The 72,089-nt window shown below is 46.2% G+C and overlaps 2 protein-coding genes across 2 annotated transcripts; both read left to right on the top strand.

Annotated features, from left to right (window-relative positions):
* Window positions 1-37,138: 37,138 nt before the first annotated feature.
* On the top strand, window positions 37,139-39,097 carry LOC129405039 (basic proline-rich protein-like). Its single transcript, XM_055139997.1, has one exon. It carries the CDS (start codon window positions 37,139-37,141, stop codon window positions 39,095-39,097), a length of 1,959 nt encoding a protein of 652 aa, XP_054995972.1.
* Window positions 39,098-58,977: 19,880 nt separating this feature from the next.
* On the top strand, window positions 58,978-60,936 carry LOC129405038 (basic proline-rich protein-like). Its single transcript, XM_055139996.1, has one exon. The coding sequence runs from the start codon at window positions 58,978-58,980 to the stop codon at window positions 60,934-60,936; it is 1,959 nt and encodes a 652-aa protein (XP_054995971.1).
* The last annotated feature ends 11,153 nt before the right edge of the window (window positions 60,937-72,089 follow it).

The raw sequence follows: 72,089 nt of genomic DNA, 5'->3' as shown, positions 1-72,089 counted from the left end.
GGTCCCCCAAGCACTGCCAGGAGTAATTTCTGAGTGCAAAGCCAGGAGTAACCCCTGAGCATCGCTGGGTGTGACCCAAAAAGCAAAAAAAAAAAAAGGCAAATGTTTGTTCCTGAAGTCTATTTTGATTGTGCTGCTACCAGATAGATAAAAAGTACTTTTACTGAGGGTTAAAGTGAATGAATCCAGATTCTCTTGTTCTCTCTTTCTCTTAACAGCCCTGCTTCTTTCTCCTCTCTTCCTCTCTCTCTCTCCCACATTTTCCTCATCCCTGACTCACTCCTTCCCTCCCTCTCTCCCAGCCTGTTCTTTCCCACCCTTCTTCCTCCTTCTTACCCCATACCTATGTACATATATTTTCAAGCAAAGCTAATGGCAATGTGATCTCATGCTAAAGAAGGTGGTAAGCACACTGCTTAGGACACAAACCTCATGCCACCCAACTTCACCAGAGAACCTTCTGACTTCTCTTTCCTACTCAGTTCCTGATAAAATTGCCAGACCAGCAACTTACAGGACCCTAAACAGCGTAAAAATGTGGCCAATCATGAACTAAGCCTCATGTCCAATAGTTTATACATTGATTTGACTTCTTGGAATATCATTTTCATTGAACTAATGATAAAATCTAGGACGCAAGAAGGTATTATAAAATATCTAAAATCTTAGGGAGATGTTGAAGATAGGAACATTCTGATTCCAAGGCCCAGGCTTTTACTGCCACAAAAATGTCCTAGTTCCAGAAACGTGCAAAGACAGAAATGTATATACTAAAGATTATTGGGGAAACCTTTACGTTTCAATACCTATAGGTGGCATGGAGTCGGGAGAAGGAAGTATGACTAGAAAGTTAACCTCCAGATCACTGACAGAGCTCTAAAGTTGAAAAGTTACCATAAATTTGTCCAACCGTAACAAGAACGGGCAGACCTCCGTAGCCCACTTACCTCTAGATATACTCTGGCTAAAAAGAAGGGGTGAACTTGTAAAGCAATTTCTAAAAAGACAACAGCAGAGAAGGCCATGAAGAGTTGACGGCCAACTCTCCCGGAAGCTGAGGAAATGAACTCTTGACCCACAAAGGAAAGTAGGCATGTCCTACAACATCCACCACATCAGAGAACATGTAGGTGCCCTCTTCAGCTTGACCAACAGAGTTGATTCCTCTGCATTTCATTGTGTAATCTCTTGGTGCTTCAGTTTCTCTTCTTAGGAAAATAATCATCACAATGTGGGAATTTTTTCCCCCAAATTAATAGTTTCTGGTACCTAAGCACCTGGTAGATGTTTCTTATGGCTGAAGTTGCTGCTGTTGCTATGCTTTTGCTTTGCTTTCTCAGTGTCAAGCCTCTTTCTTACATTAAAAAATGTTTAGAAGTTGGGGCTGGAGAGATAGCACAGCGGGTAGGGCGTTTGCCTTGCATGCGGTCAACCCAGGTTGGATTCCCAGCATCCCATATGGTCCCCTGAGCACCGCCAGGGGTAATTCCTGAGTGCAGAGCCAGGAGTGGCCCCTGTGCATCACCAGGTGTGACCCAAAAAAGCCAAAAAGAAAAAAAGATTAAAAAATGTTTAGAAGTTGGATGGCAAGGTAAGCGCTGACATTGCTGACAAAAATGGCCAAATCTTGGTGCTGAATTTTGACTCAATATTTTTTTTTCCAAGCTAAAACTGTTGCTGCCACTTCACTTCACCTCTTTCCTCTTAGCGTATGATTCCTTGAGGGAAGGTTCTGGAGACTTCCTTATGAATATTTGAAGCACTATTGGGCTTACTACAGGTCTGCAGGAATTTAAATAATTCATGAGGGTTGTGCCTGCAATTGAGGAGAACAAGGCAAATGGCACAAGAGCAGCTTATTTCTTATATGCCTTTACATGGCCTTTGATAACACAGCAGCCAGCATGGAATTCAGAAATGTTAATAAAAAATTCTTTAAGTGCCCCCAAAGAAGGCAAAACAAATATTTAAAGGATAGTTAAGTCCCCAAGCCATGTGGAGGTAATAGCCAACAGTTGATAAAAATAAAAGCAGCACTGCATTTTTTAGCCAGGTTTGGAAATGGTCTTTTGGGAACTAAGTATTTTCATGCTCGAGGATACACTAAAGCGAGTGTTTTTCTCCACATAAAAGCCTTCAGGTTTTTGTAATGCTCCTGACAAAATGGATGTTGGATGGTGCTTGATGTTGTTGAATAATGAAGACATTAGTCATTTCTCTAATGCTATTAGAGAACATTACTTTACTACGCTGTTGGTGCTAAAAACAAGATATTGTGATATTGTTAGAATGATAGCTGTATCCTTAAAATGAATTCTACTGGCTTACAGATGAAATGAGTTTGTCTCTGAAGGTCAGCATGCCACAGAAGCCAGCATGCCAAATCACGAAATCTCTTGAGCTTTCATGAAATTTTTTAAGGTTTTTGGGTCACACCCAGAGATGTTCAAGGTTACCGCTGGCTCTGTGCTCAGGAATCAATCCTGGCAAGCTTGAAGGACCAGTTGAGATTCTGGGAATCAAAGTTGAGCCAACCACATACAAGGCTGTACTATGGCTCCAGCCCCTTTATGAGTTTTTATAGTTAAAGTGCTTAAGTCCCTTGCCTATTCTTTCAAACACTATTGCTCACTGCCCAACCAAATGAAAGTACTCAATTTTATCCTCCAAAAACCTATGTGTTCACATCTCTATGCAATAACTTATATTTTTCCCTGTGTCCAGACCTCCCTTACATGACCTTTCCTTCATGTTCATCAATGAGGCAAAATCTTTCCCTCCATTAAGTTTCATTTCAATTGTCATCTTTCAATAATGGTTTTTCTGGGTCCACCTCCTACATATCAGACAGTTTCCATGTAAATTTGAATAATATTTGGTGTTCCTTATAGCAATAATTACACAACTTTGAGCCATTCAACGTATTTATCAACATTTCTTTTTCTTCTCTCATGTCAACATTTTAATACAGTGACTAATGTAGCCTTACTAAGAGTAAGACTATGTCTTAATTCCTTTGCACTTTGTGCAATTCTGTCACAATGACCTAAACTCTAAAAAGCTCAATAACTGTGGCTAGATTTATCACTATTTTCTTTTAGACGTTTGGGACTTGTTATTAATTCTTTTATCATCTCTGTACTTTCACCTTCGCTCACAGAAGTCAAGACTAAGTGACATCACCTAGGCCTTGAAAATGCCAAAATGTCCAAGGTTAGAAATCTGACACTCTAGTTGTAAAAGGTTGCTAACCCCTCTGGTTCCCTGGCATTGTGGGATTCTAAGACATAAACCTCTTCTTTTAATATACAATTCTGGGCATAACTAAACTTTCCAATGTCACATAATGCAGACCTAGAATTAAAACCTATTGCAAGCTCAGATAGAGAAGGGAACACCAAGTAAAATGTGGTTGGAGATCCCTCGTGGGAAGGGAGATGCATGCTGAAAGTAGACTAGAGACTGAACAGGATGGCCACTCAATACCCCTGTTACAAACCACAACGCCCAAAAAGAGAAAGAGAACAAAAGGGAATACCCTGCCACAGAGGCAGGGTAGGGTGGGGAGGGATGGGATTAGGGGGTGGGAGGGATACTGGGCTCATTGATGGAGAATGGACACTGGTGGAGAGATGGATTCTCGAACATTGTGTGAGGGAAACACAAGCACGAAACTGTGTAAATCTGTAACTGTACCCTCACGGTGATTCACTAATTAAAAAATAAATATATTTTAAAAAATAAAAATAAAATAATCTGGATCGTATAAATAAATAAATACAATCTATTGCAAAAATGATCTCTTTCATCATTCAGTACTGCAATCTCAAATTAAATTTATGTTTTTCCTCTTTAGGTGTCTTGAGCTGCTTCACTTCAGGGTTTATTTTTTCACTTCAGGGTTTGCTTATTTGTTTGCTTGTTTTTAAGTAAAATACTAAGAATGCTAATTTTCCATGACAGTATTATTTATAAGAAACCATGGTGGGGTTGGAGTGATAGCACAGCACGTAGGGTGTTTGCCTTGCATGCGGTCGACCCAGGTTCGATTCCCAGCATCCCATATGGTCCCCTGAGCACCACCAGGGGTAATTCCTGAGTGCAGAGCCAGGAGTGACCCCTGTGCATCACTGAGTGTGACCCAAAAAGCAAAAAAAAAAAGAAACCATGGTAATGACATATCAGTTGTTATTACTAAAACATATAAACAAATTTTTTCAATTTTAAAAAAGAAACTTTCCAGCATGATCTACCTTGACCCAAAGTTTTCATGATGGGTCTCTCAGGTTTCCATACATACAAGTATGTACTTAACCTGTGACAAAAATGCTTCAGATTTTATTGGTACTATGGAGAACATAAAAAGACAAATGAAGTTCAAGCAAAAACATTTTGCTGATTGGATTCTCGGTAGGACTCAACCACAACCAAAGTCATAGATGAATAATGTTTCAAATGAAGCGAAAATAATGAATCAATAATATGACTGGCAAATTCTGGGGACTGGATCAGATTTTTGAAAAATCTCCACAGCTTTTCTTCCTGGGAGCTATCACAGCATCCAAATGCATTTATTATTAGTTCACTGCAATTTTATGGAGCAGAAACTTAGCAAGATAATACCTGCTCACTTCCATTTTTCACATGTTTGCCTATAACCTCACATTTCCTTATTTAAGTACAACCTAAAATTTGTCTTCATCCAGCTGAATTAAGATATTTTTACACCCTATGATTTGTTCATTTTATAGCTTCCTTATACGTCAAAGTTACGATGATCTTATGCCCCAGGACTACTTTGGAAAGAGATTTATCAAGCTTCAGTTTCTCTATGCTCCCTGCGTGTGTCATTCACCTTAAAGTGATTATGACCCAGGTGAGCATGACATAGCTCTACACAACCCTCCTTCTATGTCATGAAGGCTGATACCAAAGCCTGGTAATTGTATGTAATTATAATAAAGGCCACTGGGGTTACTTAACACAAACTCCCACAAGCCTTCGCAGTCAAAGAGAAGCAATTATTTGTAGTATTACATGATAGATTCAGAGCCCTGAACATCAAAGAAAGTTTTAATAAAGGCAGATTTATCTCTGCAGATCTCTGTAGGTCATAGCTAAAATTTGCTATATAAAAACAACTTTAGTCAACCTGTCAGCCTGGGCAGGTATTAAGGGGGAAGTGCCAAAGGGTTTTATAAGGTATATGAACAAATGCGGTTATAAAGAAAGTCCTTGTAGTTTGGGAATAAATGAAATTTAGCCATAAAATGACATGAAAGGCTTCTAACAACATAAGATATAAACTGTGGTTGTAACAAGTAACGTGTGGTTGTCACAACTGGAGAGATGGTTCAGGATGTAGGTTGCCTTGCATGCAATCAACACTGATTTGCTTCCTGGCACAGCCTTTAGTATCCAGAGCCCTGCCAGGAGTTATCCATGATCTAGGAACCAGCAGTAAACTCCAAGCACCACCAACTCACACACACATAAAAAGAGAAAGAAAAAAGTACTATCCAATTAAAATGGTCATCTTGGGAGACTATTTACATCCTAGCCATGCTTTGAGCTGTTGTTCTCAAATATTGTATACATTTGAGGAGTACATATGTCAACAAATTTATCCTTGATCAAACAAGTTAAAATCAAAGTTTGATTCTTTGAAGCAACTTGTGGTAGGCACTTTCTACGGTATATCCAGGAGCTTAGCCTCCAAGTGTTCATGAACTTGGGTACTCCACTTCCATTGAGTATGACTTCCTCCTAGCCAATAGAATATGGCGAAGATAACAAAATGTTCATACATGTGGTCAATTATTCAAGTTTTCAATGTGTTGTGCTCAATTCTATCTTCCTTGCTGATTTTGAGAAAATGACAGTATTTGGAAATTCTACAAGTTGTGGGTTGCCAGGAGCTAAGAGACAGTAATAAACTGGAGCCTAAGTTAACAACCCAGGAAAAAAATGAATGCTGCCAACAACTATGTGAACTTGGAGGTAAACCCTTCCCCAGCCAAGCATTTAGATGATATTCCAGCCCTAACTAGTACTTTGCAAGATTACAATTGACTCAAATAAGTCATGCTCAGGTACCTCACTTCAGATACTCTGTGTTGTTTTAAGTTCCTAAGCATGAGATAATTGCTATTATCACATAGTAGATAAATTACTTGAACAATTTAGTCATTCCAAACAAGTTAAAATAATATGGAACTATATTACCAATATATTTCTAAATCTTATTCTATTAAGTATATTTTCCTGGAGTTTGAGTGACACTACAGCAGGACGAATGTTTGCCTTGCACACGGCTGACCTGGATTTGGTCCCCAACACCCCATATGGTACCCCAAGCTTAACAGGAGCCATCCTTGAGTGCAAAACCAGAAATAAGCCCAGAGTACCACTGGGTGTAGTCCCCCAATTTAAAAAAATATATTTTCCTTACCTTGATTTTCCACATTTTCACTACTAAGAAAGCCAAGCTTGCAATTAAAGGGAACAGTTTTAAAATCCATCTAATATTTTACAGTTCAGATTAATACTATCTAGCATTTTAAGACATCTACTATGCTATAGACACTATACTAAGTAAGTTTTATATATAACATATAATGTTATTAACTACGCAATCTTATAAGGTAGAAATTAATGCTGCTACTCAATCAGTGAGTAAACAAAGTAAAAACAGTTTTTCCAAGCTCAAGAAAAACACTAAAGGGAATATCTGGAACGCTAAATCAAGCAGTCCTAATTCTAGTCCCTATACAATTAATAAACCTACTTCTAAGTGTGTCATAAAACATTATATATTTTAATTCAAACAAGATCCCTATAGTAGCTATTTTAGTGACCAGATTTAAGATGAAGAAACTGGTATTCTGAGAGTTTATAAGATAAAATTATTTTTAACTTGTTGATGGTTAGGTGGAGACAAAAATAATTCAGGATTTTGTTGACATCTTCATTCATTGCTCTTTCTACTGTGAGATCTGCCTGTCAGATGTTGTTTTGTTGTCTTAAGACTGATTGTCCAATAGCAAGGTCTCATCATTGGAGTGTACCAATAAAAAAAAAAAACCTCTGAAACTGGTTTTGAATCAGGGAAAGCCCCATCATTAAGTTAAGTAAACCCACACAAGGCTTCCATTTTGAATGATAACTCATCAAGCAACATTTCCATGACCATAAAATCATAACTATATAACTCCATAGTCACATTTAATGAACAGACACAAAAATAAGATGTTGAATATAAATAACACAACTGTGAGAATTTTGACTTTCCAAACTACAAATGAAAATAGTCGGAGGGGCTGGAACGATAGTATAGTGGGTAGGGCATTTGCCTTGCACGAAGCCAACCCAGGTTCATTCCCAGCATCCCATATGGTCCCCTGAGAACTGCCAGGAGTTAATTCCTGAGTGCATGAGCCAGGAGTAACCCCTGTGCATCACTAGATGTGATCTAAAAAGCCAAACAAAAAGAAAATTGTTGTAGACCAAAATTTCTCAAAATATGACTCCAAGGACAATAATCCCACAAAATGGTAGAATATGTTTTGGGAGGGGGAAAACAGAAGTGTAAGGGTTTTCACGTGACCAGGTTTATGCAACTAACAGGTCTCAGAGAAGCATAACATCCACATTTTGAAGGCACATTTTAGAGACTCTGAAAAGTTTTATACTAAAGAAATGTATGAAACTCTGGCTTATAAACTTTTTAACAATGTAATTTTTTTCTGGGAACATTTATTAATATCTGCTAGGACTCTAATTTCTACTTTGGAATTTCTATGAATTTACCTCAAGGTTAATTTTCATTTCACAGGAGGTTGAAAATTAAGTTTGACCTATAAAGTGAGCTATAGGTAGTTTGTTTAAACTATACAGAATTTAGGAGGCAATTGCAAATGTGCCGTAGAGTATCCATTTTCTCTAGGCTTCCAACCCATCAATTTTAGCTACCCATTATTGACTTTTTTTTTAAGGTACAATGAGTTGATTGTTTTGATGAATCTGAGAATGTAAAGTAACATTTGAAAATAATCCACTCATTTCCAAAGCCCAGCTTCTTGGAGTACAGTTTATTCCACCAAGTTTCTTCATGTAATCACACGTTAACCACAAAGGAAGAGAAAAAGGGCAAATACATTACATTTCTATTACACAAGTAGTCTGTGGAGTTTCTCCCATGCCGTTTCCTCATTTCAGCTAAAATAACCATGTTCAAAGGGTATATTAATCCTATTGACCTTTACAAAGCTATTTAGAGGGATCTTGCCTTTTTTACTTTTTTTTTCCATATTAAAAGTTTTTGGTGAAATTTCCTCATCCAAGTCTGTTTCATAGTCTGTAAAGTGGAAACAAAGTGGAGGCTTAATGATTCAGTTCATGTTCCTTTATCAAGTCACTGCCCATACAGCGGAGTCATTATTATCAGATACAACAAAGATGCCTTCAGAAAAATTGTGGGTGCTGCTTTAGAGCAATTCTCTCTATCTATGAGTCAGCTTGGTTCCAGCTCCAACCTTAGACAGATTATTTTCCTCCTCTAGGAGGTGTGTTTTAAGCTTCTGTTTCCTTATCTACAAAATGGGCTTCTAATCATTCCTACCTCAAGGAGGTGTTAAGAGGAGTAAATGAGATAATGCAGGGGAAACATCAGTCAATCCTGGATGGCTGCTTCTAGGGATGTTGCCACACTTAATCTTTATTATAAAACTTATAATAAAATGGACATGGTAGATTCTGTCACTCTAATTTTTATGAATGAAAGCAGAGGAAAGTTAAGAAATTTGCCCAAGGTCACCTAGCTAATAAGTGAAGAACCTCGAACTTGAACACTTTTCTACTTGATTCTTTGTTCTTTGCACTGGTCTATGCTGATGCTCAAAAAATGTGTTTCATGTCTCCTATATCAGGTATTTGCCAAGATATACAAGCAAAAAAAAAAAAAAAAACTTAATTCAAATCTGACTCAGGAGACCTATAGAGTAAGAGAAATTGTCCTCCTCTTCCCCACTTCCAGGAAACAGAGTTCTTGTGTTGTCCTCGAAAGACCAGGAATCTTCTCCATGTCTCTTGGGGCAACCAACATATACAGAGAGGCCCCTCCTTTCCTTCAGTGCAACTCAAAGTAGCTGGTCCTAGAGCTGTTAGCAGACAACGACATAGTAATGTGTTTGCTCTCCAATGTAAATCAATGAGCAAATGTGCAGCTTGTTTGGATGTAAAGTCTTGGTTTAAAAAAAAAAAGAAAGCTTAACTAAACTTAACTTTTAGTTACTTTTTAAGTGCAATAATGACCTTAGTGGCTGCTTATATAATGGTAACTATGAATCGTTTCCAGACCTCGGTATTTGATGACGTGATTCCAAAGGCAAGGACAATAAAAGGATAGGAGGGTTTTGCTGTGACTTCTGTCATTCCACTGCTCTGGAGCGTTGATCTGGCTGATCTGGCTGGCCACTCAGATGTCCTCCCCTTCCTTCTTCACCATCCCACATGTGTCCTTTCCCAAACTGCATGATGCTAGGTCAGAGGACTGCTTTCCCCAAACAGACAAGCAGGGTTATTGAAGAGCTGGGGCAGGAGAGCTAGTATGCATGTATCTTATACACAGCTGACCTGGGTTCATTTCCCAAGTCCCCATATGATTGCCCAAACCTAACAGGAGTGAACCCTAAACACAAAGCAAGAAGCAACCCCTGAGCATCACAGGTGTAACACAAAAGCAAATCCAAAAAATTTTAAATTTCCATCTGACTCATTTATTCCATTTCTGGGTACCTTCCTAAAAAAAAATGCAAAACCACTAACTTGAAGAGCTGTATGTATTCTCATATTTATTATGGCATCATTGTCAATATGAAAGAGTTTGGAACAACCCGATTGTCCAGTGCCTGACTGATAGAGAAGTTATGGTATATGACTGATAGAGAAGTTATGGCATATACACATGGTGGAATACTATCCAGCTATAAAGAAAGATAAAATTCTATCATTTGCAATAAAATGGATGGACTCTGAGGTTATCATGCTAAGTGAAAAAAACACACACACACAGAGGAAGACAAATGTCATATAATTTCACTCATGTGCAGTATAAGAAAAAAACAAATATAAACGTTTGGACTATGAGACCCATCAGTGGTTGCCAGAAAGAAAGAGGGAAAGAGGAGGGGCTGAGGAGAGGTGTAAATCAGGACGTGCATATTGATATTTGCACACCATTCATCTTACAGAGGGAATATAACCAAGATCTATAAAGTACCCACAGCAACAAAACAAACAACCCATGAGAAAGTGGGAGTAAAGCTGAACAGTCACTTTCCAAAGACATACAGATGGTTAATAGGCAGATGAAAAAGCTCTCATCATCACTGATTACCAGGAAAATGCAAATCAGAACTGTGGAAATCATCCCCTTAACAAAAACCCCAAGGTCAGGATAGTCCCCTGGGCAAAACAGCTTAGGTCTTTTCAATATAAAATGGGGCAGGAAATGTGCTCCCAAAAAGAACGGAATAAATAATGCGGTGGCAAATATGTGCCCAGAAAAGAATAGAATAAAACAGTGTAGGTCATTTAGATGTAGAAGACAACATAGGCAAAAATAGAATAGGAAATTGTTGTGCCGGTATTCTTTAAGGCTGCCTGCTGATTGGCTATCTGAAATATCTCAGTCTCTGCTTTTAGTGTACTATCTGAATGTTGATGTGCTTACTAACTGTCCTTATTGTCTCTCTCCACTAAAACAATGGCTCTTGTGTTAGGAGCCTGGGTGTGGAAGTGATATTGTACTGAATAGATGGCCAGCCTGTGAGCTCACTCGTGGCTACTCAGGTGACCCTAAAGCTTAGACAGTCCCTATGTGTTTGTTTGCCTCATTCTCTGTGACTGACCCTCACTGGATGGAGGTTGAAGGTGCTAATCCAATTGGCTTTATTGCAGCAAATTGTCACACCATACAATGAGAAATCACCTCACACCAGAGAAAATGGTCTATACTGAAAGGATCATCCAAGTGGAGGCAGAGATGTGGAGAAAAAGTATCCTCATCACTGATGATAGGAATGTGAACTGGTTTTGCCACTGTGGAAATAGTATGGATTTCTCAAAAACATCAAAATCAAACTACCATAGAATTCAGCAATTCTACTCCTAGGTATCTATCCCAAGAATACAAAAATACGAACTTTAAAAGGTATGTACACACCTAGGTTCGTTATAGTTCTATTTACAACAGTTAAGTTCTGGAAACAACCCAAGTGCCCAAGAACAGCTGAATGGATAAAGAAGTTGTGACATATGGACAACTGAATATATATGTACATAAAATACCACTCATCTACAAGAAAGTATGAAATCTCACCTTTGACTACAATATGAACAAAACAAGAGGGGGAATTACAAAGTGAAAAAAGTCAGAGGAGAAAGACAAGTCCCAAAATGATGCTTTATATAAAGAAACAAAGCCAAGAAATGGGCTACCTCCAACAAAAACAAATTCTTAGAATGTCACCTAAAAAGACATTTGTACCCTTATGTTCACTGCAGCACCATTCACAGTAGCAGAAATCTATAAATATGAACATGAATGAATATGAAGTGTCCAAGAACAGATGACTGAATAAGGAAACTATGGTATGTATACATTGTGGATTACTACTTGGTCTTAAAAGATAAAATTATGTAACTTACCACTCTAGGGATAAATCTGAAGAGCATCGTGTTGAGTAAAGTTTGTAGGAGAGGGTCAGACACAGCTTTTTCATATATGGGATATAAAGAAACATAGTGACGTATAACTAATGCCTAAAGACAAAAGAAACTGAGAACCAATCAGTCTTCAATAGGAAACTTACCACAGGTAGGGGTGGGAGACTCTGAGACAGTGGTCAAAAAAAGGGTACTCTGGTGGAAGGAATGCTCTTGGAATGTTTTATGCATGACCCTGCATTAATAGGTCTACAAGGTGCCTAAAATCACTGTCACTGTCATCCCGTTGCTCATCAATTTGTTTGAGCGGGCACCAGTAACGTCTCTCATTGAGAGACTTATTGTTACTTTTTTTGGCATATCCAATACGCACAGGTAGCTTGCCAGGCTCTGCCGCATGGGCTCGATACTCTCGGTAGCTTGCCGGGCTCTCCGAGAGGGGCAGAGGAATCCAAATCGGGTAGGCCGCATGAAAGGGGAACGCCCAACCGCTGTACTATCACTCCAGCCCGGTGCCTAAAATTAAAAAATAAAATTCACTCATACTTTTATAGTTCTACTCAGGTTTTGCCTTTGAAGTTTCTTAATTCTCCTCACTCTTACTAAATTGTGTACTTGTAAGATATATCTCTTTCATGCTAGTTTTTAAATGTATTAGCACAGAATTGTTCACATTATTAACTTCTTTAATTGATGTAACTATATAAAGAGAAAGATACAGTTCTTAAAAAATTTTTTCAACTTATTAATTTTACAACTTTGTGGGATTTTTGGGGTATAGCTTTAATCATCTTTGAGTGTGTAGGTGTCACCACCTCCACAATGTTAGGGCGCGGATCGAGATCTCCCTATAACGACAAAGAGACTCCAGAGACTGCAAACAGCAAGCAGGGTTTATTGTAAGACTGGCTAGCCAGGGTCCAGCTGCCTACACGGACACGAAGGTCCAGCAGGTTGGGCAAAAGACCCCGAGCTTCTCCAAAGGAGATTTTATATAGGCCTTCCCCGGCCATTACAGCAGAGCCCACGCATTTCATAGCCAATAGATTTGTAATATTGCAAACTTTCTTAACCAATCCATTTAAAAGGACATCACTCCTTAGCCTATGGTTTTAGAGATCAGTATTCGCGCCAATATTCAGGAATGTCCCGGTTCTGGGGGCAGTCCTGGGTCTTGTGATACAGGTCATGTGATATGGGTCTGGTTATCTGGTCTGACCACCACCCTTCTTGCGAACCGGGGTGCCTGTATCTGAATTCCTTGCTCAGGGGCAGAAAATCAAGTTATTCTAGAATGCGGGCTCCTGTAAAAAGCTAAATTCCTGGGCCAGATCCTCACACACAATAATTCTTTTTAGAACAATTCCTGTGGTCTGTCCTGGGCCAGATCCTCACACACAATAATTCTTTTTATAAAGATATCTCTCTTGAGCCAGAACGATAGTACAGCAGGCAAAGCATTTGCCTTGCACGTAGCCAACTGTGTTCAATCCCGGCAACCATATGCCCCCCCTGAGTCCTGCCAGGAGTGATCCCTAAGTACAGAGTTAGGGGTGACCCCGAGCATCACCAGCAGTGGCCCAAAACAAAACCAAAAATCTCTTTCGTATGTAGTATAAGAACTACATAGTAAGGGAACAACAAATGGCCAACGTCATCAGAACTAGAAATTTTGTCTACAGAATTGAGCTTACGTGGGAGGGGAGGTAACTGGGAGGGGCCCTTGGAACACTGGTTGAGGGGTACATGCACTCTGGTGATAGGTGTAGTGTTGGAATGATATATGTGTGAATAGTATAATTAAGTGCCTGGTAGATCCTGTTAAATAAAAATGGTCAAAATTTTTTTATCATAAAAAAGAAGCTCAGAACCCCAGAAGGTAGGTCTTGGGAGCTCAGCAAACACTTAAGAAAACAGAGCACGTGTTACCAAACCCTTGTTTCTAGAAAATTGAGCACCTGTGGTCTTGGGGGTTGGTTTTATTTTGCTTCATTTTTAATGTAAATCTTTTAAACCCCATGAGCCTATTTGGTAACATTTTTTTTTCTGCACACAATAAAAAAGAAGGAGAGGAAGCAAAATATATCTAATTGCAAATGAGAAATTTTGGGACAAGCTAGTATTATCAAATAATAGTATTATCTGAAAAAAATTCATCATCTCACGTAATTTAAATTCTTGCCCTTTGCTCTCTTGTGTATATTTTTACATTAAAATGTCTGCTTAAAATTAGCTCCATTCTTCCCTTTGGGATAGATTTCAAAACAAAAACACGGGCAGATTAAAAGGGGAAATATAATGGCTGCTAGTTGAGGTTTCGTCTGTGGAGTCTATTGATTTGGGTGTGATAAAAAGGTAAAACACACTGATGAAAAGACACAGAAGAAGAGAAAGTATGTTTAGGGTTCACACAAGTTAGCAGTGTCACTGTATTCCAGGGAAGCAAATGTATTGACTAGGTTTCTGGGATGGCTTTTGTTTGTTTGTTTTATTTTGTTTTGTTTTTTCATAGCAGTAAGAAAATTGTAGACCTTCTAAGACAGACCTCAGAGTTCTATTAAATGTGAGCTCTAGGGGCTGGAGCGATAGCACAGCGGGTAGGGCTTTTGCTTTGCACGTGGCCGACCCGGGTTCTAATCCCAGCATCCCATATGGTCCCCTGAGCACCACCGGGGTAATTCCTGAGTGAAGAGCCAGGAGTAACCCCTGTGCATGGTCAGGTGTGACCCAAAAACCAAAAAAATAAATAAATAAATAAATAAATGTGAGCTCTAGAAATCCAGGTAATTCCTCATGGTCTTTGCCCTCTTGGACTGTCCAGTTGGGTGAGCAATCTGGGAGTCCTACACACAACTGGAGGAAGACTTGAGAGGTGCTCTGATTACTGAAGTCAAAATTTTGAAGTCAAGCTGGAAACTCTTTAGAGCACAAAGTGTTCCATCCTTGTTTGTGATTTTTCTCCGTACACAGATTGGGAACCACTATGAATAAATGAAAATATTTCCTCATGCAAGACAGACAGGGGCAGGCTTCTGTAACTTTTATAGAAACTCATCCTTTCTAAACATAGAAGTTTTGAGTTAGGAGTTTTTCAGGTAATACACGTTCTCCTCTGCCCTGTTGCCAATATATAGTCTATTTCAAGAAAGGCACCCATAGGTGGATCACGACTAAGAGCAGGTGCCAGTAATTTCCATGTGCTCGTCACATTTCTGCCAATATTGGGGCGGCTCCAGGAAATATTTGAGGAAATCTTCCCAACATTGGGCCAAAGAGGGACACAGCTCCTCTTCCTGAGATTTTTCTCTTTCACCCCATCACACCCACTTTCTCCCTGATAACGAGGAGTTCTTCCATCTGTAGAAAAATTGCAAGATTTCTTTGAGAAATAGACCCACTAGAATAAAAATGTTTATTAGTCATTCCATAGTATATTCTGAGAACCTTCTACATGCCTCAGAGATAAGCACTGGTGAGAGGAGCTGGGGGAGGCAGACGCAGCAAAAGGAGATGAGTTCAGAGCCACATGCGGCTCACAACCCATGGGATAGATGAGACTATTATTTCAAATTATTTAGAGAGTAGACAATACAGTGCTTCCTGACAGAGAAACCAGGAGCAGAACCAGCACTAGAGGAGCTAGCTAAGAATTCTTTGGATTTAACTTGGCCTTGGCCTTGAATGATTGAAGAAAGAAAGAAGTGGGGAGATTCAGTCTCCAGACAGTCTGGTGAGAGTCAACCAACCAATTACTGGGCAAACAGATGGAGGACGGATGATGCTTCCCTGCTACAGCTCAGTTCTTCTTTACTTTTGTCAAGAAAAGGATTCAAGGGTATATGCTGGCAGAGAGATTTATTCAACTGGGGGCACACACCCAAGGTATAGGAGCAGGTGCTCTCCAGAGCTATAACACCTGAGTTTGGGGATAAAGGTTTCCTAAGAGCGAACTTAGGGAGAAATAGGCAGAAGTGGTTCTTGAATAGTGTAAGTGGGTATTGCAGAAGTGGCTCAGGTGTATAAGGACTGCATGCTTACTCATGGATCCAAGCATCATTAGTGTCTATTTAACAGAGAATAGGGCGTTTGCCTCGCACACGGCTGACCCAGGTTCGATTCCTCCGCCCCTTGGGCACAGATCGAGATCTCCCTTTAAGTACAAAGAGACTCCAAAGACTGCAAACAGCAAGCAGGGTTTTTTGTAAGACTGGCTAGCCAGGGTCCAGCCGCCTATGTGGACACACAGGTCCAGCAGGTTGGTGAAGACCCCAAGCCTCTCCAAATGAGATCTTATATAGGCCTTCACTGTCCATTACAGCAGAGCCCACGCATTTCGTAGCCAATAGATTTGTAATAATACATACTTTCCTATCCAACCATTTAAAAGGACATCACTCCTTAGCCTATAGTTTTAGAGATCAGCATTTGAGTCAGTGCTTAGGAATGTCCTGGTTTTTAGGGAAGTCATGGGTCTTGTGACATGGGTCTTGTGAGAGACGTCTGGTTACCTGGTCTGACCACCACCCTTCTCATGACTTGCAACTCAGGGTGCCTGTATCCGAGTTCCTTGCACAGGGGCAGAAAAACAAGTTTTTTGCAATGCAGGTTCCTGTAAAAAGAGTCTTGAGAAAGCTAAATTAATTCCTGTGGTCTGTTCTGGGCCTGTTCCTCACACCCAGCAAGCTACCGAGAGTATCTCGCCCACCCGGCAGAGCCTGGCAAGCTACCCGTGGCATATTTGATATGCCAAAAACAGTAACAACAAGTCACAAGGGAGACGTTACTGGCACCTCCTTGAGCAAATCGATGAACAATGGGATGACAGTGACAGTGATACAGTGAGTTGTTAATATGTACTTCGGACTGAATGAGGAGAAAAATGAAATTGGGTGAGGCAACTAGGCACTTAGGAGGCTCCAGTATCCGGTTGGACTGGTTTTTCAAAATCTTTTCTTTATGAGGAATTTGGTAACCACAAGGCTGTCACATGCTGCTGACTCCAGTTCCATGCCCAGTACCACATACTGTTCCCCAAGCACCACCAACAGTGACCCCTGAGCACAGAGCCCAGACTTGAGTGCCCCTGGGCACGGCCCAACTCTGTTTCCCCAAAAAAAGTTGTCTAAGTTGGTGACTCCAGTCTCTGGTGTGTTTTCTTTTTAAACACATGTGACAGCCTTTTGTTTCCTATAATATTTTTCCCACATTACCTTATCCATCCACCTCTCCTTCCTATGGGGCCTACCTCCCCCGTCACCCCTACAATGCAGTGAGGGCAGCAACCCCCTTTGGACGCAGAAAGCAGGCCACACATTTCAAACTCATTTTGATGTTTCCACTTTGAGTTGTCCAACCCTTAGAACCCAAGTCTGAGAAAACATCAAATTAAAATGCTGCAGCTAAATTAACAAAATTTTTCTATAGAGGACCAGATGATTCCACGCATATATTTGCAATCAGCTTTTTTTTTTTCCAAAGAGAGGATTTGAAACCAGAAACATATAGCAAGAGATTTTTTTAAGCAGGTACAAGATCAGGGCAAAAAGACTGGGTCTCAGAAAAACAGAAGAGGGGGGTGGCATCATCAAAGATTTCTGTCTCTGCTTCCTGTATGACTTCCAGACCCCAGGAGGTAGGTCCTAACGATCGGGCTGCATCCATGGAGAGAACAAGAACGCTTCCATCCACCAGGCAGGCTTGGAAATTATATATAAGAGAGAGAAGAGATAGTAAGCCCTACCACAGAAATTCCACAACTACCATTCATTATTACTGTTGACAATAATCATAATGTTAATATCACCCTTCCTCTCCACCACGCTTCCTACTACTTCCTGTTGATGTGTTGTTGTTGTTGTTGTGAAACTCACATAACAAGAAACTTACATGCTCAGATCCCTATAGGGTTTTCTCGTCCTGTTAGTGCTGAGGGTCATCCTGCTTTAATCAGTCCTTTTAAAGAATCACCAGCCATTCTTCTGGCTGACATTTTAATCAGGTTTTCCCAAGAATCCCAAAGGAGGGGAGGGAAATGGAATTGCAATGGAAAAAAAAAATGCACTTTTCTTCACATGCCAGTAAATTATAACTTTGCAGCCGCCTCAGAAAAAAAAAAAAAAAGAAAAAAGAAAAAGAAAAAGAACAAAAGATCCATGGCAGAACATTTTTCTGGCTGGAAAAATTGACAAAGCTGCAGCTCCAACTTCCTGGCAGTCTTGAGGTGGGGTGGGAGAGCCCGGAGGGGCAGAGCACAGAACGTCTCCGTAGAATCATCTCCTCTCGGTTCCTCTAACTACATACCAAAAGACGCACAGGGGTCCGGGGAGCTGATTCTGAGCACTGTTTGCCCGCCCCACCTCCCAACACTGCCAGTGGCCCTGCTGACTCTTCCCTGCTCGGTCCAAGCAACAACACATCACCTGGCTTAGCAGTGAACTGCCCAGTGCTGCTAGCTAAGTCTCTCGAGAGGCCCCAGGTTGCCTGATCATTGCTTGGGAGCGTGCATGAGTACACACACACACACACACACACACACACACACACACACACACACACACACACACACATACACACACACGGGACTAAAATGTGGTAGCAAAATGTACTATCATTTGGGCCAGGAGCAAAAATGTTCCTTTTTCATCTCTCATTACAAAGGGAGAAAAAAAGGGAAAAACTTGCAAGCACCCAAAATAGAATATTCAAATCATTTCCTTTTAGGGTTTTGTGCTCTGATGACATGTAAAATTCTATTGCTCAGTGAAACCCCCGCACCTCTGGGCGTCAGAGCACCCCTGCTGTGTCTTCAGTGGGTCCCTTTGGTGACTCAGAAACACACATCCATGGATGGAACTCACAGGTGGGGAGAGTCAGTCGGCCAGGGTTGGCGTCCTAGCTGGCTACTCTTCTGTCTGACCTGGGTCCTTGGCAAGCTCCTCACCCCTCTGAATTCTGTCACCTTGTCTATAAAACAGAAAGGCCAGTAATCCCCTCTAGTTCGGGTTGTAGAGGATTAAATGGAGTATGTGATGAGCTCAACACACTGAAACTTATTAACTTAATGAAATTCACAGAGGAAACTTAATAAACGTTCAGTGTAGGAAGGAGGTAGAGAAACAGGAACAGACAAGCAAGGAAGAAGCTAGGAAGACCCTGGCGTTCTGACAGCACCGCCCCGCTCACCTCGTCCCCCTCCTCCTCCTCCCTCTCCCCATATTCATGGCATCCAGTCTGCAGCTAGCCGTGAGAACCAACAAGTCATGGCTGTCTCTTGTATGCGTTTGCATACCACACAGAGGGAGGCTGAAACAACAGAGATTTCTCGTTACGATGGTGTCTGTAGATTGTGTCTGTAACATGTTTCACAACAGGGTTGGTGCTTTAGGCATGCAATGCTCCTGCACCACACTCACCAGCAGAATGCCACGACCCCTCTCCCACTGAGGCAACTTCTCATCACCCACTCACTTTCTAAGCCCCTCCTACAAACCCTCCACTCCCAAACAAACAGAATTCTCTTTCCTACGTACTGGAGACTCCAGGGGCTGACATCAGGTATCCACAGGCTCCTTCTAAGGATGCAGAGAGAGAATCTGTTTCTGCCTTTCACCGGCTCCTGGTGTCTTATTGCACGAGTTTGGCATTTCCCAGTCGACAAACACATCCCCCTGATCCTTGTCTTCATCATGGCTTGACCTGGTCCTACGTGCCGGTGTCTGAGTACAGGTTTAAACACATCCCCCTGATCCTTGTCTTCATCATGGCTTGACCTGGTCCTACGTGCCGGTGTCTGAGTACAGGTTTTCCCTTTTGGGTGTGGACAACAGTCAGGTTGCATTAGAGCTCGGTGTAATAATCTTGCCTTCACTTCTTCTGTCTGCAGCGACTCTTCCAATAAGCTCACAGTTCCAATAAGCCCCTGGGGGCTTCAACTAAAGGGAAGTAGGGGTCAGCACATAATTGAGTCTATAGTGCCACTTATCAGTTATGTGATTCTGGGCGAGTGGGTCTCTGAGCTGTGGCAAGACCTGGGCAAGGCTGCAGCGGATCTGTTGGCACTTTCCCCATGGCTGGGCATCTTGCCACTGTGGGCCTGGTGGTTCATCCTTGGACCATCAAAGGGCTCTGGTTGGCCACCGTGTCAACCTGCCTTTGGCACACCAGAAGTTCCAGAGAACTCATTATACCCTGAGAGACCCTCACAATCCTGGCATGGGGATTGCTTCCATCAACCCCTGTCTCTGGCCCTTGGTGGTATTATTCTGTGCCAGGTCGAGGCGCCAGCTGCTTTAACTGCCTGTTGCCCACCTCATATAGCTGAGAAACACCCTTTCTCAGCCACTGGCCCTGCCTGTCTCACTTTCCCATTTCCTTGCTAGGGTTCCCTCATCTCCAAAAGTGAGTAAGGTTTTACTTACACTAAAACCCTAGTGTGAGCTTCTAGGGAAGTCAAGCAAAAGCCGACATTTGTTTAAGAGATCACTACATACATTAATATTTATCCAGTTAAGGTCACCTCATTAAGGCCTACTGTTATTCTAATATTTACCTTTCTTTTTAAATTTTTAATGTAATCACAGTTACAAGGTTGTTTATGATTGGACTTCAGTCATATAATGTTCCAAAACCTTTTGGCCATTATGGCTTGCAATACAGATATTGAAAGGTTATCATGTATATCCCTTTACCTACTTTCAACACTCACTTCTTATCCAGAGGGATCCTTTTCAACTATTATTGGAAAGAACGCTATTACCTTTCTCTTTTTTTGTTTTTATTTCTTGTGCCACACCCAGCAGTGTTCAGGTCTTACAGCTCTATACTCAGAGACAACTTCTGGTGGTCTCAGGGGAACAAATGGGATGCCACCAATGAAAATCAGGTGACATCTAAAACATCTAACCCCATCAGAAAATGGGGCGAAGAAATGAACAGAAACTTTTCTAAGGAAGAGATACAAATGGCCAAAGGCACATGAAAAAATGCTCTGCATCACTAATCATCAGAGAGATGCAGATCAAAACAACTATGAGATACCACCTCATACCACAGAGAATGGCACACATCCAAAAGAACAAAAGCAACCGCTATTGAAGGGGATGTGGGGAGAAAGGGACCCTTCTACACTGCTGGTGGGAATGCTGACTGGCTCAGCCCTTTTGGAAAACAATATGGATGCTTCTCAAAAAATTAGAAATTAAGCTTCCATTTGATCCAGCAATACCACTTCTGGGAATATATCTTGGAGAAACAAAAAGGTATAGTAAAAATGACATCTGCCCTTATTTGTTCATCACAGCACTGTTTACTATAGCCAGAATCTGGAAAAAACCCAAGTGCCCGAGAACAGATGACTGGTTAAAGAAACTTTGGTACATCTATGCAATGGAATACTATGTGGCGGTTAGAAAAGATGAAGTCATGAACTTTGCATATAAGTAGATCAACATGGAAAGTATCATGCTAAGTGAAATGAGTCAGAAAGAGAGGGACAGGCATAGAAAGATTGCACTCATCTGTGGAATATAAAATAAGAGTAGGAGACTAACACCCAAGAATAGCAGTGTATAATACTAGGAGGTTGGCTCCATGGCTTGGAAGCTGGCCTCACATGCTGGGGGGAAAGGCAGCCCGGATAGAGAAGGGAACACCAAGTAAAATTTTGTTGGGGACCCTGCGTGAGAATAGAGAAGCGTGCTGAAAGTAGACTAGAGACTGAACTCGATGGCCACTCAATACCCCTATCGCAAACCACAACACCCAAAAGGAGAGATAACAAAAGGGAATACCCTGCCACAGAGGCAGGGTGGGGTGGGGAGGGATACTGGGTTCATTGGTGGTGGAGAATGGACACTGGTGGAGGGATGGGTTTTCGAACATTATATGAGGGAAACACAAGCACGAAGTTGGGTAAATTTGTACCTGTACCCTCATGGTGACTCACTTATTAAAAAATAAACAAAGGAGGAAAAAAAGAAAATCAGGTGACTTCTAAGTGAATGATGCTTGGAGGGTCGCTCGGGATGGGAGGTGTGTGTTGAAAATAGACTATAGACCAAACATGATGGCCACTTACTACCTGTATTGCAAACCATAACACCCAAAAGTAGAGCAAGAGTTAAAGGCAATGTGCCTGCCACAGAGGCAGGGGGAGAGGGGCGCGTGAAGGAGGGATACTGGGAACATTGGTGGTGGAGAATGGGCACTGGTGGAGGAATGGTATGACTGAAACATAATCACGAAAGTTTGTTAGTCTTTAACTGTACCTCACGGCGATTCATTAAAAAATATTTTTTAGGGGCCGGAGTGATAGCACAGTAGGTAGAGCATTCGCCTTGCACGCAGCCGACTCGGGTTCGATCCCCGGCATCCCATATGATCCCCCAAGCACCGCCAGGAGTAATTCTTGAGTGCAAAGCCAGGAGTAACCCCTGAGCATCGCTGGGTGTGACCCAAAAAAAAGCAAAAAAAAAAAATGAAATAAAAAAATATATTTTAAAAAATTTAATTAAATTTAAAAAAAAAAAGAAAATCAGGTCACTCAAGTGTAAGGCAAGCACCTACTGGCTTTACTAACTCTCTGGCTCCTCATCATGATGCTTTAAACGGTGTTGTTGGGCCAAGAAAGTCCACTTGCAGGCAGCAAAGACAGTTCTGCTTCCATCTCAAGCCTCCCTTGGTAAGTGAAGAGGCAACGGGAGATTATTGTGTTGAATGGGCACTGGTGAAGGGATGGGTTCTCGAACTTTGTATGGGGGAAACATGAGCACAAAGATGTAAAAATCTGTAACTGTACAATCATGGTGATTCACTAATTTAAAAAAATGCAAAAAAATTAGTAAAGATGTCGGACTAATACTACCTGTGTATGACATAATATTATCCGAAGAAAACCCTAAAAACTCCTTTAAAAAAAAACCCTGGAACAATAAACAATAAAGACTAACGTAGTAGGTTAGAAAATAAATGCACAGTAAACTGTTTCATTGTCATTCATTATTCCCCCATTATGTTCCCTTAGACTCCACACATAGGAGAAATCATTCTGTATCCTTCTGTCTCCCTCTGAAAAACTTCACTCAGAGCGATACCTTTTAAAGACCTCAGGAAGAAAGAAAATGAGAGCTAGTAGTCAGTAGGAAACTTACTATTGAGGAGGCTGGGAGACTGGACAGGGAGACGGAAATGGCTCTACTGAAGAGAAAACCAAATTATTGAAGTATTGGAAGTATGTAGTGCTGAAAGGTGGTAAAGTGTTTTGTATGAAATCCTATCAGCCACTGTACAGTAAACCACAATCAAAAACATGTAATTCATAGAACCAAATATGTATGCTTATGTATACTTTTATATAGAACTCATCGCTGTTTCTCCCCTAGGGGAGCATAAAGTGAGGCTCCCATAACCATGCCCAGGACTCCGCTCCTGCCTGTCTCCACTAGGGTTGCCCCAGAGGGGGGCGAGTGAGAGCCCTCCCCGCCCCAAGAGACCCAGGTCTGGCAGCCGACCTCCACTAAGCAAGCACCGCCACGATCCAGGCTTCTTTCCACATGCTCGGGCTGAGCTCACGTATGAGCAGAGTTTCACGGAACCCAGGTAATGCAGAACTTTGTGATCTTGAACTCTGGGCTCAATGAGACCCAGGAGCAGAGATCCTTTGCCTGCTTCATCCAATCTCCAGCCACCCTGGGGTCACACCCAAAGCCAGCTCCTGCCATCTCTACACAACCTCGTCTTCGGCCACCCTCCAGAACTCAAGGCTGCTTTTCCTGGAAGGGAGTCTAACATGAGGTTCCCATAACCATACTGCCAGACTACACGCCAGGCAGTCTGCACAGCCTGATTGAACACAGGTGAACCAAAGGAAACCAAGTGGGGGGCGGGTGAGAACCCTTCCTGCCCCAAGGGACCCAGATTGGAAGCCGACCCCCACTACCCCATGTCCCTAAGCTATAGGCCCCTTTCCACAAGCTTGGGTCGAGCTTCATACATGAGTGAACATATTCTTGGACACATCCACTCCAATCAGAAAAACCATGAGTAAAGAGCATGGGTGGTGGTACAAATGTACATATGTAGGTAGAGATAGACAGAGAGATAGACAGACAGATAGATAGAGACACACACGTGTATGTGTGTGTGTATATTCAATTTTAAAGCACTACAATTTGGGCATCTACTCATTAAGTAATGCACCCATTTACTCAACACTCAAAAATGTATTGATGTTTTAAGAAATTTTAGGCCCTTCTCTTTATTATGGTTTAAAATTATGCTCAGGTAATGTATCAGTGAGATAATAGAGAGATAGCAGACCAAATAGGCTGATTGTAGCATATGAGGCCCACCCAGGTTCAATCTTCTGCATCCCATGTGGTTCTTCTGAACTCACCAGGATAAATTACTGAGCACAGAGCCAGGAGTAACCCCTGGGTCTATGGGGTTTTACCCCATAATCAACAAGAATGAGGTAACAATCACCTCTCTCGAGCTGAGATTAATTGGGTTAACAAAAAAGATAACAGGCAGTGCCTGGCAAGCTACCCATGGCGTATTCGCTATGCTAAAAACAGTCATGATAGGTCTCATTCCCCTGAACCTAAAAGAGCCCCCGATCTTTGGGAAAGAGGAGTAAGGAGAGGCTGCTAAGATCTCAGGGCTGAGTGTAATAGAGATGTTGATGGTGCCCACTCCAGTAAATCGATGAATACATGAAAATACATGAAAATACAGTCCTCTTCAGACTAAGAAATAGTTAAAAAATTCTATTTGAAAAATTGAGCAAACCTCTGGATAAAACACGACATACTTTGCTCTATTGCTTATCACGTTATAAACATAAGCAGCAGAGAAAAAAGCAAACATGCACGGAGGAAGGCTAGCAAAGGTCTGTGCGATGGCTGGGGATGGGACTTCAATAGTGTATACCTTACCTGCAAGATCCAAGGCCTAAGTTGAAAACCTAGCACTGCCTCACCACACCACGGCCACAAATCCTATGTGTGTAGTTCAAGTCCAGTAGGTCCCCAAAATATTGCAACGCAGGGAGAGTGGCCAGGTCCTTACCATAGCCCGCCCCACCCCATGCCAATTAGGATCACTCATTTGAGCCAGAAGCTAGATCTGGGCAGGCACTTTTCATATCTGTCCCAAGGTACATGCTTTGCAGACGCTGCTCTACGGATAGAGCTTGGATACGGGTATTGTATTCCTGACACTGCATCTATTTCTGGACAGAGTCTGTACAAAACTTTGACACTGGAAAGAAAACATCTTGAGATGGCCCAAAACAAAAAAAACCAAAGTAACTACCATTGTGTACTAATAAAGTTGTTATCCACTGATTTCAGATTACCTGCCTCTTTCTTCGGCTCCCTTGGCCCTCTTCACATGCAGGTTGTTGTCTGAGGAATCCAAGAGCAACTGACATTGTAGTCCAGCTACAAACCAATGACCAAGTGGACAGGGGAAAGCAGGAGAGGAACTATGGGAGCACCCCCACATGTGCAGAACAAACCCTGGCTTTAGGTGTTAAGTTGGTCAAGTAAGAAATAACAGTCAGTGGTTTTTGTGTTATGTGTTGGACACTAGAGGCTAAACTTGCATAATTAATTGACTCATCACGAGGTTTTGGATTTCTGTCGTTTAGTATTTTAGTAAATCTTATGTCCATGTAAATTTCTGCCAGAAATGGATGGCATCATCGCAAGCTCGTACCTCTCTTGAGGGGTCCTTACCATATGGCGGTTGCCACACCTTACCCGCCACACCCCCCACCCCCCACCCCCGGAAAGGAAAAGCCGAGAAAGAAAAACCTTTCCCCTCCTGGTGCAGCATGGGGCTGTGGACGAGTTCACAGTCTAGAGACATTTCTGCAAGCAGCTGCAGGTACCAGCAATAGTTTTTCTGGCCTCCGGGATCACGGTCATCAAGCAACGGAGAAGCGGCAATCGTGTGGCCACTAGGGTCACATCTCGGCAGAGCACGGTACCGCTTATGCCCGTCCCGAGATCTCGCACGCATCCAGTTGCTGCAGAAACGTAACTTCTAAGCAAACTTAAATTCTCAAAAATGACAGAGAAGATATAAAAGTGTTCTTGTTACTCCAGATGTAAGACCGGGATGTCAAATCCATTCTCTTTGAATGAAGCTAGAATAGGATAATGCTGACTTCTAAGTGTCAGCTTTGAATACTCAATTCAAAGCCATAAGCACCAGGGATATGGCTGTGGTATACCACACACTTCATATGTTTGACATCTGGTTTGATTCCTGGCACCATCACATACAAGCATACATCAAAACCCAAAACAACACGAACAAATATTTTTCAAAACTAGGATTCCTGTACATAGGGGCCAAACTAGCATCGAGTGAGGCTAGAGTGGTAGGAGACACGAGAGAAGCATAGATGGAAGAGTCACCCCAACTCTTCCTCCTTATCATCATCTTCCTCCTCAGCTGACACATTCCTTCGATCCGCTACAGGAATCGGGAGTCAGCCGTGCAGCCAGACGGCATGACTCCTTTCACGGCCTAAGCACTGGAACACAAATTTTGCGGTTGACTTGGGTGCAACATATGACCGTGGGAATGTCAGTTTCTCCACTACAACTAAGTTGAAGGGAAAAGACCCATGAGCAGAGACAGACGAAGCATTCACTTCATTAAGTTTTATACAAGTACCTCGGAGACATACCTGTGCTTCAAGCACTTGGGGACAAAGATTGAGAAATCGTGCGTAGGGGTGAATAAAGCCTAAAGAAGCAGTAGAAGTTGGCATCCTGCCAATTCCAACGCCGAGCTCACTGCAGACCTGGATTCAGTCCATTTAGAGACATTAGTCGATGAACTGTAGTACTGGAGCACTGTTGCGCTGTTGACTTCAAGTCCCGCTCACGCCTGAGGTACAATGACTTGTCGAAGATTCCTCACGGAGATGCATATTCACTGAGTGGCACTGTAGCACTGTAGCACTAGCATCCCTTTGTCATGGGTTTGCACTAAGCGGGCACCAGGAACGTCTCCATTGCGAGACTTGTTACTCTTTCTAGCATATCGAATACACCACGGGTAGCTTGCCAGGGTCTTGCGTGCTGGTGGAATACTCTCGGTAGCAAGCTACCCGTGGTGCATTCGATATACCAAAAACAGTAACAAGTCTCACAATGGAGACATCACTGGTGCCCGCGTGACAAAATCGATGAACAATGGGACGATAGTGCTACAGTGCTACTGTGCTACTCAGCGAATATGCATCTCCATGACGAACCTTCTAAGTCATTGTACCTATGGTTTGAATTTGGTTGGTTTTCCACCGCACCTTGAAATCCTATGTACTCATTTGCATGCTCTAACACAAAGGAGAGTCCTTGTTGTTTCACTTCAAGGATGAAATAAGGTCTGTCCGTGGATACAGTTCGAGAGGACTGGCTGGGAATTGTATTTTGTGCCTCCGCTGATATCTAAGACTTAGAGGTAACGTCCTGTATCCATGGGCAAATATTTGCCCATGGATACACGGGCAAGTAATTCTGCTAACTCGTTCTCAGCGTCCGATGGAGCAGTTGGGAATTTGGAATGGCGTGTTTGGGCTCCACTTTGGGAACCTGACGATTGGTAATGCCAGCTGGTAGTAGCAGTATGGGGCTGGCACGTCCTGCTGGGTGGGAGCAGGCGCCCAGTAGTGGCACCAGATCTTGTGGTGCTGGAAGGGACAGGCTGCGTGGGACCGGGGTCAGCCGGGCCCTCCGTGATGACAAGCTGGTTTGTGCTCCTCTTGGATAGGATGTTGTTGCTCGGCACCTGGGTGTTGTTGGTTGCCTGCCAGTTTGTGGTGCCTAAACAGGGCAGCTTGGGAGGCGGGGGATACTCACCCCGACCCCATTGCCGGGGCAGTTCAGAGGAGCTGGCGGTGGAGGTTGCTTCCTCTTGCTGGCCCGCCTGCCTGCAGATTGTGGAGGAGCGCTCCCCGATGGACCTCCTGGAGGCTTCTGTCCTGAGACCTTGGGGCCTACCGGCGGACCGGGAGGGCTGGCCCGGGGCTCTGCTGGGCCCTCCGTGATGACAAGCTGGTTTGTGCTAACACAAAGGAGAGTCCTTGTTGTTTCACTTCAAGGATGAAATAAGGTCTGTCCGTGGATACAGTTCGAGAGGACTGGCTGGGAATTGTATTTTGTGCCTCCGCTGATATCTAAGACTTAGAGGTAACGTCCTGTATCCATGGGCAATTATTTGCCCATGGATACACGAGCAAATAATTCTGCTAACTGGTTCTCAGCGTCCGACGGAGCAGTTGGGAATTTGGAATGGCGTGTTTGGGCTCCATTTTGGGAACCTGACGATTGGTAATGCCAGCTGGTAGTAGCAGTATGGGGCTGGCGCGTCCTGCTGGGTGGGAGCAGGCGCCCGGTAGTGGCACCAGATCTTGTGGTGCTGGAAGGGACAGGCTGCGTGGGACCGGGGACAGCCGGGCCCTTCTTCATGACAAGCTGGTTTGTGCTCCTCTTGGATGGGATGTTGTTGCTCGGCACCTGGGTGTTGTTGGTTGCCTGCCAGTTTGTGGTGCCTAAACAGGGGAGCTTGGGAGGCGGGGGAAACTCACCCCGACCCCATTGCAGGGGCAGTTGCAGAGGAGCCGGTGGTGGAGGTTGCTGCGCCGGAGGTTGCTTCCTCTTGCTGGCCCGCCTGCCTGCAGATTGTGGAGGAGCGCTCCCCGATGGACCTCCTGGAGGCTTCTGTCCTGAGACCTCGGTGCCTGCCGGCGGACCGGGAGGCCTGGCCCGGGGCTCTGCTGGGCCCGCCGTCATGACAAGCTGGTTTGTGCTCCTCTTGGATGGGATGTTGTTGCTCGGCACCTGGGTGTTGTTGGTTGCCTGCCAGTTTGTGGTGCCTAAACAGGGGAGCTTGGGAGGCGGGGGAAACTCACCCCGACCCCATTGCCGGGGCAGTTGCAGAGGAGCCGGCGGTGGAGGTTGCTGCGCCGGAGGTTGCTTCCTCTTGCTGGCCCGCCTGCCTGCAGATTGTGGAGGAGCGCTCCCCGATGGACCTCCTGGAGGCTTCTGTCCTGAGACCTCGGGGCCTACCGGCGGACCGGGAGGGCTGGCCCGGGGCTCTGCTGGGCCCTCCGTGATGACAAGCTGGTTTGTGCTAACACAAAGGAGAGTCCTTGTTGTTTCACTTCAAGGATGAAATCAGGTCTGTTCGTGGATACAGTTTGAGAGGACTGGCTGGGAATTGTATTTTGTGCCTCCGCTGATATCTAAGACTTAGGGGTAACGTCCTGTATCCATGGGCAATTATTTGCCCATGGATACACGGGCAAGTAATTCTGCTAACTCGTTCTCAGCGTCCGATGGAGCAGTTGGGAATTTGGAATGGCGTGTTTGGGCTCCACTTTGGGAACCTGACGATTGGTAATGCCAGCTGGTAGTAGCAGTATGGGGCTGGCACGTCCTGCTGGGTGGGAGCAGGCGCCCAGTAGTGGCACCAGATCTTGTGGTGCTGGAAGGGACAGGCTGCGTGGGACCGGGGTCAGCCGGGCCCTCCGTGATGACAAGCTGGTTTGTGCTCCTCTTGGATAGGATGTTGTTGCTCGGCACCTGGGTGTTGTTGGTTGCCTGCCAGTTTGTGGTGCCTAAACAGGGGAGCTTGGGAGGCGGGGGAAACTCACCCCGACCCCATTGCCGGGGCAGTTGCAGAGGAGCTGGCGGTGGAGGTTGCTGCGCCGGAGGTTGCTTCCTCTTGCTGGCCCGCCTGCCTGCAGATTGTGGAGGAGCGCTCCCCGATGGACCTCCTAGAGGCTTCTGTCCTGAGACCTTGGGGCCTACCGGCGGACCGGGAGGGCTGGCCCGGGGCTCTGCTGGGCCCTCCGTGATGACAAGCTGGTTTGTGCTCCCCTTGGATGGGATGTTGTTGCTCGGCACCTGGGTGTTGTTGGTTGCCTGCCAGTTTGTGGTGCCTAAACAGGGGAGCTTGGGAGGCGGGGGAAACTCACCCCGACCCCATTGCAGGGGCAGTTGCAGAGGAGCCGGCGGTGGAGGTTGCTGCGCTGGAGGTTGCTTCCTCTTGCTGGCCCGCCTGCCTGCAGATTGTGGAGGAGCGCTCCCCGATGGACCTCCTGGAGGCTTCTGTCCTGCGACCTCGGTGCCTACCGGCGGACCGGGAGGGCTGGCCCGGGGCTCTGCAGGCTGCTCCTCTGCTGTGGACTTCCCTGGCAGCGAGCAGCAGGGCACAGCCCCCAGGGCCGCGCTGGGAAGAGGCCCCCCAGGAGGCTGGCCCTGTCTGGCCGGGGGCGGGACAGAGGGCTGTGGAGATGAGGCCGAGGGTGTCTGTGGGCCTGCCTGCAAGGCCTGGAGGTGGAGAGGCGGGCCGCGGGAGGACCCGGGGCCGGCGCCACTGGCCTGCAGGCCGCTGGACAAAGGCGCCTTGCCGCTGAGGGGCCCGCCGTGCTCCCACGGCCCCGTCTGGACGCCGACTTCCCGGTGTCCTGCGGGCTGGGGGTGGTCTCGGCTCCTCTCTCCAGTGGCCTCCAGTGTGCGCCTGGAGGATTTGAGGGTCTGGAGGGAGCGCATCCGCAGGACACGGAAGTGGCGCCCCGCAGCCCGGATCCCGACGGGGCCCCGGTACGCAAAGGTCACTGACCTCGACGGGGAGAGCACCAGCTTCTCCCCACGGCCCCCACATGCCGCAGGAACCCGCACAGGGGCGCTCGTGGCCGGTGGCAGGGCACACGGCCTCCTGGGGGTGATTTTGAAGGTGGCTGGCGGAGGCCTCCTAGGCTTCTGCGGGTGGTGGGCAGGTGGCGGAGCCCCGGGGTGCCCCCGGCCAGGGCGAGCGGTGGGCTGTCTGGACACAGGGAGCGGTCGGGTCTGGCCCAGACCACCCCGTGGGGCACGGTGGCGACTCTTTAGCAGGAGGCCAACTCGTGCTAGTAGGTTGCCCATTGTTTTCTCTGATCGACGATCAAAGCTCACGGATTACCGTAATAGAAACGCCAAGTTTCTGGGTCTTGTCCGCTCAGGGCGGTCAATATATCCCCAGGCAGTGATTGTGACGTCGCCTGGGGCGTGACGGGAAAGACCGTCGTGGCTTCTACCAAACCAGCGCGGGGCTCAGGGACCACGTCCGAGGGCAGAGGGCGGCCGCTCCAGGGGTGCGGGAGCCTAGAAGTCGTGCCGCGGGGAGGGGGGTCGGACCTGATCGAATCCGTGCAGGAACGCTGGGGGCTGCTCAGGTCTGTCGGCCAGAGCACACGTCGCTGAGCGTGTGCTCTCAGCGCCCACGGTCTGTGCGGGCCAAGGCCTGGGCGCCTGGCGCTGCCCCCTCCCTCGGTCCCGAAGGCCCGCCTGCTGAAGGCGGGGCCCAGACCCCAGATGCTGTGCTGGGTTGCTCTGCCCCGCGTGGAGCCACGTGTCCAGCCTCCCAGGCTCACCCAGGCCTCTGAGTTTCCAAGTTTCCAAGGAATGGATAAATTGCCCAGACCTAACGGGCCACTTGTTCTCCACTTCATTCTACAGATTTTATTTTATTTTGTTGTTTGGCGGGGACGGGTGTGTGTTGGGGGGGTTCTTTGCTTTTCCTTTAGAGCATTACAAAGCCCTTCGTGATTGAATTTCAGTCATACAGTATTCCAACACGCATCCCTTCACCCGCGTACATTCCCCCCCCCCCCGCACCAATATCCCCAGGTTCTCTCAAATCACCCCACCCCACAGCCCCTCGACCCTTGCCTTCCCCTTGGGCAGGTGCTTTACAGAAAAACTCTGGAACAATTAACTATAAAGAGTAACGTAGTAGGTTAGAAAATAAATGCACAGTAAACTGTTTCATTGTCTTTAGAGATTCATTATTCCCCCATTATGTTCCCTTAGACTCCACACATAGGAGAAATCATTCTGTATCCTTCTGTCTCCCTCTGAAAAACTTCACTCAGAGCGATACCTTTTAAAGACCTCAGGAAGAAAGAAAATGAGAGCTAGTAGTCAGTAGGAAACTTACTATTGAGGAGGCTGGGAGACTGGACAGGGAGACGGAAATGGCTCTACTGAAGAGAAAACCAAATTATTGAAGTATTGGAAGTATGTAGTGCTGAAAGGTGGTAAAGTGTTTTGTATGAAATCCTATCAGCCACTGTACAGTAAACCACAATCAAAAACATGTAATTCATAGAACCAGATATGTATGCTTATGTATACTTTTATATAGAACTCATCGCTGTTTCTCCCCTAGGGGAGCATAAAGTGAGGCTCCCATAACCATGCCCAGGACTCCGCTCCTGCCTGTCTCCACTAGGGTTGCCCCAGAGGGGGGCGAGTGAGAGCCCTCCCCGCCCCAAGAGACCCAGGTCTGGCAGCCGACCTCCACTAAGCAAGCACCGCCACGATCCAGGCTTCTTTCCACATGCTCGGGCTGAGCTCACGTATGAGCAGAGTTTCACGGAACCCAGGTAATGCAGAACTTTGTGATCTTGAACTCTGGGCTCAATGAGACCCAGGAGCAGAGATCCTTTGCCTGCTTCATCCAATCTCCAGCCACCCTGGGGTCACACCCAAAGCCAGCTCCTGCCATCTCTACACAACCTCGTCTTCGGCCACCCTCCAGAACTCAAGGCTGCTTTTCCTGGAAGGGAGTCTAACATGAGGTTCCCATAACCATACTGCCAGACTACACGCCAGGCAGTCTGCACAGCCTGATTGAACACAGGTGAACCAAAGGAAACCAAGTGGGGGGCGGGTGAGAACCCTTCCTGCCCCAAGGGACCCAGATTGGAAGCCGACCCCCACTACCCCATGTCGCTAAGCTATAGGCCCCTTTCCACAAGCTTGGGTTGAGCTTCATACATGAGTGAACATATTCTTGGACACATCCACTCCAATCAGAAAAAACATGAGTAAAGAGCATGGGTGGTGGTACAAATGTACATATGTAGGTAGAGATAGACAGAGAGATAGACAGACAGACAGACAGACAGATAGATAGAGACACACACGTGTATGTGTGTGTGTGTGTGTATTCAATTTTAAAGCACTACAATTTGGGCATCTACTCATTAAGTAATGCACCCATTTACTCAACACTCAAAAATGTATTGATGTTTTAAGAAATTTTAGGCCCTTCTCTTTATTATGGTTTAAAATTATGCTCAGGTAATGTATCAGTGAGGAAATAGAGAGATAGCACAGCAAGTAGGCTGATTGTAGCATATGAGGCCCACCCAGGTTCAATCTTCTGCATCCCATGTGGTTCTTCTGAACTCACCAGGATAAATTACTGAGCACAGAGCCAGGAGTAACCCCTGAGTCTATGGGGTTTGACCCCATAATCAACAAGAATGAGGTAACAATCACCTCTCTCTAGCTGAGATAAATTGGGTTAACAAAAAAAGATAACAGGCAGAGCCTGGCAAGCTACCCATGGCGTATTCACTATGCTAAAAACAGTCATGATAGGTTTCATTCCCCTGAACCTAAAAGAGCCCCCGATCTTTGGGAAAGAGGAGTAAGGAGAGGCTGCTAAGATCTCAGGGCTGAGTGTAATAGAGATGTTGCTGGTGCCCTCTCCAGTAAATCGATGAACAGTGGGATGACAGTGATACAGTGATAAAGTGATATGTATATACATACTCATACATACATATGAGCATATACTATTCATGGATTAAACGTATTCATGAGCATATAAATAAAATGAAATGGATCAAATAATTAGAATGCTGAGTTAGGAAAGAAGATGGAGAAGATTGGTAGAAAGAGGTGAAATGTTCAAATAAGAGATCAACAAAGGTTTTAAACAGTATTTAAGGAATAGAAAGAATGTGTGTCTGGGACGGACTAATCACTTTATCACTATCATCCTGTTGTTTGTCAATGTACTAGGGAGGGCACCAGAGGCCTCTCTATTCCTCCCAGCCCTGAGAGATTAGCAGCCTCACCTTACTCATCTTGCCCAGAGATTGGAGGCTCTTTCAGGGTCATGAGAATGAGACCTATCCTTACTGTTTTTGGCATATCGAATACGCCACGGGTAGCTTGCCAGGCTCTGCCGTGCGGGCGGGATACTCTCAGTAATTGTTGGGGTCTCCGAGAGATATATGTGTATATATATATATATATATACATATATATGTAAATGCATATATATATATATATATACATGTACTCTCTATGATTTGTTGTCTGCTGTGTGAACTCTATCCAATATGGTGTGGTAATTATGCCCAAGGCTTCCTCACTAAGGACTGAATTGGGCTTTCTAGAGATAGAACAGAGGTTCTCAATCTTGGGCAGAGAGCAGAAACCCTTGGGATGGGGAAGAAAGAGAAGAGTTGGGGAGTGGGGGTGTTGGAAAGAGGCAAATTTTCCAGGTAGTGCTAACCAGATCTCAATTCTGCCATAAACATCATCAATGGCACATAGTGATGAATTAGAACTCACATGCACACTGTCAACATGAACCACTTGAAAATGTGTATCTAGACCCAAACTTGCCAAAGTGAAGGTACTGCAGCCCTGGGTTGCTGGAAGGATCTAGGAGGTTAGTAGTAGCCTAGGGTACAAATGGGAATATAGACATCTCCACTTAGTTATTTTAAATTATTCAGGGGGCACTGAATTATTTTGCTTCTGAAAAAAAAAGACAGCAGGCCAAGTGTTTGAGAATGTCTGATATAGACCAAAGCGTAATAATTTTCAACTCGACTAAACTATGGCATCTAGTCTTTCAGACATAAACCTTACTTAGAAAATAACTGCACTGAGTTCACTATACACGGGACTGAATGACCAGACTCCAGCTATTTCTCCAAGCTTATTTCATATAAAAATATCGCACCCTCAGCTGTCACATCTGCTACTGGAACACCTAAGTTCTTTCCTGCTTTGGACCTTTGTATTTGCTTTCTTCTTCCTTGTGAATATAATTCTTTAAAGGATTACCTCATCAGGAACAGTTTCCTAATCTGCTCTAACTAGGGTTCACCAGTAATACCTAAATTTTCCCTCATCACAATACTTAGAAGTCTGGTTCTCTCTTCACAAAAGTGTGTGTTTTGAGGGATCTTTTTTAAAAAAATTTATTTATGAGTGAGTCACAGTGTGGGTACAGTTACAGATTTATACATTTTCGTGCTCATGTTTCCCTCATACAAAGTTCGAAAACCCATCCCTTCACCAGTGCCCATTCTCCACCACAAATAAACCCAACATCCCTCCCACCCCCCCAAATCCCATCTTCCCACCCCACCCCACCCCCCACCACTGTGGCAGGGTATTCCCTTTTGTTCTCTCTCTCTAATTAGGTGTTGTGGTTTGCAATAAAGGTGTTGAGTGGCCATTGTGTTCAGTCTCTAGTCTACATTCAGCACTCTTCACCCTTCCCCTGCGTGGTCTCCAACCCCATTTTGCTTGGTGTTCCCTCCTCTATCTGAGCTGCCCTTTTCCCAGAATGTGGGGCCAGCTTCCAAGCGTGGGAGTCAACCTCCTGGTACTTATTTCTACTATTCTTGGGTGTTAGTCTCCTATTCTGTTATTCTATATTCCACAGATGAGTGCAATCTTTCTAGATCTGTCTCTCTCTTTCTGACTCATTTCACTTAGCATGAAACTTTCCATGCCGATCCACTTATATGCAAAATGAAGTCATTATTCCTTAGTGAATGATCTCAAAGGATAGCAAGAAATTGGAATTTAAATCTATAGTTGTAAATATACAATTATCATGGAGAGGTTACGATGTCCGAGAGTATTCCCTACTTTTCAAAATCATTTTCGATATGAGCAAAACCTAATATGATTTTCCATTCCTCAAAGTGTGTGTGGATGTCAACATCTCCTCACCCATTTGATTCAAGAAATCTCATGAATAAAGGTCTAACATTAATTTCATATATGACCAATGTCCAACATGACAAAGATTGTTAACTCCAAGGGCTTTTTCCTGGTTTGGGTCCTGACTTACGGAACCCAGGGATCAACTCAGATTGCCCAGGATTGCAAACGCCCGTACCTGCTGATTTTCTCTCCGACCACTACAATGATTCTTACTGTTCAGTATGACTTTTGGATCCTGAACGTCCGCTTGCCATATGCCTTAATAGACAGTAGCAGCCATATGAAAGATCCCAGTGAACTAAGCCAGAGAACGAGGTGCAGAAGAACATATAGAGTCATATTGAATTCCCAATAGCATCCTGTGAAGATTTCACCACGCCCACTTTGTGCTTCTTATGACAATCTTCCACTACTGAAGTGACTTTGTTGGTTTGGGGCCAGATGCATCAGTACTCGGGGTTACTCCTGGCTCTGTGCTCAGGGAACACTCCTGGCAGGGATCAGGATACCGCAGCAGAAATGGCGGGGACTAAACCTGCACTGTCCTCATACAAGGCAAGCACCTTCCCATGTACGATCTCTCCAGTGTTGTTCCACTAGAGTAGATAAAGAGACACAAAGGACGGGCATGTGATAGTTGCTCCACAGCCCTGACCGGTCAGATAACACAGACTAGGTTCCTATCCTGGCTAGACCAAAGACCACTGGTGTTGACCTAGGGGCACGTTGAAGATGGAATGACATGCTTTCAGTTGTTTGAAAATCAAATCTGTAAAGCACCTGCCCAAGGGGCAGGCAAGAGACCAGGGGCTGTGGGGTGGGGTGCTGGGAGAGAACCTGGGGATATTGGTGCGGGGGGGGGGGGGGAATGTACGCGGGTGGAGGGATGCGTGTTGGAATACTGTATGACTGAAATTCAATCACGAAGGGCTTTGTAATGCTCTAAAGGAAAAGCAAAGAACCCCCCCAACACACACCCGTCCCCGCCAAACAACAAAATAAAATAAAATCTGTAGAATGAAGTGGAGAACAAGTGGCCCGTTAGGTCTGGGCAATTTATCCATTCCTTGGAAACTTGGAAACTCAGAGGCCTGGGTGAGCCTGGGAGGCTGGACACGTGGCTCCACGCGGGGCAGAGCAACCCAGCACAGCATCTGGGGTCTGGGCCCCGCCTTCAGCAGGCGGGCCTTCGGGACCGAGGGAGGGGGCAGCGCCAGGCGCCCAGGCCTTGGCCCGCACAGACCGTGGGCGCTGAGAGCACACGCTCAGCGACGTGTGCTCTGGCCGACAGACCTGAGCAGCCCCCAGCGTTCCTGCACGGATTCGATCAGGTCCGACCCCCCTCCCCGCGGCACGACTTCTAGGCTCCCGCACCCCTGGAGCGGCCGCCCTCTGCCCTCGGACGTGGTCCCTGAGCCCCGCGCTGGTTTGGTAGAAGCCACGACGGTCTTTCCCGTCACGCCCCAGGCGACGTCACAATCACTGCCTGGGGATATATTGACCGCCCTGAGCGGACAAGACCCAGAAACTTGGCGTTTCTATTACGGTAATCCGTGAGCTTTGATCGTCGATCAGAGAAAACAATGGGCAACCTACTAGCACGAGTTGGCCTCCTGCTAAAGAGTCGCCACCGTGCCCCACGGGGTGGTCTGGGCCAGACCCGACCGCTCCCTGTGTCCAGACAGCCCACCGCTCGCCCTGGCCGGGGGCACCCCGGGGCTCCGCCACCTGCCCACCACCCGCAGAAGCCTAGGAGGCCTCCGCCAGCCACCTTCAAAATCACCCCCAGGAGGCCGTGTGCCCTGCCACCGGCCACGAGCGCCCCTGTGCGGGTTCCTGCGGCATGTGGGGGCCGTGGGGAGAAGCTGGTGCTCTCCCCGTCGAGGTCAGTGACCTTTGCGTACCGGGGCCCCGTCGGGATCCGGGCTGCGGGGCGCCACTTCCGTGTCCTGCGGATGCGCTCCCTCCAGACCCTCAAATCTTCCAGGCGCACACTGGAGGCCACTGGAGAGAGGAGCCGAGACCACCCCCAGCCCGCAGGACACCGGGAAGTCGGCGTCCAGACGGGGCCGTGGGAGCACGGCGGGCCCCTCAGCGGCAAGGCGCCTTTGTCCAGCGGCCTGCAGGCCAGTGGCGCCGGCCCCGGGTCCTCCCGCGGCCCGCCTCTCCACCTCCAGGCCTTGCAGGCAGGCCCACAGACACCCTCGGCCTCATCTCCACAGCCCTCTGTCCCGCCCCCGGCCAGACAGGGCCAGCCTCCTGGGGGGCCTCTTCCCAGCGCGGCCCTGGGGGCTGTGCCCTGCTGCTCGCTGCCAGGGAAGTCCACAGCAGAGGAGCAGCCTGCAGAGCCCCGGGCCAGCCCTCCCGGTCCGCCGGTAGGCACCGAGGTCGCAGGACAGAAGCCTCCAGGAGGTCCATCGGGGAGCGCTCCTCCACAATCTGCAGGCAGGCGGGCCAGCAAGAGGAAGCAACCTCCAGCGCAGCAACCTCCACCGCCGGCTCCTCTGCAACTGCCCCTGCAATGGGGTCGGGGTGAGTTTCCCCCGCCTCCCAAGCTCCCCTGTTTAGGCACCACAAACTGGCAGGCAACCAACAACACCCAGGTGCCGAGCAACAACATCCCATCCAAGGGGAGCACAAACCAGCTTGTCATCACGGAGGGCCCAGCAGAGCCCCGGGCCAGCCCTCCCGGTCCGCCGGTAGGCCCCAAGGTCTCAGGACAGAAGCCTCCAGGAGGTCCATCGGGGAGCGCTCCTCCACAATCTGCAGGCAGGCGGGCCAGCAAGAGGAAGCAACCTCCGGCGCAGCAACCTCCACCGCCAGCTCTTCTGCAACTGCCCCGGCAATGGGGTCGGGGTGAGTTTCCCCCGCCTCCCAAGCTCCCCTGTTTAGGCACCACAAACTGGCAGGCAACCAACAACACCCAGGTGCCGAGCAACAACGTCCCATCCAAGAGGAGCACAAACCAGCTTGTCATGACGGCGGGCCCAGCAGAGCCCCGGGCCAGGCCTCCCGGTCCGCCGGTAGGCCCCGAGGTCTCAGGACAGAAGCCTCCAGGAGGTCCATCGGGGAGCGCTCCTCCACAATCTGCAGGCAGGCGGGCCAGCAAGAGGAAGCAACCTCCACCACCGGCTCCTCTGCAACTGCCCCGGCAATGGGGTCGGGGTGAGTTTCCCCCGCCTCCCAAGCTGCCCTGTTTAGGCACCACAAACTGGCAGGCAACCAACAACACCCAGGTGCCGAGCAACAACATCCCATCCAAGAGAAGCACAAAAAACCAGCTTGTCATGAAGAAGGGCCCGGCTGACCCCGGTCCCACGCAGCCTGTCCCTTCCAGCACCCCGAGATCTGGTGCCACTACCGGGCGCCTGCTCCCACCCAGCAGGACGCGCCAGCCCCATACTGCTACTACCAGCGGGCATTACCAATCGTCAGGTTCCCAAAGTGGAGCCCAAACACGCCATTCCAAATTCCCAACTGCTCCATCGGACGCTGAGAACGAGTTAGCAGAATTATTTGCCCGTGTATCCATGGGCAAATAATTGCCCATGGATACAGGACGTTACCTCTAAGTCTTAGCTATCAGCGGAGGCACAAAATACAATTCCCAGCCAGTCCTCTCGAACTGTATCCACGGACAGACCTGATTTCATCCTTGAAGTGAAACAACAAGGACTCTCCTTTGTGTTAGCACAAACCAGCTTGTCATCACGGAGGGCCCAGCAGAGCCCCGGGCCAGCCCTCCCGGTCCGCCGGTAGGCCCCGAGGTCTCAGGACAGAAGCCTCCAGGAGGTCCATCGGGGAGCGCTCCTCCACAATCTGCAGGCAGGCGGGCCAGCAAGAGGAAGCAACCTCCGGCGCAGCAACCTCCACCGCCGGCTCCTCTGCAACTGCCCCGGCAATGGGGTTGGGGTGTGTTTCCCCCGCCTCCCAAGCTCCCCTGTTTAGGCACCACAAACTGGCAGGCAACCAACAACACCCAGGTGCCGAGCAACAACATCCCATCCAAGAGAAGCACAAAAAACCAGCTTGTCATGAAGAAGGGCCCGGCTGACCCCGGTCCCACGCAGCCTGTCCCTTCCAGCACCCCGAGATCTGGTGCCACTACCGGGCGCCTGCTCCCACCCAGCAGGACGCGCCAGCCCCATACTGCTACTACCAGCTGGCATTACCAATCGTCAGGTTCCCAAAGTGGAGCCCAAACACGCCATTCCAAATTCCCAACTGCTCCATCGGACGCTGAGAACGAGTTATCGGAATTATTTGCCCATGGATACAGGACGTTACCTCTGAGTCTTAGCTATCAGCGGAGGCACAAAATACAATTCCCAGCCAGTCCTCTCGAACTGTATCCACGGACAGACCGGATTTCATCCTTGAAGTGAAACAACAAGGACTCTCCTTTGTGTTAGAGCATGCAAATGAGTACATAGGATTTCAAGGTGCGGTGGAAAACCAACCAAATTCAAATCATAGGTACAATGACTTAGAAGGTTCGTCATGGAGATGCATATTCGCTGAGTAGCACAGTAGCACTGTAGCACTATCGTCCCATTGTTCATCGATTTTGTCACGCGGGCACCAGTGATGTCTCCATTGTGAGACTTGTTACTGTTTTTGGTATATCGAATGCACCACGGGTAGCTTGCCACATTCTGCCATACGGGCGAGATGCTCTCTTCTTTTCCGGGCTCTTCGAAAGGGACGTAGGAATCGAAGCTGGGTTGGCCTCATGCAAGGCAAATGCCTTCCCGCTGTGCTATCCAGGGCTGGTGAGATGGCACAGTGGGTAGGGCCTTCACCTTGCATGCGGTGGACCCGTGTTTGATTCCCTCACCCTTCTCGGAGAGCCCAGCCAGCTACCGAGAGTATTCCACCAGCACGCAAGAACCTGGCAAGCTACCCGTGGTGTATTCGATATGCTAGAAAGAGTAACAAGTCTCGCAATGGAGACGTTCCTGGTGCCCGCTTAGTGCAAACCCATGACAAAGGGATGCTAGTGCTACAGTGCTACAGTGCCACTCAGTGAATATGCATCTCCGTGAGGAATCTTCGACAAGTCATTGTACCTCAGGCGTGAGCGGGACTTGAAGTCAACAGCGCAACAGTGCTACAGTACTACAGTTCATCGACTAATGTCTCTAAATGGACTGAATCCAGGTCTGCAGTGAGCTCGGCGTTGGAATTGGCAGGATGCCAACTTCTACTGCTTCTTTAGGCTTTATTCACCCCTACGCACGATTTCTCAATCTTTGTCCCCAAGTGCTTGAAGCACAGGTATGTCTCCGAGGTACTTGTATAAAACTTAATGAAGTGAATGCTTCGTCTGTCTCTGCTCATGGGTCTTTTCCCTTCAACTTAGTTGTAGTGGAGAAACTGACATTCCCACGGTCATATGTTGCACCCAAGTCAACCGCAAAATTTGTGTTCCAGTGCTTAGGCCGTGAAAGGAGTCATGCCGTCTGGCTGCACGGCTGACTCCCGATTCCTGTAGCGGATCGAAGGAATGTGTCAGCTGAGGAGGAAGATGATGATAAGGAGGAAGAGTTGGGGTGACTCTTCCATCTATGCTTCTCTCGTGTCTCCTACCACTCTAGCCTCACTCGATGCTAGTTTGGCCCCTATGCACAGGAAACCTAGTTTTGAAAAATATTTGTTCGTGTTGTTTTGGGTTTTGGTGTACGCTTGTATGTGATGGTGCCAGGAATCAAACCAGATGTCAAACATATGAAGTGTGTGGTATACCACAGCCATATCCCTGGTGCTTATGGCTTTGAATTGAGTATTCAAAGCTGACACTTAGAAGTCAGCATTATCCTATTCTAGCTTCATTCAAAGAGAATGGATTTGACATCCCGGTCTTACATCTGGAGTAACAAGAACACTTTTATATCTTCTCTGTCATTTTTGAGAATTTAAGTTTGCTTAGAAGTTACGTTTCTGCAGCAACTGGATGCGTGCGAGATCTCGGGATGGGCATAAGCGGTACCGTGCTCTGCCGAGATGTGACCCTAGTGGCCACACGATTGCCGCTTCTCCGTTGCTTGATGACCGTGATCCCGGAGGCCAGAAAAACTATTGCTGGTACCTGCAGCTGCTTGCAGAAATGTCTCTAGACTGTGAACTCATCCACAGCCCCATGCTGCACCAGGAGGGGAAAGGTTTTTCTTTCTCGGCTTTTCCTTTCCGGGGGTGGGGGGTGGGGAGGTGTGGCGGGTAAGGTGTGGCAACCGCCATATGGTAAGGACCCCTCAAGAGAGGTACGAGCTTGCGATGATGCCATCCATTTCTGGCAGAAATTTACATGGACATAAGATTTACTAAAATACTAAACGACAGAAATCCAAAACCTCGTGATGAGTCAATTAATTATGCAAGTTTTGCCTCTAGTGTCCAACACATAACACAAAAACCACTGACTGTTATTTCTTACTTGACCAACTTAACACCTAAAGCCAGGGTTTGTTCTGCACATGTGGGGGTGCTCCCATAGTTCCTCTCCTGCTTTCCCCTGTCCACTTGGTCATTGGTTTGTAGCTGGACTACAACGTCAGTTGTTCTTGGATTCCTCAGACAACAACCTGCATGTGAAGAGGGCCAAGGGAGCCGAAGAAAGAGGCAGGTAATCTGAAATCAGTGGATAACAACTTTATTAGTACACAATGGTAGTTACTTTGGTTTTGTTTTGGGCCATCTCAAGATGTTTTCTTTCCAGTGTCAAAGTTTTGTACAGACTCTGTCCAGAAATAGATGCAGTGTCAGGAATACAATACCCGTATCCAAGCTCTATCCGTAGAGCAGCGTCTGCAAAGCATGTACCTTGGGACAGATATGAAAAGTGCCTGCCCAGATCTAGCTTCTGGCTCAAATGAGTGATCCTAATTGGCATGGGGTGGGGCGGGCTATGGTAAGGACCTGGCCACTCTCCCTGCGCTGCAATATTTTGGGGACCTACTGGACTTGAACTACACACATAGGATTTGTGGCCGTGGTGTGGTGAGGCAGTGCTAGGTTTTCAACTCAGGCCTTGGATCTTGCAGGTAAGGTATACACTATTGAAGTCCCATCCCCAGCCATCGCACAGACCTTTGCTAGCCTTCCTCCGTGCATGTTTGCTTTTTTCTCTGCTGCTTATGTTTATAACGTGATAAGCAATAGAGCAAAGTATGTCGTGTTTTATCCAGAGGTTTGCTCAATTTTTCAAATAGAATTTTTTAACCATTTCTTAGTCTGAAGAGGACTGTATTTTCATGTTTGAAAGTGCCGTGCTCGTACTGCCTTTAACTTCGATTGTTTAAAATGATCCTGTGTTTTCGTTTGGTTTTGCTTCAACTATTATTTGGTCATGATGATTTTATTGCCTATCCTGATAGTTGAATAATCATTCTTTTTCATAACTTTTCATTATTGGCCCAAATCGTTATTTTGTGGAGCCTGCTTTTGGATTGCTAGTAACTAATTTCAACTGAGGCTTAAGTCAAGCAAAAGGATGCCCAGGAGTGAAAGTGATTCGAGTCAATTAACTCCTAAGTTACAGAAGCACAGCAGTATCAGTTTTCCTGTGTCTATACAAAAACAGGACATTGCTATGAAAGAAACTATGCAAAAGGATATAAGGGAGCGATAAAAGCAAGAGTTCACTTACAAATAAAAAATCAGAGATTTCTGAGGAATTTGACTGGGCAAATCAAAGGCACTGCTTGCTGTTTTGGGCGAACGGTGATTAACCAATTGGGGAAGCAGAGCACAGAGAGGTTAAACCTAAACACAGAGGAATAGCACTGCTTCAGGAGCACTGTGAATGGTGTAACCCAATAAACCTAAGCTCCCAGAACCAGGGAGAAAGAACAACCCAATGGTATCCTACAATTGTGGGGCTCATACTTAGCCATGTAACCAGTTTACCTGCTGAGCCTAGCCATAGCCTACCTAGAGAATATATAGTCCTAGACGAAATGTACACCAAGGGGTAGCCTAAGAAAAAGCTTAGGGAAGTCCCTCCCTCACTCCCTCCCTCCCACCCTACCTCCATCCCTTCCATTTTTCCTTCTTCCTTTCTTCCTTCCTTCCTTCGTTCCTACCTTCCTTCCTTCCTTCCTTCCTTCCTTCCTTCCTTCTGTACTCCTTCCTTCCTTCCTTCCTTCCTTCCTTCCTCCCTCCCTTCCTTCCTTCCTTCCTTCCTTCCTTCCTTCCTTCCTTCCTTCCTTCCGTCCTACCTTCCTTCCTTCCTTCCTTCCGTACTTCCTCCTTCCTTCCTTCCTTCCTTCCATCCTCCATCCCTCCCTCCCACCCTTCCTTCCTTCCCTCTTCCTTCCTTCCCTCCTTCCTTCCTTCCTTCCTTCCTTCCTTCCTTCCTTCCTTCCTTCCTTCCTTCCTACCTTCCTTCCTTCCTTCCGTACTTCCTCCTTCCTTCCTTCCTTCCTCCCTCCCTCCCACCCTTCCCCAACTCCTTCCTTCTTTCCTTCCTCTGCCACACCCACATCACACAGTTGCTGCCATATAAACTCATCAGCCCTGCTTCTCAGATTCACAGATCCTGGACGTCCTGGCGAACGACAACTCCAAATTCCCCAATAATGACAGACCAGTAGAAACACACAATATTAGATGAGAAAGTAACATATAAGTCAACTAAACGCACCAAACAGAATAACATAGCAATAAACAGCTAAGCGAGCAACAAACGGCTTAGTTTACCCTTAGACAAAGACTTAATGACCTCATGGTGAGATTAAACAATTTTCACAAATTTTCTTTTATTAATGTATTTTTCGGTAAGATGATCAGCCAGCAATTGAGTTGAAAAAAGTGATATAAAATAATTTTGTGCGGGTAAGGGTGCAGTCTTGGGCGTGTGGGAAACTAGGGACAACGTTGGCGGGAAGGTCACACTGCAGTGAGATTGATGTAAACATTTAAAAAATTAACCAAAAATACTTGTCTGGGTCCCAGAGAGAACATTGAGTGGCAGAGCTCTCACCTTGCATATAGCAAACCTAGGTTCAATTCAGGCACTCTACTTAGTGCCCTGAACATTGCAGGGAGTGACGTTGGAGCGCAGACACAGGAATAAGCCCATGACAGAGCTTCTCCAAAACAAAATTCATATCTGGATAAAGATATTCTTTTTCTCCCTTGAGATTTTTACTTCATCACTATCTCAAACACAAGACGCAAGAATCAGTGGCATGCTTAGAATTTACAAATGATAATCAAGAGGCACTTTTGTAGGGCATAAACTTTGATAAACTCAAGTTTTAGCCAATATCAGCTCAATCATCCTAGTAGTGGCATATAGGTATCTACTACTTTTGATATTTCCTAAATGCATAGGTATATATTGTACATACATGTATCTTTTGGAATTGGAGGCCAGGATTTAAATCGATTGCTCAATTTTACACAATGTGAAGGTGTCAAATATCCAGTATTCAAAATGAAATTGTGTTATGACTTTTAATAAGCCATAGCCATAGCATAATAAGTCATAGTTTTAGGAATCATTCACAAAAACCTGAACTAAAGGCAGGAAGAAGTATAAGGAGCCATGCTGGAAACTGGGAGTTAGAAGCAAGGAGAAGAACCTACACTAATTAAGTGGGGTCACGCCTGAATCCATCCCAAAATAGCTGTATTCCTAAAAGCGCTGACTTGTCAAATGAGTAATTTCTTTTACAAGGAAAAAAATAACAGCTGAAAAAAGTAGTCTTTATCCTGAGTCACAACAAAGCACGGCCAGGAATAAAGCTGGAATGCTTTCTGGGAAGGGCTTAGGCACTTTTGCCACCAGAATGAATTTAAGAAATCATGGTATAATTCGGTACCTTGAACATCACCACAAAGTTTCAACAGAACATTGATTCTTGTACAGTTTTGGATATCAGAAGTCAGAAACCAGTTTCACTGAACTCAAATAAGATGTGGGAGGCCCAGTTCCCTCTGGACGCTCTAAGGGATAATCCATTTCACTGGCGTTGAGTCATGCCAGTCCAATCTCTGTATTCTTCTCTTTCTGGTAAACTATCCCTCTGTCTCATAAGAATATTTGTAATTTAATTGAAAGGTATTCCCATACAATTCTGAGTAAATATTTTTCATCTCAAGATTACTAATCTTTCTGAAATCACATTCCCTATTGAAATGGAAAGGATATGCATGGAAGGATGTGGATTTTGGGGGACAAGATATTCAGCCTGCCTCAAAGCAGAATTTGTTTTTCAGATGCAGGTAATAATGTTTAGGGAAACAGCTTGTCCTAGGTCTCTTTATTTATTCATTAATTAATTTATTGCTTTGGGGGCCACACCTGACTATGCTCAGGGATTATCCTGGCTATGCATTCAGGAATTATACCTGGCAGTATACACAGGGGACCATATGGGATACTGGGGATCAAACCCAAGTTAGACACATGCAAGGCAAGTGCTCTCTTCACTGTAGTATTTCTCTGGCCCCTCCTAAGTCTTAAACTAATTCAGAATGTTTAATGTTCACGAAAATCTATTAAGTGAAAAATAGAAGTCAATAATGAATAAAGTGAAAGAAGATGCAAGGAAATAAAATCACATTCCTGGTTCATGGATCTGATGAAACAATATGATTTAGATAACCAAACTGATTTATACAGGGCAAGAGTGATAATCCAATGGCATGGTACTTGCCTTGCATGTGATTGACTCAGGATTGATCCTCGGCACCACATATGGTTTCCTGATAATCCCCAGGAGTGATCTGAGCACAGATGCAGAAGTAAGTCCTAAGCACTACAGGATATGCGGCTCAAGAAGTGGAAAAATAAATAAACTGTAATTGTAATAGAAGTACAGAAAGGTAGAGAGATAGTGCTCCGATATTAGAAAAGATGAAGTACTGCAATTTTTCTTCAATGGAATAGAATTGGATGGAGTCATGTTCAGTGAATTATACCAGAAAAAAATCCGAAGACCTGATTACTTTACTGATATGCAGAGTATAAATAAACGAAGCAACCAGATGAAATCCAACAGGCCAAAGCATCAGATATGTTCAACAGGGCAGAGTCTCTTGTCCCTGTGCCTGGCGGTCTTGACTGGGGCCCCTCAGAGAGGGTGGGTTGAGCTTCCCTCTCCAGCCTGAGCAGAAGCACTGCAGCTGAAGACCTCTGAAAGCCAGCCACAGCCCCAAAACTTAGTCCATTTCAAGACTGGGCACCACAAGGGCCCCTGTGTTCCCAGGTGCGGCCCTGGGGAGGCCCCAAGCACCACGGCTTGGGGCCTTGAAACACATTTCCCCCAGCTCTCCTCTCCCTGCCACTGCACCTCTAGAATGACCCAGGTAACTCCCAGCACCACAGGTCCAAGCCATGTTCCCTTGCTGTGTTCCTTGCATGAACCACCAGCCCAGCGAGGCAAGCATCACTGACAACGACCTCAGGCCTGAGCTCTGCTTGGGAGGCACTCCTGCCCCAAAGCTCCTCTTCCCTTTCGAAAGGGAGACCTGAAAGAAGAGGGAGATGGTAGAAATTTGCCCTAATATTATAAAGGTCCCATACAACAAACCCACAGCCACAATCATCCCCAGGGAAAACTAAGTCTTTCCTCTAAGGTCAGGCACAAGACAAGATGCCCACTTTGAGCCTGACTATGAAATAGAGTGTTGAAAGTCCTTACCACAAGCAGTCAAGAAAGAAATCAAAGCAATGCAAATTAGTAAAGAAGTCCGTGCCTTCGCCTGGCACCTTTCATCCGCTACACCTTGGGTTCCTGACCACTCCCCACTCTGCAGGTAAATAGGAAATCCCTTGGAGACCCTGCCCAGCACGGAGAAGACCCCTTCTGCCCCCTGCCCACCGGGATTTGGGGCTCGCCTTGACGCCCCCACCCCTGCCTGGCATGTTTTTGGCCACATTCAGCCCTTAGGGACCTGACCACTCCCCACTCTGCTGATTGGGGCGTGGCCTCAAAGTGGGCGTGGCCTCTTTCCGGAGCATCAGCTGCTTATGCTGCACTTATGCTGTGGTTTATTTACCACTCCATGCATTGTCCTTTGGCCACAATTGATAGAACCCACTCCTCTGAAGAATTCCCTGGTCATCTTAGTCACTAGATGTTAATAGTCAAGTAACCTAGCCTATCCTAATTTCATGAAAACCGTCAGTCAACACAGCAACGTGCACATAAAAGTCCTTTGGAAAAAGAGTATAGACCCACAACTTCAATCGAGGCCCCTCCCAAGCTAAGGAGAGCACCGGATAGTAAAGCCCATAACAACATGAAGAAACAGCGAAAATCCCCACCACCAGGAGAGATCCAAGAAAATATCTCACTAACCTCTGCAGCGACTTCCCAGAAATACACCCCCTCTCGGATAAAAAATTTAGAGAAGAAAATGTGAGGATGGTTTACGAACTCAAAGCAACTATGGAACGAACTTCCAATAAATTAAGGGAGGATATGGATGCAGCATTGCAACAGTCCACCAAGATAATCCAAGGAAGAAATGAGAGCAGAAATCTCAAAGCTATGAACAGAAGTCACACAACGAAAAGAATCAGTAGATGAAATAAAAAACTCGGTAGGAGCCCTCAATAGTAGAATGACTACAGCCGAAGACAGAATCAGTGAGCTTGAAGATGAGCTGCACAAAGCATCTAGGGAACAACAAATAATGGCAAAAGACCTCAAAATGGCTCTAGAGCGAATTAAAGTCCTAGGGGATGACCTCAGGAGAAACAACATAAGAATCATGGGAGAGCCGGAACCACAGGAACCAATCCCAATGAAAAAAAAAAACCCACAATTAAAGACATCATTGCTAAAAAATTCCCAGAGCTAGAGAATGCGGACATCCAGATCCAAGGAGTCCGAAGGGTGCCAGCTAAAAGGGACCCAAAGAGAAAATCCCCAAGGCATATCATAGTCAGAATGATGGATGCCGAGGATAGAGACACAATACCGCAAGCAGCAAGATCAAAGAAGGAGATCATATACAAAGGAGCACCCCTTAGATTCACAGAAGACCTATCAGAAGAAACCCTCCAAGCCCGAAGACAATGGTGGGACATAGTGAAAAAACTTCATGAAATGAATGCCTCACCAAGTATACTCTACCCAGCTAAACTCTCAGTTAAACTTGAAGGAACCACACTATTTCACGGAGAAGCAAAAGCTCAGGAACTTCATAGACTCAAGACCAAATTTAAAAGAAGGACTCCAAGGGCTACTATAAGACAAGGAAAAAACCTACAAGAACAACAAACCCTACAGAAAAATGGCACAAAAGCCCATGACAATAGAGGCACAGAGTGGCAAAATGGATTCAGAAACTAAACCCAACTTTCTGCTGCCTACAAGACGCACATCTGAATAGTCAGAACAAATACAGACTCAAAATCAAAGGATGGAAAACAATCCTGCAAACAAACAGCTCCCTCAAAAAAAAAAAAAAGCGGGGGTGGCCATACTAGTATCCGATAGCATAGATTTCTGGCTGAAAATGATCAGAAGGGACAGCGAAGGTCATTTTCTATTCATCAAGGGATATGTACAACAGGAAGAAATCACACTCTTAAATGTATACGCATCTAATGAACGACCAGCTAAATACTTAAAAGAACTCCTAACAGAATTTAAGGAGGACATAACTAGCACCGCAATAGTAGTTGGAGACTTCAACACTGCCTTGTCACCTCTGGATAGATCGACAAGAACAACACTAGGCAAGGAAACGATGGCTCTGAAGGAAGAAATGGAGGAGACAGGGCTAATAGACCTATACAGGTCCATACACCCCCAAAAGAAAGAATGCACATTCTCTTCCAGCGCACACGGAACATTTTCCAAAATTGACCACATGCTGGGCCACAAATTATACCTTAACAGAATCGGGAAGATAGAAATTGTATCAACTATCTTTTCAGACCACGATGCACTGAAGATGGAAGTTAATCACGCACAGATGCGGAGAACCAAATCAAACACTTGGAAATTCAACAACTCACTATTGAACAATGACTGGGTCACGAAGGAAATCAAGGAAGAAATCAAGAGATACCTCGAAACAAATGAGAATGAAGACTCAAGCTACCAGAACCTATGGGACACTGATCAAGCTTAACAAACTTTATAGCTCTGCAAGCCTTCCTCAGAAAGGAAGAAAGGGCCTAGATAGATAGCTTGACTTCGCAGCTCAAGATCTTAGGAGAGGACCAGCCAAAGGAGCCCAAACCAGATCGAAGGAAAGAAATCATTAAACTTAGAGTAGAAATTAACGATATGGAAACCCAAAAAACAATCTGAAAGATCAATGCGACAAAGAGCTGGTTCTTCGAGAAAACAAATAAGATTGATAAACCCCTAGCAAGACTCACAAAGAAAGAGAGAAAACCCTAATAAACCGAATCAGAAATGAAAAGGGGGAATATTACAACAGAAACCAAGGAGATTCAAAGGATCATCAGAGACTATTTTGAAAGTCTGTATGCCACGAAACAAGAGAACCTAAAAGAAATGGACAAATTCCTTGACTCCTACAGTCTCCCAAGACTGAACCAAGAAGACGTGAAAGACCTGAATAGGCCCATAAATAGCAAGGAAATCGAAACTGTAATCAAAAGTCTCCCCAAAAACAAAAGCCCAGGTCCAGACAGATTCACTGGCGAATTCTTCCAAACATTTCAAGAAGACTTGTTGCCAGTTCTCCTCAAGCTTTCCCAGGAAATTGAAAAGACAGGAACCCTTCCAAACAGTGTCTACGAGGCACATATCTCCCTAACACCAAAAGCAAACAAAGACACCACTAACAAAGAAAACTATAGGCCAATATCCTTGATGAACACGGATGCGAAGATCCTCAACAAAAATTCTGGCAAATAGAATCCAACAACTCATCCAGAAGATCATACACCATGACCAAGTGGGATTCATCTCGGGGATGCAAAGATGGTTTAATATCCAGAAATCAATCAACATAATCCACCATATCAACAAAAGTAAAGATAAAAACCATACGATCATATCAATAGATGCAGAGAAAGCATTTGGTAAGATCCAACACCCATTCATGATAAAAACTCTCACCAAAATGGGTTTTGGAGGAACTTTTCTCAAGATAGACAGAGCCATCCATCTACCACGAACCTATGGCAAGCATTATCATCAATGGAGAAAAACTAAGGGCCTTTCCTCTAAGATCGGGGACAAGACAAGGATGCCCACTGTCACCCCTTCTCTTTAATAGAGTACTGGAAGTATTAGCAATAGCCATCAGGCAAGAAAAAGATATTAAGGGGATTCAGATCGGAAAGGAAGAAATCAAGCTCTCACTATTCGTAGACGATATGATACTAGACCTAGAGAAGCCTAAAAGCTCTAGTAAGAAACTCTTAGAAACAATTGACCTGTACAGGACAGTCGCAGGCGATAAAATCAATAACCCAAAAATCCATGGCCTTCCTAGATGCCAACAATGAGACAGAGGAAAGGGACATGAAAAGAGCAATCCCGTTCACAATCGTGCCCCAGAAAATCAAATACCTTGGAATCAGCTTAAGTAAAGAAGTAAAGGACCTCTACAAAGAAAATTATAAAACGCTACTCCATGAAATAAAAGAGGACATGAGGAAATGGAAACATATCCCCTGCTCATGGATAGGGAGAATCAACATTGTCAAAATGGCAACACTCCCCAAAGCATTATACAGATTTAACGCGATCCCTATAAGGATACCCATGGCATTCTTCAAAGAAACGGATCAAGCAATCCTGAAATTTATATGGAACAATAAACGCCCACGGATAGCTAAAACAATTCTTGGGAAATAGATGATGGGAGGCATCACCCTCCCCAACTTTAAACTCTCCTACAAAGCGGTAACCATTAAAACAGCATGGGACTGGAACAAAGGCAGAGCTGAAGACCAAAGGAACAGGGTGGAATATCCCTACACACAACCTCAAATGTACGATCACCCAATCTTTGATAAGGGAGCAAGAGATGTGAAATGGAGCAAGGAAAGCCTCTTTAACAAATGGTGCTGGCAGAACTGGACAACCACGTGCAAAAGAATGGGCTTACAGGGCTGGAGTGATAGCACAGCGGGTAGGGAGTTTGCCTTGCACGCGGCCGACCCGGGTTCGAATCCCAGCATCCCATATGGTCCCCTCAGCACCGCCAGGGGTGATTCCTGAGTGCAGGAGCTAGGAGTGACCCCTGTGCATCGCCGGGTGTGACCCAAAAAGCAAAAAAAAAAATGAAGAAGAATGGGCTTAGACCTCGAACTGACACCATGCACAAAAGTCAGACCAAAACGGATTAAAGACCTCAACATCAGACCACAAACCATAAAGTACATTGAAGACAAGGTCGGCAAAACCCTCCACGAGACTGAAGATAAAGGTATCTTCAAAGATGACACGGAACTAAGCAGTCTAGTAGAAACAGAGATCAACAAATGGGACTACATTAAACTAAAAAGCTTCTGCACCGCAAAAGATACAGTGACCAAAACACAAAGACTATCTACAGAATGGGAAAGGATATTTATTTACACAATACCCATCAGATAAGGGGTTGATATCAATGGTATATAAAGCACTGGTTGAACTCTACAAGAAGAAAACATCCAACCCCATCAAAAAAATGGGGCGAAGAAATGAACAGAAACTTTCCCAAGGAAGAGATACGAATGGCCAAAAGGCACATGAAAAAGTGCTCTGCATCTCTAATCATCAGAGAGATGGAGATCAAAACAACCATGAGATACCACCTCACACCACAGATTCTAGCACACATCCAAAAGAACAAAAGCAACCACTGTTGGAGAGGATGTGGGGAGAAAGGGACCCTTCTACACTGCTGGTGGGAATGCCGACTTGTTCAGCCCTTTTGGGAAACAATATGGACGATTCTCAAAAAACTAGAGGTTGAGCTCCCATTTGACCCAGCAATACCACTGCTGGAAATATATCCCAGAGGAGCAAGAAAGTATAGTCGAAAAGACATCTGCACTTATATGTTCATTGCAGCACTGTTTACAATAGCCAGAATCTGGAAAAAACCCGAGTGCCCTAGAACAAATGACTGGTTGAAGAAACTCTGGTATGTCTATACAATGGAATACTATGCAGCTGTTAGAAAAAAATGAGGTCATAGAGTTTGCATATAAGTGGATCAGCAAGGAAAGTATCATACTAAGTGAAGTGAGTCAGAAAGAGAGAGACAGACATAGAAAGATTGCACTCATCTGTGGAATATAGAATAATAGACTAGGAGTCTAACACCCAAGAATAGTACAAATAAGTACTAGGAGGTTGACTCCATGGCTTGGAGGCTGGTCTCTCATTCTGGGCAACTCAGAGAAGGGAACACCAAGTAAAATGTGGTCGAAGGTCGTGCGGGCGGGGTGGGGGGGGCGACACGTGCCAAATGTACACTAGAGACTGAACACAATGGCCGCTCAACACCTTTCTTGCAGACCACAACACCGAGAGAGAGAGAACGAAAGGGAATACCCTGCCATAGTGGCAGTTTGGGGTGGGGGGAGACGGGACTGGGGAGGGTGGGAGGGACACTGGGTTTGCTGGTGGTGGAGAATGGGCACTGGTGAAGGGATGGGTTCTCGAACTTTGTATGGGGGAAACGTGAGCACAAAGATGTAAAAATCTGTAACTGTACAATCATGGTGATTCACTAATTAAAAAAATGCGAAAAAAATTAGTAAAGATGTCGGACTAATGCTACCTGTGTATGACATAATATTATCCGAAGAAAACCCTAAAAACTCCTTTAAAAAAACCCTGGAACAATAAACAATAAAGAGTTACGTAGCAGGTTAGAAAATAAATGCACAGTAAACTGTTTCATTGTCTTTAGAGATTCATTATTCCCCCATTATGTTCCCTTAGACTCCACACATAGGAGAAATCATTCTGTATCCTTCTGTCTCCCTCTGAAAAACTTCACTCAGAACGATACCTTTTAAAGACCTCGGGAAGAAAGAAAATGAGAGCTAGTAGTCAGTAGGAAACTTACTATTGAGGAGGCTGGGAGACTGGACAGGGAGACGGAAATGGCTCTACTGAAGAGAAAACCAAATTATTGAAGTATTGGAAGTATGTAGTGCTGAAAGGTGGTAAAGTGTTTTGTATGAAATCCTATCAGCCACTGTACAGTAAACCACAATCAAAAACATGTAATTCATAGAACCAGATATGTATGCTTATGTATACTTTTATATAGAACTCATCGCTGTTTCTCCCCTAGGGGAGCATAAAGTGAGGCTCCCATAACCATGCCCAGGACTCCGCTCCTGCCTGTCTCCACTAGGGTTGCCCCAGAGGGGGGCGAGTGAGATCCCTCCCCGCCCCAAGAGACCCAGGTCTGGCAGCCGACCTCCACTAAGCAAGCACCGCCACGATCCAGGCTTCTTTCCACATGCTCGGGCTGAGCTCACGTATGAGCAGAGTTTCACGGAACCCAGGTAATGCAGAACTTTGTGATCTTGAACTCTGGGCTCAATGAGACCCAGGAGCAGAGATCCTTTGCCTGCTTCATCCAATCTCCAGCCACCCTGGGGTCACACCCAAAGCCAGCTCCTGCCATCTCTACACAACCTCGTCTTCGGCCACCCTCCAGAACTCAAGGCTGCTTTTCCTGGAAGGGAGTCTAACATGAGGTTCCCATAACCATACTGCCAGACTACACGCCAGGCAGTCTGCACAGCCTGATTGAACACAGGTGAACCAAAGGAAACCAAGTGGGGGGCGGGTGAGAACCCTTCCTGCCCCAAGGGACCCAGATTGGAAGCCGACCCCCACTACCCCATGTCGCTAAGCTATAGGCCCCTTTCCACAAGCTTGGGTTGAGCTTCATACATGAGTGAACATATTCTTGGACACATCCACTCCAATCAGAAAAAACATGAGTAAAGAGCATGGGTGGTGGTACAAATGTACATATGTAGGTAGAGATAGACAGAGAGATAGACAGACAGACAGACAGACAGATAGATAGAGACACACACGTGTATGTGTGTGTGTGTGTGTATTCAATTTTAAAGCACTACAATTTGGGCATCTACTCATTAAGTAATGCACCCATTTACTCAACACTCAAAAATGTATTGATGTTTTAAGAAATTTTAGGCCCTTCTCTTTATTATGGTTTAAAATTATGCTCAGGTAATGTATCAGTGAGGAAATAGAGAGATAGCACAGCAAGTAGGCTGATTGTAGCATATGAGGCCCACCCAGGTTCAATCTTCTGCATCCCATGTGGTTCTTCTGAACTCACCAGGATAAATTACTGAGCACAGAGCCAGGAGTAACCCCTGAGTCTATGGGGTTTGACCCCATAATCAACAAGAATGAGGTAACAATCACCTCTCTCTAGCTGAGATAAATTGGGTTAACAAAAAAAGATAACAGGCAGAGCCTGGCAAGCTACCCATGGCGTATTCACTATGCTAAAAACAGTCATGATAGGTCTCATTCCCCTGAACCTAAAAGAGCCCCCGATCTTTGGGAAAGAGGAGTAAGGAGAGGCTGCTAAGATCTCAGGGCTGAGTGTAATAGAGATGTTGCTGGTGCCCTCTCCAGTAAATCGATGAACAGTGGGATGACAGTGATACAGTGATAAAGTGATATGTATATACATACTCATACATACATATGAGCATATACTATTCATGGATTAAACGTATTCATGAGCATATAAATAAAATGAAATGGATCAAATAATTAGAATGCTGAGTTAGGAAAGAAGATGGAGAAGATTGGTAGAAAGAGGTGAAATGTTCAAATAAGAGATCAACAAAGGTTTTAAACAGTATTTAAGGAATAGAAAGAATGTGTGTCTGGGACGGACTAATCACTTTATCACTATCATCCTGTTGTTTGTCAATGTACTAGGGAGGGCACCAGAGGCCTCTCTATTCCTCCCAGCCCTGAGAGATTAGCAGCCTCACCTTACTCATCTTGCCCAGAGATTGGAGGCTCTTTCAGGGTCATGAGAATGAGACCTATCCTTACTGTTTTTGGCATATCGAATACGCCACGGGTAGCTTGCCAGGCTCTGCCGTGCGGGCGGGATACTCTCAGTAATTGTTGGGGTCTCCGAGAGATATATGTGTATATATATATATATATATACATATATATGTAAATGCATATATATATATATATATACATGTACTCTCTATGATTTGTTGTCTGCTGTGTGAACTCTATCCAATATGGTGTGGTAATTATGCCCAAGGCTTCCTCACTAAGGACTGAATTGGGCTTTCTAGAGATAGAACAGAGGTTCTCAATCTTGGGCAGAGAGCAGAAACCCTTGGGATGGGGAAGAAAGAGAAGAGTTGGGGAGTGGGGGTGTTGGAAAGAGGCAAATTTTCCAGGTAGTGCTAACCAGATCTCAATTCTGCCATAAACATCATCAATGGCACATAGTGATGAATTAGAACTCACATGCACACTGTCAACATGAACCACTTGAAAATGTGTATCTAGACCCAAACTTGCCAAAGTGAAGGTACTGCAGCCCTGGGTTGCTGGAAGGATCTAGGAGGTTAGTAGTAGCCTAGGGTACAAATGGGAATATAGACATCTCCACTTAGTTATTTTAAATTATTCAGGGGGCACTGAATTATTTTGCTTCTGAAAAAAAAAGACAGCAGGCCAAGTGTTTGAGAATGTCTGATATAGACCAAAGCGTAATAATTTTCAACTCGACTAAACTATGGCATCTAGTCTTTCAGACATAAACCTTACTTAGAAAATAACTGCACTGAGTTCACTATACACGGGACTGAATGACCAGACTCCAGCTATTTCTCCAAGCTTATTTCATATAAAAATATCGCACCCTCAGCTGTCACATCTGCTACTGGAACACCTAAGTTCTTTCCTGCTTTGGACCTTTGTATTTGCTTTCTTCTTCCTTGTGAATATAATTCTTTAAAGGATTACCTCATCAGGAACAGTTTCCTAATCTGCTCTAACTAGGGTTCACCAGTAATACCTAAATTTTCCCTCATCACAATACTTAGAAGTCTGGTTCTCTCTTCACAAAAGTGTGTGTTTTGAGGGATCTTTTTTAAAAAAATTTATTTATGAGTGAGTCACAGTGTGGGTACAGTTACAGATTTATACATTTTCGTGCTCATGTTTCCCTCATACAAAGTTCGAAAACCCATCCCTTCACCAGTGCCCATTCTCCACCACAAATAAACCCAACATCCCTCCCACCCCCCCAAATCCCATCTTCCCACCCCACCCCACCCCCCACCACTGTGGCAGGGTATTCCCTTTTGTTCTCTCTCTCTAATTAGGTGTTGTGGTTTGCAATAAAGGTGTTGAGTGGCCATTGTGTTCAGTCTCTAGTCTACATTCAGCACTCTTCACCCTTCCCCTGCGTGGTCTCCAACCCCATTTTGCTTGGTGTTCCCTCCTCTATCTGAGCTGCCCTTTTCCCAGAATGTGGGGCCAGCTTCCAAGCGTGGGAGTCAACCTCCTGGTACTTATTTCTACTATTCTTGGGTGTTAGTCTCCTATTCTGTTATTCTATATTCCACAGATGAGTGCAATCTTTCTAGATCTGTCTCTCTCTTTCTGACTCATTTCACTTAGCATGAAACTTTCCATGCCGATCCACTTATATGCAAAATGAAGTCATTATTCCTTAGTGAATGATCTCAAAGGATAGCAAGAAATTGGAATTTAAATCTATAGTTGTAAATATACAATTATCATGGAGAGGTTACGATGTCCGAGAGTATTCCCTACTTTTCAAAATCATTTTCGATATGAGCAAAACCTAATATGATTTTCCATTCCTCAAAGTGTGTGTGGATGTCAACATCTCCTCACCCATTTGATTCAAGAAATCTCATGAATAAAGGTCTAACATTAATTTCATATATGACCAATGTCCAACATGACAAAGATTGTTAACTCCAAGGGCTTTTTCCTGGTTTGGGTCCTGACTTACGGAACCCAGGGATCAACTCAGATTGCCCAGGATTGCAAACGCCCGTACCTGCTGATTTTCTCTCCGACCACTACAATGATTCTTACTGTTCAGTATGACTTTTGGATCCTGAACGTCCGCTTGCCATATGCCTTAATAGACAGTAGCAGCCATATGAAAGATCCCAGTGAACTAAGCCAGAGAACGAGGTGCAGAAGAACATATAGAGTCATATTGAATTCCCAATAGCATCCTGTGAAGATTTCACCACGCCCACTTTGTGCTTCTTATGACAATCTTCCACTACTGAAGTGACTTTGTTGGTTTGGGGCCAGATGCATCAGTACTCGGGGTTACTCCTGGCTCTGTGCTCAGGGAACACTCCTGGCAGGGATCAGGATACCGCAGCAGAAATGGCGGGGACTAAACCTGCACTGTCCTCATACAAGGCAAGCACCTTCCCATGTACGATCTCTCCAGTGTTGTTCCACTAGAGTAGATAAAGAGACACAAAGGACGGGCATGTGATAGTTGCTCCACAGCCCTGACCGGTCAGATAACACAGACTAGGTTCCTATCCTGGCTAGACCAAAGACCACTGGTGTTGACCTAGGGGCACGTTGAAGATGGAATGACATGCTTTCAGTTGTTTGAAAATCAAATCTGTAAAGCACCTGCCCAAGGGGCAGGCAAGAGACCAGGGGCTGTGGGGTGGGGTGCTGGGAGAGAACCTGGGGATATTGGTGCGGGGGGGGGGGGGGAATGTACGCGGGTGGAGGGATGCGTGTTGGAATACTGTATGACTGAAATTCAATCACGAAGGGCTTTGTAATGCTCTAAAGGAAAAGCAAAGAACCCCCCCAACACACACCCGTCCCCGCCAAACAACAAAATAAAATAAAATCTGTAGAATGAAGTGGAGAACAAGTGGCCCGTTAGGTCTGGGCAATTTATCCATTCCTTGGAAACTTGGAAACTCAGAGGCCTGGGTGAGCCTGGGAGGCTGGACACGTGGCTCCACGCGGGGCAGAGCAACCCAGCACAGCATCTGGGGTCTGGGCCCCGCCTTCAGCAGGCGGGCCTTCGGGACCGAGGGAGGGGGCAGCGCCAGGCGCCCAGGCCTTGGCCCGCACAGACCGTGGGCGCTGAGAGCACACGCTCAGCGACGTGTGCTCTGGCCGACAGACCTGAGCAGCCCCCAGCGTTCCTGCACGGATTCGATCAGGTCCGACCCCCCTCCCCGCGGCACGACTTCTAGGCTCCCGCACCCCTGGAGCGGCCGCCCTCTGCCCTCGGACGTGGTCCCTGAGCCCCGCGCTGGTTTGGTAGAAGCCACGACGGTCTTTCCCGTCACGCCCCAGGCGACGTCACAATCACTGCCTGGGGATATATTGACCGCCCTGAGCGGACAAGACCCAGAAACTTGGCGTTTCTATTACGGTAATCCGTGAGCTTTGATCGTCGATCAGAGAAAACAATGGGCAACCTACTAGCACGAGTTGGCCTCCTGCTAAAGAGTCGCCACCGTGCCCCACGGGGTGGTCTGGGCCAGACCCGACCGCTCCCTGTGTCCAGACAGCCCACCGCTCGCCCTGGCCGGGGGCACCCCGGGGCTCCGCCACCTGCCCACCACCCGCAGAAGCCTAGGAGGCCTCCGCCAGCCACCTTCAAAATCACCCCCAGGAGGCCGTGTGCCCTGCCACCGGCCACGAGCGCCCCTGTGCGGGTTCCTGCGGCATGTGGGGGCCGTGGGGAGAAGCTGGTGCTCTCCCCGTCGAGGTCAGTGACCTTTGCGTACCGGGGCCCCGTCGGGATCCGGGCTGCGGGGCGCCACTTCCGTGTCCTGCGGATGCGCTCCCTCCAGACCCTCAAATCCTCCAGGCGCACACTGGAGGCCACTGGAGAGAGGAGCCGAGACCACCCCCAGCCCGCAGGACACCGGGAAGTCGGCGTCCAGACGGGGCCGTGGGAGCACGGCGGGCCCCTCAGCGGCAAGGCGCCTTTGTCCAGCGGCCTGCAGGCCAGTGGCGCCGGCCCCGGGTCCTCCCGCGGCCCGCCTCTCCACCTCCAGGCCTTGCAGGCAGGCCCACAGACACCCTCGGCCTCATCTCCACAGCCCTCTGTCCCGCCCCCGGCCAGACAGGGCCAGCCTCCTGGGGGGCCTCTTCCCAGCGCGGCCCTGGGGGCTGTGCCCTGCTGCTCGCTGCCAGGGAAGTCCACAGCAGAGGAGCAGCCTGCAGAGCCCCGGGCCAGCCCTCCCGGTCCGCCGGTAGGCACCGAGGTCGCAGGACAGAAGCCTCCAGGAGGTCCATCGGGGAGCGCTCCTCCACAATCTGCAGGCAGGCGGGCCAGCAAGAGGAAGCAACCTCCAGCGCAGCAACCTCCACCGCCGGCTCCTCTGCAACTGCCCCTGCAATGGGGTCGGGGTGAGTTTCCCCCGCCTCCCAAGCTCCCCTGTTTAGGCACCACAAACTGGCAGGCAACCAACAACACCCAGGTGCCGAGCAACAACATCCCATCCAAGGGGAGCACAAACCAGCTTGTCATCACGGAGGGCCCAGCAGAGCCCCGGGCCAGCCCTCCCGGTCCGCCGGTAGGCCCCAAGGTCTCAGGACAGAAGCCTCCAGGAGGTCCATCGGGGAGCGCTCCTCCACAATCTGCAGGCAGGCGGGCCAGCAAGAGGAAGCAACCTCCGGCGCAGCAACCTCCACCGCCAGCTCTTCTGCAACTGCCCCGGCAATGGGGTCGGGGTGAGTTTCCCCCGCCTCCCAAGCTCCCCTGTTTAGGCACCACAAACTGGCAGGCAACCAACAACACCCAGGTGCCGAGCAACAACGTCCCATCCAAGAGGAGCACAAACCAGCTTGTCATGACGGCGGGCCCAGCAGAGCCCCGGGCCAGGCCTCCCGGTCCGCCGGTAGGCCCCGAGGTCTCAGGACAGAAGCCTCCAGGAGGTCCATCGGGGAGCGCTCCTCCACAATCTGCAGGCAGGCGGGCCAGCAAGAGGAAGCAACCTCCACCACCGGCTCCTCTGCAACTGCCCCGGCAATGGGGTCGGGGTGAGTTTCCCCCGCCTCCCAAGCTGCCCTGTTTAGGCACCACAAACTGGCAGGCAACCAACAACACCCAGGTGCCGAGCAACAACATCCCATCCAAGAGAAGCACAAAAAACCAGCTTGTCATGAAGAAGGGCCCGGCTGACCCCGGTCCCACGCAGCCTGTCCCTTCCAGCACCCCGAGATCTGGTGCCACTACCGGGCGCCTGCTCCCACCCAGCAGGACGCGCCAGCCCCATACTGCTACTACCAGCGGGCATTACCAATCGTCAGGTTCCCAAAGTGGAGCCCAAACACGCCATTCCAAATTCCCAACTGCTCCATCGGACGCTGAGAACGAGTTAGCAGAATTATTTGCCCGTGTATCCATGGGCAAATAATTGCCCATGGATACAGGACGTTACCTCTAAGTCTTAGCTATCAGCGGAGGCACAAAATACAATTCCCAGCCAGTCCTCTCGAACTGTATCCACGGACAGACCTGATTTCATCCTTGAAGTGAAACAACAAGGACTCTCCTTTGTGTTAGCACAAACCAGCTTGTCATCACGGAGGGCCCAGCAGAGCCCCGGGCCAGCCCTCCCGGTCCGCCGGTAGGCCCCGAGGTCTCAGGACAGAAGCCTCCAGGAGGTCCATCGGGGAGCGCTCCTCCACAATCTGCAGGCAGGCGGGCCAGCAAGAGGAAGCAACCTCCGGCGCAGCAACCTCCACCGCCGGCTCCTCTGCAACTGCCCCGGCAATGGGGTTGGGGTGTGTTTCCCCCGCCTCCCAAGCTCCCCTGTTTAGGCACCACAAACTGGCAGCCAACCAACAACACCCAGGTGCCGAGCAACAACATCCCATCCAAGAGAAGCACAAAAAACCAGCTTGTCATGAAGAAGGGCCCGGCTGACCCCGGTCCCACACAGCCTGTCCCTTCCAGCACCACGAGATCTGGTGCTACTACCGGGCGCCTGCTCCCACCCAGCAGGACGCGCCAGCCCCATACTGCTACTACCAGCGGGCATTACCAATCGTCAGGTTCCCAAAGTGGAGCCCAAACACGCCATTCCAAATTCCCAACTGCTCCATCGGACGCTGAGAACGAGTTATCAGAACTATTTGCCCATGGATACAGGACGTTACCTCTAAGTCTTAGCTATCAGCGGAGGCACAAAATACAATTCCCAGCCAGTCCTCTCGAACTGTATCCACGGACAGACCTGATTTCATCCTTGAAGTGAAACAACAAGGACTCTCCTTTGTGTTAGCACAAACCAGCTTGTCATCACGGAGGGCCCAGCAGAGCCCCGGGCCAGCCTTCCCGGTCCGCCGGTAGGCCCCGAGGTCTCAGGACAGAAGCCTCCAGGAGGTCCATCGGGGAGCGCTCCTCCACAATCTGCAGGCAGGCGGGCCAGCAAGAGGAAGCAACCTCCGGCGCAGCAACCTCCACCGCCGGCTCCTCTGCAACTGCCCCGGCAATGGGGTCGGGGTGAGTTTCCCCCGCCTCCCAAGCTCCCCTGTTTAGGCACCACAAACTGGCAGGCAACCAACAACACCCAGGTGCCGAGCAACAACATCCCATCCAAGAGAAGCACAAAAAACCAGCTTGTCATGAAGAAGGGCCCGGCTGACCCCGGTCCCACGCAGCCTGTCCCTTCCAGCACCCCGAGATCTGGTGCCACTACCGGGCGCCTGCTCCCACCCAGCAGGACGCGCCAGCCCCATACTGCTACTACCAGCTGGCATTACCAATCGTCAGGTTCCCAAAGTGGAGCCCAAACACGCCATTCCAAATTCCCAACTGCTCCATCGGACGCTGAGAACGAGTTATCGGAATTATTTGCCCATGGATACAGGACGTTACCTCTGAGTCTTAGCTATCAGCGGAGGCACAAAATACAATTCCCAGCCAGTCCTCTCGAACTGTATCCACGGACAGACCGGATTTCATCCTTGAAGTGAAACAACAAGGACTCTCCTTTGTGTTAGAGCATGCAAATGAGTACATAGGATTTCAAGGTGCGGTGGAAAACCAACCAAATTCAAATCATAGGTACAATGACTTAGAAGGTTCGTCATGGAGATGCATATTCGCTGAGTAGCACAGTAGCACTGTAGCACTATCGTCCCATTGTTCATCGATTTTGTCACGCGGGCACCAGTGATGTCTCCATTGTGAGACTTGTTACTGTTTTTGGTATATCGAATGCACCACGGGTAGCTTGCCACATTCTGCCATACGGGCGAGATGCTCTCTTCTTTTCCGGGCTCTTCGAAAGGGACGTAGGAATCGAAGCTGGGTTGGCCTCATGCAAGGCAAATGCCTTCCCGCTGTGCTATCCAGGGCTGGTGAGATGGCACAGTGGGTAGGGCCTTCACCTTGCATGCGGTGGACCCGTGTTTGATTCCCTCACCCTTCTCGGAGAGCCCAGCCAGCTACCGAGAGTATTCCACCAGCACGCAAGAACCTGGCAAGCTACCCGTGGTGTATTCGATATGCTAGAAAGAGTAACAAGTCTCGCAATGGAGACGTTCCTGGTGCCCGCTTAGTGCAAACCCATGACAAAGGGATGCTAGTGCTACAGTGCTACAGTGCCACTCAGTGAATATGCATCTCCGTGAGGAATCTTCGACAAGTCATTGTACCTCAGGCGTGAGCGGGACTTGAAGTCAACAGCGCAACAGTGCTACAGTACTACAGTTCATCGACTAATGTCTCTAAATGGACTGAATCCAGGTCTGCAGTGAGCTCGGCGTTGGAATTGGCAGGATGCCAACTTCTACTGCTTCTTTAGGCTTTATTCACCCCTACGCACGATTTCTCAATCTTTGTCCCCAAGTGCTTGAAGCACAGGTATGTCTCCGAGGTACTTGTATAAAACTTAATGAAGTGAATGCTTCGTCTGTCTCTGCTCATGGGTCTTTTCCCTTCAACTTAGTTGTAGTGGAGAAACTGACATTCCCACGGTCATATGTTGCACCCAAGTCAACCGCAAAATTTGTGTTCCAGTGCTTAGGCCGTGAAAGGAGTCATGCCGTCTGGCTGCACGGCTGACTCCCGATTCCTGTAGCGGATCGAAGGAATGTGTCAGCTGAGGAGGAAGATGATGATAAGGAGGAAGAGTTGGGGTGACTCTTCCATCTATGCTTCTCTCGTGTCTCCTACCACTCTAGCCTCACTCGATGCTAGTTTGGCCCCTATGCACAGGAAACCTAGTTTTGAAAAATATTTGTTCGTGTTGTTTTGGGTTTTGGTGTACGCTTGTATGTGATGGTGCCAGGAATCAAACCAGATGTCAAACATATGAAGTGTGTGGTATACCACAGCCATATCCCTGGTGCTTATGGCTTTGAATTGAGTATTCAAAGCTGACACTTAGAAGTCAGCATTATCCTATTCTAGCTTCATTCAAAGAGAATGGATTTGACATCCCGGTCTTACATCTGGAGTAACAAGAACACTTTTATATCTTCTCTGTCATTTTTGAGAATTTAAGTTTGCTTAGAAGTTACGTTTCTGCAGCAACTGGATGCGTGCGAGATCTCGGGATGGGCATAAGCGGTACCGTGCTCTGCCGAGATGTGACCCTAGTGGCCACACGATTGCCGCTTCTCCGTTGCTTGATGACCGTGATCCCGGAGGCCAGAAAAACTATTGCTGGTACCTGCAGCTGCTTGCAGAAATGTCTCTAGACTGTGAACTCATCCACAGCCCCATGCTGCACCAGGAGGGGAAAGGTTTTTCTTTCTCGGCTTTTCCTTTCCGGGGGTGGGGGGTGGGGAGGTGTGGCGGGTAAGGTGTGGCAACCGCCATATGGTAAGGACCCCTCAAGAGAGGTACGAGCTTGCGATGATGCCATCCATTTCTGGCAGAAATTTACATGGACATAAGATTTACTAAAATACTAAACGACAGAAATCCAAAACCTCGTGATGAGTCAATTAATTATGCAAGTTTTGCCTCTAGTGTCCAACACATAACACAAAAACCACTGACTGTTATTTCTTACTTGACCAACTTAACACCTAAAGCCAGGGTTTGTTCTGCACATGTGGGGGTGCTCCCATAGTTCCTCTCCTGCTTTCCCCTGTCCACTTGGTCATTGGTTTGTAGCTGGACTACAACGTCAGTTGTTCTTGGATTCCTCAGACAACAACCTGCATGTGAAGAGGGCCAAGGGAGCCGAAGAAAGAGGCAGGTAATCTGAAATCAGTGGATAACAACTTTATTAGTACACAATGGTAGTTACTTTGGTTTTGTTTTGGGCCATCTCAAGATGTTTTCTTTCCAGTGTCAAAGTTTTGTACAGACTCTGTCCAGAAATAGATGCAGTGTCAGGAATACAATACCCGTATCCAAGCTCTATCCGTAGAGCAGCGTCTGCAAAGCATGTACCTTGGGACAGATATGAAAAGTGCCTGCCCAGATCTAGCTTCTGGCTCAAATGAGTGATCCTAATTGGCATGGGGTGGGGCGGGCTATGGTAAGGACCTGGCCACTCTCCCTGCGCTGCAATATTTTGGGGACCTACTGGACTTGAACTACACACATAGGATTTGTGGCCGTGGTGTGGTGAGGCAGTGCTAGGTTTTCAACTCAGGCCTTGGATCTTGCAGGTAAGGTATACACTATTGAAGTCCCATCCCCAGCCATCGCACAGACCTTTGCTAGCCTTCCTCCGTGCATGTTTGCTTTTTTCTCTGCTGCTTATGTTTATAACGTGATAAGCAATAGAGCAAAGTATGTCGTGTTTTATCCAGAGGTTTGCTCAATTTTTCAAATAGAATTTTTTAACCATTTCTTAGTCTGAAGAGGACTGTATTTTCATGTTTGAAAGTGCCGTGCTCGTACTGCCTTTAACTTCGATTGTTTAAAATGATCCTGTGTTTTCGTTTGGTTTTGCTTCAACTATTATTTGGTCATGATGATTTTATTGCCTATCCTGATAGTTGAATAATCATTCTTTTTCATAACTTTTCATTATTGGCCCAAATCGTTATTTTGTGGAGCCTGCTTTTGGATTGCTAGTAACTAATTTCAACTGAGGCTTAAGTCAAGCAAAAGGATGCCCAGGAGTGAAAGTGATTCGAGTCAATTAACTCCTAAGTTACAGAAGCACAGCAGTATCAGTTTTCCTGTGTCTATACAAAAACAGGACATTGCTATGAAAGAAACTATGCAAAAGGATATAAGGGAGCGATAAAAGCAAGAGTTCACTTACAAATAAAAAATCAGAGATTTCTGAGGAATTTGACTGGGCAAATCAAAGGCACTGCTTGCTGTTTTGGGCGAACGGTGATTAACCAATTGGGGAAGCAGAGCACAGAGAGGTTAAACCTAAACACAGAGGAATAGCACTGCTTCAGGAGCACTGTGAATGGTGTAACCCAATAAACCTAAGCTCCCAGAACCAGGGAGAAAGAACAACCCAATGGTATCCTACAATTGTGGGGCTCATACTTAGCCATGTAACCAGTTTACCTGCTGAGCCTAGCCATAGCCTACCTAGAGAATATATAGTCCTAGACGAAATGTACACCAAGGGGTAGCCTAAGAAAAAGCTTAGGGAAGTCCCTCCCTCACTCCCTCCCTCCCACCCTACCTCCATCCCTTCCATTTTTCCTTCTTCCTTTCTTCCTTCCTTCCTTCGTTCCTACCTTCCTTCCTTCCTTCCTTCCTTCCTTCCTTCCTTCTGTACTCCTTCCTTCCTTCCTTCCTTCCTTCCTTCCTCCCTCCCTTCCTTCCTTCCTTCCTTCCTTCCTTCCTTCCTTCCTTCCTTCCTTCCGTCCTACCTTCCTTCCTTCCTTCCTTCCGTACTTCCTCCTTCCTTCCTTCCTTCCTTCCATCCTCCATCCCTCCCTCCCACCCTTCCTTCCTTCCCTCCTTCTTCCTTCCTTCCCTCCTTCCTTCCTTCCTTCCTTCCTTCCTTCCTTCCTTCCTTCCTTCCTTCCTACCTTCCTTCCTTCCTTCCGTACTTCCTCCTTCCTTCCTTCCTTCCTCCCTCCCTCCCACCCTTCCCCAACTCCTTCCTTCTTTCCTTCCTCTGCCACACCCACATCACACAGTTGCTGCCATATAAACTCATCAGCCCTGCTTCTCAGATTCACAGATCCTGGACGTCCTGGCGAACGACAACTCCAAATTCCCCAATAATGACAGACCAGTAGAAACACACAATATTAGATGAGAAAGTAACATATAAGTCAACTAAACGCACCAAACAGAATAACATAGCAATAAACAGCTAAGCGAGCAACAAACGGCTTAGTTTACCCTTAGACAAAGACTTAATGACCTCATGGTGAGATTAAACAATTTTCACAAATTTTCTTTTATTAATGTATTTTTCGGTAAGATGATCAGCCAGCAATTGAGTTGAAAAAAGTGATATAAAATAATTTTGTGCGGGTAAGGGTGCAGTCTTGGGCGTGTGGGAAACTAGGGACAACGTTGGCGGGAAGGTCACACTGCAGTGAGATTGATGTAAACATTTAAAAAATTAACCAAAAATACTTGTCTGGGTCCCAGAGAGAACATTGAGTGGCAGAGCTCTCACCTTGCATATAGCAAACCTAGGTTCAATTCAGGCACTCTACTTAGTGCCCTGAACATTGCAGGGAGTGACGTTGGAGCGCAGACACAGGAATAAGCCCATGACAGAGCTTCTCCAAAACAAAATTCATATCTGGATAAAGATATTCTTTTTCTCCCTTGAGATTTTTACTTCATCACTATCTCAAACACAAGACGCAAGAATCAGTGGCATGCTTAGAATTTACAAATGATAATCAAGAGGCACTTTTGTAGGGCATAAACTTTGATAAACTCAAGTTTTAGCCAATATCAGCTCAATCATCCTAGTAGTGGCATATAGGTATCTACTACTTTTGATATTTCCTAAATGCATAGGTATATATTGTACATACATGTATCTTTTGGAATTGGAGGCCAGGATTTAAATCGATTGCTCAATTTTACACAATGTGAAGGTGTCAAATATCCAGTATTCAAAATGAAATTGTGTTATGACTTTTAATAAGCCATAGCCATAGCATAATAAGTCATAGTTTTAGGAATCATTCACAAAAACCTGAACTAAAGGCAGGAAGAAGTATAAGGAGCCATGCTGGAAACTGGGAGTTAGAAGCAAGGAGAAGAACCTACACTAATTAAGTGGGGTCACGCCTGAATCCATCCCAAAATAGCTGTATTCCTAAAAGCGCTGACTTGTCAAATGAGTAATTTCTTTTACAAGGAAAAAAATAACAGCTGAAAAAAGTAGTCTTTATCCTGAGTCACAACAAAGCACGGCCAGGAATAAAGCTGGAATGCTTTCTGGGAAGGGCTTAGGCACTTTTGCCACCAGAATGAATTTAAGAAATCATGGTATAATTCGGTACCTTGAACATCACCACAAAGTTTCAACAGAACATTGATTCTTGTACAGTTTTGGATATCAGAAGTCAGAAACCAGTTTCACTGAACTCAAATAAGATGTGGGAGGCCCAGTTCCCTCTGGACGCTCTAAGGGATAATCCATTTCACTGGCGTTGAGTCATGCCAGTCCAATCTCTGTATTCTTCTCTTTCTGGTAAACTATCCCTCTGTCTCATAAGAATATTTGTAATTTAATTGAAAGGTATTCCCATACAATTCTGAGTAAATATTTTTCATCTCAAGATTACTAATCTTTCTGAAATCACATTCCCTATTGAAATGGAAAGGATATGCATGGAAGGATGTGGATTTTGGGGGACAAGATATTCAGCCTGCCTCAAAGCAGAATTTGTTTTTCAGATGCAGGTAATAATGTTTAGGGAAACAGCTTGTCCTAGGTCTCTTTATTTATTCATTAATTAATTTATTGCTTTGGGGGCCACACCTGACTATGCTCAGGGATTATCCTGGCTATGCATTCAGGAATTATACCTGGCAGTATACACAGGGGACCATATGGGATACTGGGGATCAAACCCAAGTTAGACACATGCAAGGCAAGTGCTCTCTTCACTGTAGTATTTCTCTGGCCCCTCCTAAGTCTTAAACTAATTCAGAATGTTTAATGTTCACGAAAATCTATTAAGTGAAAAATAGAAGTCAATAATGAATAAAGTGAAAGAAGATGCAAGGAAATAAAATCACATTCCTGGTTCATGGATCTGATGAAACAATATGATTTAGATAACCAAACTGATTTATACAGGGCAAGAGTGATAATCCAATGGCATGGTACTTGCCTTGCATGTGATTGACTCAGGATTGATCCTCGGCACCACATATGGTTTCCTGATAATCCCCAGGAGTGATCTGAGCACAGATGCAGAAGTAAGTCCTAAGCACTACAGGATATGCGGCTCAAGAAGTGGAAAAATAAATAAACTGTAATTGTAATAGAAGTACAGAAAGGTAGAGAGATAGTGCTCCGATATTAGAAAAGATGAAGTACTGCAATTTTTCTTCAATGGAATAGAATTGGATGGAGTCATGTTCAGTGAATTATACCAGAAAAAAATCCGAAGACCTGATTACTTTACTGATATGCAGAGTATAAATAAACGAAGCAACCAGATGAAATCCAACAGGCCAAAGCATCAGATATGTTCAACAGGGCAGAGTCTCTTGTCCCTGTGCCTGGCGGTCTTGACTGGGGCCCCTCAGAGAGGGTGGGTTGAGCTTCCCTCTCCAGCCTGAGCAGAAGCACTGCAGCTGAAGACCTCTGAAAGCCAGCCACAGCCCCAAAACTTAGTCCATTTCAAGACTGGGCACCACAAGGGCCCCTGTGTTCCCAGGTGCGGCCCTGGGGAGGCCCCAAGCACCACGGCTTGGGGCCTTGAAACACATTTCCCCCAGCTCTCCTCTCCCTGCCACTGCACCTCTAGAATGACCCAGGTAACTCCCAGCACCACAGGTCCAAGCCATGTTCCCTTGCTGTGTTCCTTGCATGAACCACCAGCCCAGCGAGGCAAGCATCACTGACAACGACCTCAGGCCTGAGCTCTGCTTGGGAGGCACTCCTGCCCCAAAGCTCCTCTTCCCTTTCGAAAGGGAGACCTGAAAGAAGAGGGAGATGGTAGAAATTTGCCCTAATATTATAAAGGTCCCATACAACAAACCCACAGCCACAATCATCCCCAGGGAAAACTCTTTCCTCTAAGGTCAGGCACAAGACAAGATGCCCACTTTGACCCTGACTATGAAATAGAGTTTTGGAATTCCTTACCACAAGCAGTCAAGAAAGAAATCAAAGCAATGCAAATTAGTAAAGAAGTCCGTGCCTGCGCCTGGCACCTTTCATCCGCTGCACCTTGGGTTCCTGACCACTCCCCACTCTGCAGGTAAATAGGAAATCCCTTGGAGACCCTGCCCAGCGCGGAGAAGACCCCTTCCGCCCCCTGCCCACCGGGGTTTGGGGCTCGCCTTGACGCCCCACCTCTGCCTGGCATGTTTTTGGCCGCCGCCACCGGCCCTTAGTGACCTGACCACTCCCCACTCTGCTGATTTGGGGCGTGGCCTCAAAGTGGGCGTGGCCTCTCTCTGGAGCATCAGCTGCTTATGCCGCACTTGTTTTTTTTACCATTCCATGCATTGTCCTTTGGCCACAATTGATAGAACCCACTCCTCTGAAGAATTCCCTGGTCATCTTAGTCACTAGATGTTAATAGTCAAGTAACCTAGCCTATCCTAATTTCATGAAAACCGTCAGTCAACACAGCATCTTGCACATAAAAGTCCTTTGGAAAAAGAGTATAGACCCACAACTTCAGTCGAGGCCCCTCCCAAGCTAAGGAGAGCACCGGATAGTAAAGCCCATAACAACATGAAGAAACAGCGAAAATCCCCACCACCAGGAGAGATCCAAGAAAATATCTCACTAACCTCAGCAGCGACTTCCCAGAAATACAACCCCCTTTCGGATAAAAAATTTAGAGAAGAAAATGTGAGGATGGTTTACGAACTCAAAGCAACTATGGAACGAACTTCCAATAAATTAAGGGAGGATATGGATGCAGCATTGCAACAGTCCACCAAGATAATCCAAGGAAGAAATGAGAGCAGAAATCTCAAAGCTACGAACAGAAGTCACACAACGAAAAGAATCAGTAGATGAAATAAAAAGCTCGGTAGGAGCCCTTAATAGTAGAATGACTACAGCCGAAGACAGAATCAGTGAGCTTGAAGATGAGCTGCACAAAGCATATAGGGAACAACAAATAATGACAAAAGACCTCAAAATGGCTCTAGAGTGAATTAGAGTCCTAGGGGATGACCTCAGGAGAAACAACATAAGAATCATGGGAGTGCCGGAACCACACGGAACCAATCCCAATGAAAAAAACACCATTAAAGACATCATTGCTAAAAAATTCCCAGAGCTAGAGAATGCGGACATCCAGATCCAAGGAGTCCGAAGGGTGCCAGCTAAAAGGGACCCAAAGAGAAAATCCCCAAGGCATATCATAGTCAGAATGATGGATGCCGTGGATAGAGACACAATACTGCAAGCAGCAAGATCAAAGAAGGAGATCATATACAAAGGCGCACCCCTTAGATTCACAGCAGACCTATCAGAAGAAACCCTCCAAGGCCGAAGACAATGGTGGGGTATAGTGAAAAAACTTCATGAAATGAATGCCTCACCAAGAATACTCTACCCGGCTAAACTCTCAGTTAAACTTGAAGGAACCATACACTATTTCATGGACAAGCAACAGCTCAGGAACTTCATAGACTCAAGACCAAACTTAAAAGAAGGACTCAAAGGGCTACTATAAGACAAGGAAAAAGACCTATAAGAACAACAAACCCTACAGAAAAATGACACAAAATCCCATGACAATAATTTCTCTTAATGTTAACGGGCTAAATGCACCAATCAAGAGGCACAGAGTGGCAAAATGGATTCGGAAACTAAACCCAACTTTCTGCTGCCTACAAGAAACACATCTGAATAGTCAGAACAAACACAGACTCAAAATCAAAGGATGGAAAACAATCCTGCAAGCAAACAGCCCCCTCAAAAAAAAGGCGGGGGTGGCTATACTAGTATCCGATAGTAGATTTCAGGCTGAAAAAGATCAGAAGGGACAGCAAAGGTCATTTTATATTCACCAAGGGATATATACAACAGGAAGAAATCACACTCCTAAATGTATACGCACCTAATGAACGACCAGCTAAATACTTAAAAGAACTCCTAACAGAATTTAAGGAGGACATAACTAGCACCACGATAGTAGTTGGAGATTTCAACACTGCCTTATCTCCTCTGGATAGATCGACAAGAACAACACTCAGCAAGGAAACGATGGCCCTGAAGGAAGAAATGGAGGAGACAGGGCTAATAGACCTATACAGGGCTATATACCCCAAAAAGAAAGAATACACATTCTTTTCCAGCGCACACAGAACATTTTCCAAAATAGACCATGTTCTGGGCCACAAGTTATACCTTAATAGAATTGGAAAGATAGAAATTGTATCAACTATCTTTTCAGACCATGATGCACTGAAGATGGAAGTTAATCATGCACAGACGCGGAGAACCAAATC

This window comes from Sorex araneus, chromosome 5, assembly GCF_027595985.1.
Source record: "Sorex araneus isolate mSorAra2 chromosome 5, mSorAra2.pri, whole genome shotgun sequence".
Classification (NCBI taxonomy): Eukaryota; Metazoa; Chordata; class Mammalia; order Eulipotyphla; family Soricidae; genus Sorex; species Sorex araneus.
This window is presented reverse-complemented; position numbering and strand designations above follow the sequence as displayed.

What these genes read in the sequence shown, in the direction of transcription:
- LOC129405039 (XM_055139997.1), top strand. Translation starts at nt 37,139, where the DNA reads ATGGGCAACCTACTAGCACGAGTTGGCCTCCTGCTAAAGAGTCGCCAC.
- LOC129405038 (XM_055139996.1), top strand. Translation starts at nt 58,978, where the DNA reads ATGGGCAACCTACTAGCACGAGTTGGCCTCCTGCTAAAGAGTCGCCAC.